The 60948-nt window shown below is 42.5% G+C and overlaps 1 protein-coding gene across 2 annotated transcripts; it reads left to right on the top strand.

Annotated features, from left to right (window-relative positions):
• The first annotated feature begins 526 nt into the window (after positions 1-526).
• LOC140467380 (acidic mammalian chitinase-like) lies at positions 527-16005 on the top strand. Of its 2 annotated transcripts, none has more exons than XM_072563701.1 (12): positions 527-638; positions 771-824; positions 2784-2813; positions 3197-3398; positions 3612-3668; positions 6268-6433; positions 7387-7511; positions 8942-9065; positions 11772-11954; positions 12655-12771; positions 14142-14283; positions 15373-16005. In XM_072563701.1, the coding sequence occupies exons 2-12, from the start codon at positions 800-802 to the stop codon at positions 15624-15626; spliced, it is 1425 nt and encodes a 474-aa protein (XP_072419802.1). In that variant the 5' UTR covers positions 527-638; positions 771-799; the 3' UTR covers positions 15627-16005. The 2 variants fall into 2 exon arrangements, with proteins under 2 accessions (XP_072419802.1, XP_072419803.1); XM_072563702.1 differs by having other exon boundaries at positions 621-638; positions 3321-3398.
• Positions 16006-60948: the final 44943 nt, after the last annotated feature.

The following is a 60948-nucleotide window of genomic DNA, read 5'->3' as shown; positions in this document are numbered from 1 at the left end:
CCCCACTCACCCATTGTACTCTATGCTACTTTCTCCCCACCCCCACCCTCCTCTAGCTTATCTCTCCACGCTTCAGGCTCACTGCCTTTATTCCTGATGAAGGGCTTTTGCCCGAAATGTCGATTTCGCTGCTCGTTGGATGCTGCCTGAACTGCTGTGCTCTTCCAGCACCACTAATCCACTTTGGGTGACTGGCTGACATTGCTCCAATCACTACAGTTTGATACATCACCTCTTCTGTTACTAATGAGACAAAGTTATGAGGCCAGTCTGAAAATTAATGTAAAATGCTAACACTTGTATCTGTCATCTATCAACAATAATTTAAATCCAATGCCATATTCCACAGCATAAAAGTATTGTCCAAGTAAAAAATATTACCAAACTCAACATGTCTCAATAGTTTTAAACTGAGCTAAGTATTGGAGAAGTTAACAAAATATTACAGAAAATTATGCAGTTCCTCAAAATTCACATGATACACATATTGCAACACAGAAGGAAGTTGAATCCTTCCAATCCTACTCTTGCTTGATACAAATTTGCCAGAAATGCAAAAATACATAAAATGGGTGGTTCAGTTTTTTAAAGGTGACCAGTGGACTACTCAGTACGGATTTAAGCTTTTGCCTACTTAGGTGAGTTTAAGATATTTGTCATTGAGTTTTATGCATAAAATAGGAAAAGTATTCTCCTGAATTTACAGATATTTCTGCTTTAAGATGTTATTTCTATGTAAGTTGCTTGGTTAGTTATGATTTCTTTTACAGATCCATAAAGACAAATTCAAAGCACAAGAATGGGGAAGACATTTCTCTTGATTGGTCAGTATTTTGTGTCTTGTTTAAAAAATTCTGATTAACTGAGCTGGCAAGTGACACCACAAAACTGGGCGATAGCTTTCATCAGCAGGTTACCCAATGCCCCCTTCAGTCTGTTCATATGGGTGTACCTTACATAATGCCATGGGATTGTTTTCAGCCACAGTATTAATATTTAACATCTCATTGAAGATCTCGCATCACTGTCTGGCCAGACATCATCCCCTTGATTGGCCAGTAAGTGCTGAAGTGGTTGGACTTTCTCAATCTCAACAGTTCAGTTCGGTTATTTTATTTAAGGGAAAGGCATTCAGCTTAGAGAAGCTGTGAGGAAAACCTTTTTCACCCAGAGAGTGTTGGGTGAAATAACTCTATAGACGCTGGTATTCCATCACTAAGTCACCTTTCATTTACCTTTTATGACACTGATCCAGCTTCCCCAGAGCCAGCTCTCAGAGTGTCAGGATGTCTACTTTTTTTCTTTTTATATCTTTTTGTTTTAAATATTATCCCTGAAGTTCCAATTATGTGACATTTCAGCCACTTAGAATTAAAGAATCTTTCCAGTGTAGAAACAGGACCTTCGGACCCACAGGTCCACACCGACCCTCTGAAGAGTAACCCATTCAGACCCATTCCCCTACCCTATATTTACTCCTAACTGTGCAAACTCCAAAGTCAGTTGCCTGAGGCAGGAATCAAACCCAGGTCCCTGGTGCTGTGAGGCACCAGTGCTAATCACTGAGTCACCGTGCCACCCCAGGATGTCAGCTTTGTTTTTGTTTACATCTGAGTGACCAGTGACAAGCACTGCCCTTCACATCAAAGGGCAATATTGTGTGATCAAAACTCTCCTTTTTATTTTTTTTTTTTTTTTTTTAAACCCCCACACTACCACCTAACTGCACTAGTGCTTATTTTTTTCCCCAGCACCCATGTTATGTGTGTGCAGGTGTGAGACACAGTGAGAGACACAAAGTGCACGAATCTTTATTCAATTTCCACCACCAGGAAGATGGGATGTCTGCTTTTATCTGTCAGCCAGGGCTCCCTGATTGGACCAGATTAATAGCCCCCAAATACGGAACTCATTCCATGAGGTCCACCTGGCTGACCTTGTTGAAATCATTATAGTGTGCAGTTGGGAATTCACTTCCTGTGAGTAGGGTAGAGGTAGAAACCTTTGTAACATTTAAGAAGCATTTAGGTGTGCATTTGTAATCATGATATGGATGTGCAGCTGTTAGACTGAGGTGGGCAAAATCAGAAGTCACACAACACCATGTTATGGTCCAACAAGTTTATTTGAAATCACAAGCTTTTGGAATGGTGCCCCTTTGTCAAGTGAAGAACAAGATTTCGCCTGATGAAAGAGCAGTGCTTCAAAAGCTTGTAATTTCAAATAAACATGGCCAACTATAACCAGGTGTTTTGTGACTTCTGATGTTTCAATGATGGAGGCATTCAAGGAAATGGCCCAAATGCTGAGAAATGGATTTGGAGTAATAAGATGATTGCTTTTGACCAGCACAGACATGATGGGCTGAAGCATCTTTTTCGGTGTTGTAAATCTCTATGACTGTATGACTCTCTGGATGTAGGTTTGCTCACTGAGCTGGGAGGTTCCCAACTCAGCGAGCAAGCCTATGCCCAGAACCTCAACCTGAGCTACAAATCTTCTCAAAACTCACTGTATGACTCCATACTCATGGAACTTTTTTCAATCTCCAGATTAATTAGATTTTCACAAAATCTCAACATATATTTCCTGAAAAAAATTAAAATCAAAGACATAAACAGAAGAACAACTGACTTAAGACTTCAGTTTTAGAATATATATTTGTCCTACACAAAAATACAATTAAAATTTCAGTTAAATTCATTTTCAATGTATCTTTTAACAGGAAGGTTCTTTGGTATTTAGTGACAAAAAATTACATTGCATGTTTATTTTTATTTCAGTGAGTTTAGTCCTACTACAAAGATCACTGGGTAAGTGTTGCATACTTATAGATATTATAAAGCTTTTTTTAATTATTCCAGGAAAAGGTAACATAGTGTAAATATTACTGGGGTACTGACCCAATCAAGTATGATTTAAAATCTCACTGTGACAATTTGAGAGCTTGAATTTGTGATAATATTAATGTTACTGAAAATTGGAGCCAATGTACAAAGTATGACTGAATTGATTTCATTGGTTTCATATTATCAATCATAGTCACAGTTAACACCCTTGTGTCAAATAAGCAACAGTACATGAACTCAATCCCAATTCAAAAACCATGATTTGTTGATAGCCTAGTGTTTTGCGGAAGTCTACAGATAATTGTCTATAATATTTCAAATAAATACATGTTTTCTTCACACTTCAGTCTCTTCCTACAAGCTGGTTTGTTACTACACAAACTGGTCTCAGTACAGACCATCCACTGCTAAATTTGTTCCAAGTAATGTTGACCCCTACCTGTGCACTCATCTGATTTATGCCTTCGCCAGTATGACAGATAACAAACTCACCACCTATGAATGGAATGATGAAACTATGTATGTGAAATTCAATGATCTGAAAAAAAAGTAAGTCTTCATTCACTCTGTGCTCTAATATTTACAAATTTAAGATTTAAGTTATAATTAATTTCATGTTAAACTACTTCAACATTTTGCAAGAAAATGATCGATAACATTATTTTGTGAAATCTTACTGTGATTGAGAATTGAATATTCATATACTCTGCTTCAGGTTACTGCAAAACTGAAATTCACAGTTTGTGTACTTTTACTCAACAGAAATTCCAAGCTGAAAACACTTTTAGCTATTGGAGGTTGGAATTTTGGTACCAGCAGGTAACATTACTCATTAATTTATTTTTGCAAATTGGTGAACATCCCAATGTTAAGTGAGTTGAGAGTCCAGAATGTCAACAATTCTGTGTTTAATGAGTAAACTGAAATATGCGAATTTTCCTGCATGAAATGATGGCAACATATGCCTAGTTTAAGAGGTTTTAAGTAAGTATCTTATTAGGTTGTTCACGTTGCCAAACATCATAACAATGCAAAATAAATCCCCGATATAAGTTTATAATTGAAAATTTGTACTTATGAAAACTGTTATATGTTTAAATCAGAATTTATGTTTGAAGAATTATTGGGCCAGTGCTGGAGTTTGTCAAGTTAAAGAGACAGCATTCCTGCTTGTAGCTTTCACATCTTGTTCTAAATATCTCTGTCTTTTGTTTCATGTTATTCTGTTAACAAGTGGAGGTTCCTATGGGCACCTCTTCCTACTGCTCCCTCGACCATGACCCCACCCCCCATCACCAAACCATCATCTCCCAGACCATACAGAACCTCATCTCCCACCCACAGCTTCCAACCTCATAGTCCGGGAACCCGGCACTGCCCGGTTCTACCTCCTTCCCAAGATCCACAAGCCTGACCAACCTGGCCGACCCATTGTCTCAGCATGCTCCTGCCCCACTGAACTCATCTCTACCTACCTTGACACTGTCCTATTCCCCCTAGTCCAGGAACTCCCCACATACATTCGAGACACCACCCACGCCCTCCACCTCCTCCAAGACTTCCGTTTCCCCAGCCCCCAACGCCTCATCTTCACCATGGATATCCAATCCCTCTACACCTCTATCCGCCATGACCAGGGCCTCCAAGCCCTCCGTTTTTTTCTCTCCAGACGTCCACAACAGTACCCTTCCACTGACACTCTCATTCGTTTGGCCGAACTAGTCCTCACCCTTAACAATTTCTCCTTTGAATCCTCCCACTTCCTCCAGACCAAAGGCGTAGCCATGGGCACACGTATGGGCCCCAGCTATGCCTGCCTCTTTGTTGGCTATGTAGAACAGTTGATCTTCCGTAATTACACCAGCATCACTCCCCATCTCTTCCTCCGCTACATTGATGACTGCATTGGCGGCACCTCGTGCTCCCGCGAGGAAGTTGAGCAATTCATCAACTTCACCAACACATTCCACCCTGACCTTAAATTTACCTGGACCATCTCTGACACCTTGCTCCCCTTCCTGGACCACTCCATCTCCATTAGTGACGACCGACTTGACACTGACATTTTTTACAAACCCACCGACTCCCATAGCTACCTGGATTACACCTCTTCCTACCCTATCTCTTGCAAAAATGCCATCCCATATTCCCAATTTCTCCGCCTCTGCCGTATCTGCTCCCAGGAGGACCAGTTCCACCATAGAACACACCAGATGGCCTCCTTCTTTCCCACGTGGTTAAAGATGCCCTCCAACGCATCTCGTCCACATCCCGCACCTCCACCCTCAGACCCCACCCCTCCAACCGTAACAAGGACAGAATGCCCCTGGTGCTCACCTTCCACCCTACAAACCTTCGCATAAACCAAATCATCTGCCGACATTTCCGCCGCCTCCAAAAAGACCCCACCACCAGGGATATATTTCCCTCCCCACCCCTTTCCGCCTTCCACAAAGACCGTTCCCTCCGTGACTACCTGGTCAGGTCCACACCCCCCTACGACCAACCCTCCCATTCTGGCATTTTCCCCTGCCACCGCAGGAACTGTAAAACCTGCACCCACACCTCCTCCCTCACCTCTATCCAGGGCCCTAAAGGAGCCTTCCACATCCATCAAAGTTTTACCTGCACATCCACTAATATCATTTATTGTATCCGTTGCTCCCAATGTGGTCTCCTCTACATTGGGGAGACTGGGCGCCTCCTAGCAGAGCGCTTTAGGGAACATCTCCGAGACACCCGCACCATCAACCAAACCGCCTCGTGGCCCAACATTTCAACTCCCCCTCCCACTCTGCCGAGGACATGGAGGTCCTGGGCCTCCTTCACTGCCGCTCCCTCACCACCAGACGCCTGGAGGAAGAACGCCTCATCTTCCGCCTCGGAACACTTCAACCCCAGGGCATCAATGTGGACTTCAACAGCTTCCTCATTTCCCCTTCCCCCACCTCATCCTAGTTTCAAACTTCCAGCTCAGCACTGTCTCCTTGACTTGTCCGGACTTGTCCGACCTGCCTATCTTCTTTTCCACCTATCCACTCCACCCTTTCCTCCTTGACCTATCACCTTCATCTCCTCCCCCACTCACCCATTGTACTCTATGCTACTCTCTCCCCACCCCCACCCTCCTCTAGCTTATCTCTCCACGCTTCAGGCTGACTGCCTTTATTCCTGATGAAGGGCTTTTGCCCGAAACGTCAATTTTGCTGCTCGTTGGATGCTGCCTGAATTGCTGTGCTCTTCCAGCACCACTAATCCATATTTGGTTTTCAGCATCTGCAGTCATTGTTTTAACTTGTTACTATGGGCATGTCAAGTATTCAAAAATTAAATGCTGGACAGAACTATTCAGTTGGTTTTCAAGTGGAGATTGATCAATTTAATGCATTCTCTATTTTCAATCTGTTCCCGTGATTAGATTTACCAGCATGGTGGCTACATCGCAGACTCGCAAAATATTTATCGATTCTTCAATCGACTTTCTGAGGAAGCATAGATTTGATGGTTTAGATCTGGACTGGGAGTATCCTGGATCACGAAGCAGTCCACCGGAAGATAAACAGCGTTTCACAGTCTTGGTTAAGGTGAAAGGTCTAAGGTTACCATGGTTACTCTAACACTATGTGAGAGTATCACAAGAAAACACCTTTGTAATTAATTCAGAAAACAATTATCTTCCATCTCATTTTTTTGTACTTATATTTTACTACTTTTCAAATTTGTGAATGGTGGTGATCAACATAACATGTGGAGATTAAATATAGAAACCCCAAAACCAGTAATGCTTCCCAAATGTCACTGAGGGCCAACTAGTATGCATAGAAACCTGAAACATGGGAAATAGGGACAGATGTAAACAATGTGAACCTGCTCCTGCGTTCAATGTAATCATGGCTAACCGAGCAACTCAATAGCCCATTTCTGCACACCCTTTGATTCCTTTAATCCTAAGAACTATATCTACATCTTCCTTGACAACATTCAATAGTTTGGCCTCAGCTGCTTTCTGTGGTAGAAATTTCACAGGGACACCATGCTGAGTAGAAAAAACAATCTCTTCCTCTCACTCCTAAATGGCCTACATCGTCTCTTTCGACTGCGACTTTCATGGAAATGGATGCACTGGAAATGGCCTTCGTATAAATAGTTAAGGCAGTAGATCAGGAAAATATACTCAACATCACAGAAGAAAATAATCCCTTAAATAAAGGCAAAATATAAAAAGCTGAGTCTGACATGAACCATAGTCCCAGAAGGATGCTCTCTATTGTGGTGAGTTTGACCTGACAGACATCACACCTCAGGCAAGTAACAAGACTGAGAATTCAGGACCTTCGTTGTAACCTCACACAGTACAGGAACCTGCACAGTTTGCGTCTCTCTCCATTGCAAACCAACCATCCAACCAACTGCCCCATTCTGATGAAGTGACAACTGATGTTGAGTAACAAAATTCCCATGAACAGTGCGCTACGGCAACTATTTTCTGAGAAATGTTTATCGTAATTTAAAATCAAAGTGTGCTCACCCTCTGTAGGAATTGCTAGCGGCCTTTAAAAAAGAGGCACAATCTTCCGGCAAGGACAGACTCCTGCTGACAGCTGCTGTTGCTGCTGGAAAAGGAACCATTGATGCCGCATATGAGATATCTGAAGTTTCAAAGTGAGTACAACTTATTGAATGGTTCAAGCTTACAATCTTTGGGAAAAAGCTTTTACAAAGCATGTTGTAACTGAATTAGTTGAAGTTTAATGAGACATGGAAAGAACAATCAAAGCTTTTTAAGAATGTGAGCTTTGAAACTGTTGAGACAGAAGTTGTCCTCATGTACAAACATGACATAGACAGCCTTTTTAAATCACTTTTTTCTTCTTCCCCAACGTTCCTGACCATTTATTCAATGTTGAGTTCAAGCAACAAGTCTGTTTTAATGATATTTCCTACACTAACGGCTAAAAGCAACGTAAGTGAAAAATCCTTAAATAGATCAAATTTTCACTGTAAAAGGGGATATGGGCTCAGTTGCAGAGTGCTGACGTTAAAACATTGAGAAGTACCAGCAGCCTGGGAACACGACACGACAATCTGCCCAATTCCAGATTTTACCTTGGAACAAAACTTCCCTTCAGTCCTTCATAATCTCCAATTTGACCTTCCAGAGAACTGGAAGGATTATCCTTCCAAAGTCTTTCTGCCAACCTTTTTCTCCTTTCTGCCTTCAGCAGCAGTGCTGACTGATTTCAATCTGACTCCTGGACGAGGGCTATTTAAATCAATTCCCTTCCTTTAGCAGAGTACATGTCATCATCATCACTGCACTCTGTTATTGAGTGGAAACATGTCAGTGGTATGCTCATAGTGTGGCAGTGTGAAAATGAGACACTAATAGATTCTCAAAAGTTTTCCCTGTTGGAAGAGGGTCGTTTTAATAACATTTTCCCCAAAGCAATGACAAAAGTGATACAATATCCTGTCCGCTACAGGAAATAAAATTTATTTTTAATTTTGTTCTTCTTTATTCTTTCTGCTCAGTTCCACAGTTTACAATCATACAATCCCTACAATGGAGAAAGTGGCCATTTGAGCCAGCAAGTCTGCACTGACCCTCCAAAGAACATCCTGTTCACCACTCCTCATTTCCAATGAATAACCCAATGATCCGGAACATACCTGGACACTACGGCCCAATTTAGCATTGCCAATCCACCCAGTCTGCACATGTTTGAACTCTTACAGACATCTGATTTCACTGTAACTGTAGGTGTGATTCCAAGAGCTTCAAATGAATGAAGCAGTATGAGATCCTCCTTTGGAGATTGAGGCTGCTTGATGTTTCCTATTGTCTGAGACACAGTTCTCCTACAAAATGAAGACCACCACCTGGTGCTGAGCTGAGAAATAAAGAAACACCCTCATTAAGAATTGCCTTAGCTCCAATAATCAAAGAATAGAATGTAAACCTGGAGTATTACCCAGGCATCAATGCTTTACAATAGAGCCATTGACTGAGTAATACTCGTAAATATTATTGTGATTAACTATACAAAATAATTTTGAGTTATCATGCTTCAAGTCGTATTATTTTTAAACAGATACTTGGACTTCATCTCTGTTATGGCATATGATTATCATGGTTCTTGGGAGAGTGTGACTGGACACAACAGCCCTCTGTATCGTGGCTCTACTGACCGAGGCCAATATATTTACTATAATGTCGTAAGTATGTCTGTAAACAGGATAGCCAAATTCGGTTATAATCATTATCAGTGTAAAATATTACAAAAATTAACACATTTGTTATAGAACATAGAATATAGAACATAGAACATAGAACATAGAACATAGAACATAGAACATTACAGCGCAGTACAGGCCCTTCGGCCCTCGATGTTGCGCCGATCAAAGCACCCCTAACCTACACTAAGCCACTATCCTGCATATACCTATCCAATGCCCGCTTAAATACCCATAAAGAGGGAGAGTCCACTACTGCTACTGGCAGGGCATTCCATGAATTTACGACTCGCTGAGTGAAGAACCTACCCCTAACATCTGTCCTATATCTACCCCCCCTTAATTTAAAGCTATGCCCCCTTGTAATAGCTGACTCCATACGTGGAAAAAGGTTTTCATGGTCAACCCTATCTAACCCCCTAATCATCTTTTACACCTCTATCAAGTCACCCCTAAACCTTCTTTTCTCCAATGAAAACAACCCCAAGTGCCTCAGCCTTTCCTCATAGGATCTTCCTACCATACCAGGCAACATCCTGGTAAACTTCCTCTGCACCCGTTCCAGTGCCTCCACATCCTTCCTATAGTATGGCGACCAAAACTGCACACAATATTCCAGATGCGGCCGCACCAGAGTCTTATACAACTGCAGCATGACCTCAGGACTCCGGAACTCAATTCCTCTACCAATAAAAGCCAGTACGCCATATGCCTTCTTCACTGCACTATTTACCTGGGTGGCAACTTTCAGAGATCTGTGTACATGGACACCAAGATCCCTCTGCTCTTCCACACTACCAAGTATCCGACCATTAGCCCAGTACCCCATCTTTTTATTACTCCTACCAAAGTGAATCACCTCACACTTACCTACATTGAACTCCATTTGCCACCTTTCTGCCCAGCTCTGCAGCTTCTCTATATCCCGCTGTAACCTGCCACATCCTTCCTCACTGTCTACAACTCCTCCGACTTTCGTATCACCTGCAAACTTGCTCACCCAACCTTCTAACCCTTCCTCCAGGTCATTTATAAAAATGACAAACAGCAATGGTCCCAAAACAGATCCTTGCGGAACACCGCTAGTGACGGCACTCCAAGATGAACCTTTGCCATCAACTACTACCCTCTGTCTTCTTCCAGCCAGCCAATTCCTAATCCAAACCTCCAACTCACCCTCAATGCCATATCTCTGTATTTTCTGCAGTAGCCTACCATGGGGGACCTTATCAAACGCCTTACTAAAATCCATATATACCACATCTACCGCTTTCCCCTCATCTACCTCCTTAGTCACCTTCTCAAAGAATTCAATAAGGTTTGTGAGGCACGACCTGCCCTTCACAAAACCATGCTGACTATCCTTGATCACATTATTCTTATCCAGATGTGCATAAATCCTATCCCTTACAATTCTCTCTAAGACTTTGCCCACAACAGAAGTGAGACTCACTGGCCTATAATTACTAGGATTATCCCTACTCCCCTTCTTGAACAAGGGAACCACGTTTGCTAGCCTCCAGTCCTCTGGCACTACTCCTGTAGACAAAGAGGACACAAAAATCAAGGCCAATGGCTCTGCAATCTCCTCCCTTGCTTCCCAGAGAATCCTAGGATAAATGCCATCAGGCCCAGGGGACTTATCTATTTTCACCCTTGCCAGAATTTCCAACACCTCTTCTCTACATAGCTCAAAGCCATCCATTCTACTTATTCGTGCCTCAGTATTCATATCGACAACAATGTCCTGTTCCTGAGTGAATACTGACGAAAAGTATTCATTCAGTGCCTCCCCAATCTCTTCAGCCTCCACACGCAGCTTCCCATTACTATCCTTGATTGGACCTATTCCTACCCTAGTCATTCTTTTATTCCTAACATACCTATAGAAAGCCTTAGGGTTTTCCCTAATCCTACCAACTAAGGACCTGTCATGTCCCCTCCTTGCTGCTCTTAGCTCTCTCTTCAGGTCCTTCCGGGCTACCTTATAACTCTCAATCGCCCCTATTGAACCTTCACACCTCATCTTTACAAAGGCCGCCCTCTTCCATTTAACAAGGGATTCCAATTCCTTATTAAACCACGGCTCCCTCACACGACCCTTTCCTCCCTGTCTGATAGGTACGTACTTATCAAGGACACTCAATAGTTGCTCCTTGAACAAGTTCCACATATCAATTACGCTCTTGCCTTGGAATCTACTTTTCCAATCCACACATCCTAAGTCATGCCTTAACGCATCATACTTTCCCTGCCCCCAGCTATAACTCTTGCCCTGTAGTACACACTTATCCCTCTCCATCACGAGTGTAAAAATCACCAAATTGTGGTCACTGTCCCCAAAGTGCTCACCTACCTCTAGTTCTAATACCTGGCCTGGTTCGTTACCCAGAACCAAATCCAGTATGGCCTCACCTCTTGTTGGCTTATCTACATATTGTGTCAGGAAACTCTCCTGCACACATTGCACAAACACTGACCCATCTAACGAACTGGAGCTATAGCTTTCCCAATCAATATCAGGAAAGTTAAAGTCTCCCATAACAATCACCCTATTACTGTCACTCTTCTCCTGAATCATCTTCACAATCCTTTCTTCAACGATTCTAGGACTATTAGGAGGCCTGTAAAAGACCTAATTGTGTTTATTAAATCTCAGTAAAGCTAACAAGCCAAACTATGTTGCAGAACTTCACTATGAATTACTGGAGAGAAAACGGTGCCCCATCAGAGAAGCTGATTGTTGGATTCCCAACATATGGACGTACCTTCACCCTAAGCACCTCACAAACAGGTGTTGGCGCTTCAGCGTCAGGTCCTGGTCAAGCTGGAACATTCACCAGGGAAGCTGGATTCTGGTCTTTCTATGAGGTAATTAGAGTGAAAATGATATCAATTTATCACAGAGCAAACTCTTCAAAATTATCTCATCATGCAATCCAGTAACAATAATTGTCACATTTCTGGAATCCCCATTTCATTTCAATTGTGTTTTCATGTTGCATGGAAGACATGTTTCTTGAGGATGAGTCATTAACTACCATACCTGTGTATGTACCCCTCTCTCTACATAGGTACATATACAGGTATAATACTTACTTAATGATCCTTATTCAAGAAACATGAGTCTTATCCAACTTGAAAACGCAACTGAAATGAAACAGGGAGTCCTGAAATGTGGTATCTATTGTTTATTAGGTAAGCCCTTGAGAAAGATCCATTGTGATGATAATCACCCCTTCCTTTGTGATTAGTCCTGACTGTTAGCATTTAAAGGATTTTACCACACCCATTAAATAGTCAATATTATGTTAAAATGTTAGTTTTTTGAAGGTATATTTCTTTCCTATTAACATTTCACTATTTTTCTCTCACATTTAAACATACTTTGTGAAGTCTATACTGAACTGTTTGTACCTGTATTTTTTTATGGATAATTTCCGAATGAAGTCTATTGTAGAAGTTAAGAAAAGAGTTAAATAAATCCTGAAAATAACTTGAAAGGAGACTATGAAGAAACAGGATAAATTTGCCTGATATTTCAACAATATTTATTTATTTTGATTGACAGATCTGCGTATTTTTGAGTGGTGCTACTATTAATTTTATTGAAGACCAAAAAGTTCCTTACGCAGTCAAGGGTAACCAATGGGTTGGATATGATGATCACCAAAGCTTTACAACCAAAGTAGGGGCTTTGAAATTTCTTCATAAGTTTATTCAGAACCATGGGTATTCTATTTACAATCTATTCAATCTACACTTGTTAAAATAAGATAAGTTTATTTAAAAAAACGTAAATCAATGGAGCTCTTTTCAACCATCAACTCAAACTGTGTAAGTTACAATATTCAATTTTTATCAAAATTGGTTTACATCATTGACAAAATAGAGAACAAAGATAAATGGTCCTGAGTATTGTTTGGGAAAATAAATTATCCGGTGATTACTGGTTCAACACTTAAAGCTCTGCAATTTTACAGATTTTATTGTGTATGAAATAAATTCCAATAGGTTGTTGTGATTTTATTACTTAAACTTGGTCGAATTATGAAAATGTAACAATTTGTTTTAACCTGATATGACAAGAAAGATATATTTAATTTAAGGTTATAATAGCAAATGTCATGTTGATAAAAAACAGGGAATCTCAGAGCATCAACACTACAAGTTAGGATATGAGGAGTTGGCAACGTTTGAAGTTATACATATTCATGTCATTTCATATGATGCATCCCACACTTCGTGTGATGTGATGGGCTTGTTCTGTGTGCTATAATTTGTCATGAATTTACTCTATATTTTGGAATGGACACATAAATAGATTTTGTATTATAATAAATTATGTGCATCAGAATATCATATCACATGACTGACAAAATCACTAAGTACCCTGTATATATAAGTAGATTTTGTCATTGAGATCAAGCACAATGAATCAAATTGTCCAACTGGATGAAGCATAGACAGGAGTTGTGCATTGAGAAGAAACGCAAGTCATATCGCAACTAAGCCTGCAGGAGTTACCCAGAAAGTTCAATCTTCAGCTTGGCAATTATTCAAAGTCTGGAAATATCTTATTATGTCCCAAACTCTGAATTAGAATGGGAGATATTAGAGCATTTTGACTTATTAATATTTAAAGTTGACCAGGGAAAATTAGAGGGATGCAAATCTGCGGTAATTCATGAGTAAGCTTCAAACAGAAACCATCACCCTTCTCTGAAATCTATCACTGACATTCCTTGTCGCTAACTACCTATCTAGTCCCCACTAACACCCAACCAACGGCCCTCACCCCTTGTCCAACTCCTGCATCACCACAACCCAGCTCCCAGGAGAAACTGAAGTAGATGTTGATCAATGCCTCCCACCTCATTTCCGCTGCAATTCATTTGTTCTTTTGCATATTCCTTGGAGATATTAAACAAGAATATAACAGTCATTGAATGCACAATATTTCAGAGAAGTAAAGAACTAATGTATTCAATGGAATGCTAATTTGAATCAAGCAAATATACCTTTGAATTGTATCTTTCATTCTGTGTTTCCCTGTAGATTCAGTGGCTGAAGGCTCACAATTTTGGAGGTGCCATGGCATGGGCTTTGGATCTGGATGATTTTTCTGGAAATACATGCAGCCAAGGAGTTTACCCTTTAATCAATACTTTGAAGTCCCTTCTTAACATTCAAATTGCTGGTAAATTATTGCACATGACACGCAAATTAAACTGCATTTTGTTACTGTCTTGAATAGTATGTTAACTTGTCCAAAATTTCACGTCCTCTTGCCTTGCTCATTCATCTTCTATTTGCATAGTGATGTTCAGGTCTACAGGTATGTAGGAAGCTATCTCTGTAAACTTCTCACATTGTAATCAAGCATAAATAAAAATAGTGACTGATTATCTCTGACCCAATAACCTAGCTCCTGAATAAGTGATCTTCACTATTTATGTGCAATGCCATGACAGAATGAGAAGTACGATGGTAAACAATATTGTGTTATGTACATAATGGCAATGTATGTGTATGGAATGAGCTGCGGAGGAAGTGGTGGAGTCTAGTACAATTGCAACATTTAAAAGGTCTGGATGGGTATATGAATAGGAAGGGTTTGGAGGGATATGGGCCGGGTGCTGGCAGGTGGGACTAGATTGGGTTGGGATATCTGGTCAGCATGGACGGGTTGGACCAAAGGGTCTGTTTTCGTGCTGTGCATCTCCATGACTCTATATAAAACATACAATTCTTGGTTTAAATTACATTGGAAGAAGGTGTTTCTTGTTCAAATGCAAAACTTTTAAAACTTATTTTCCTGTCACTTCCCATGGCTTCATCCCACTTTTGCTCTGAAGCCTCCTTCAGGCCTGTCTTCAACCAAATATTCCCCACTTTTCCAGTGTATGTCTCTGCTTTACATGCTATTACCTTAAAAACTTTAGCCATACACTGTGAAGCTCTATTTCTAACACTTTCATCATACCATTGTCCCTACAAATCTTCATCAAATTATCCCTCACTGTCCACAGCTTCAGTCACCTCCCCAGTTTTGTTGCTACTTTGCTCCATATGGCTTTATAGCTCAGTGCAACACTCAAGGTGCTAGGCAAAGTCAGGTGTTGTGAAGAATCTCTTTTCAACATTAGGCATTAATTTCATAAATACACAAAGCTCATTTAACCTGTTGTTGCAAAATGAAACTACCTGAAAATATCAAGGGATGAACAAAATCTTAATGGTTTGGATTCAAGTAATTTGATTAAAATGCTATTTCTTTGGTTCACAGATGGTGGTTCAATAACACATAACTCAACTTCATCTGAATCCACTCCTCTCAAGCCATCTGTTCCAAAAGTACCTACAACAACTGACCCTCATACAAGTACAAACAACTGGTGCCACGGCAAACTTCCAGGATTGTATGCTGATCCAAATGATCGTCAAAAATTTTACAACTGTGGCGGCGGACAAACCTTCCATCAGTCTTGTCCTGAAGCGTTGATCTTTAGTCAAACTTGTAAATGTTGCAAATGGCCTTAATTAATATAACATTGGTGAATATATTTGTTGGTGACAAATGCCATCAAAGTATGAATGAAATCTCAAAGTACATAACAACAACATGAATATGATGGTGTGCAGTTTTGTCGTTATATTTACCAGAATTGTATTTCTCTATTTTCATTTTACTAACCAGATTGTTGAGATATGCTTGCTTATTTTTGAGGAAAGATGCTTTATAACTAAAAATGGTTTAGAGGATCACACAAAGGTCATTTATTGACCATTTGTCAAGATGACCATGTACAACGTAGTGATGGGAGACCCTGAGAATGATTGTGTTAATTTTGTAATTGACTCTGGATGCAGTAAATAATGACCAACCTCAATTCATTAAAGTTGGCTTCTTTTTCCTGTATTCCTCTGCTTTACCTGCTTTTTTCCCCCCTTTTCATGCAGAAGAATAAAACAATTTAGGTTAAAAAAAAGCATACACTGAATATTTTCTGCTAATTTATTTTACTTTTGTAATTTTTTTTGTCTCTGAGTCATTTGCACCAATATAGAAAGGTCCAAGGGTTCAAAAAGCGATTCTTACGGCATCATCCATTAAACTAGGGATGCAGAAATGAAAGCCCTATTGTATTCAGTGATACAAACACTAACATTAAAAGTACAAACATTAGTGCCATCTCAGTATATCAACATGATCTTCCTCTCTCTGGGTGATGCTGCTGAGGTGGGAGTTGGGCTGCTGATTACTCAGTCCCTTGGCCATAGGTGAACTAATGCCTGTCCTCTATTGCCTGAGCCCAAGAATGTTTCTGTGTGTTTGGTGGATCCTGTACAAGTGCAGATGCCACCACATTTGCAGTAATTACTGGATCTGGTCAGTATCCCCTCAATCTGGATGTGTAATGGAGCCTACCTGTCTGCTGGAGATGAACAGGCAGCTGGAGGAGACTCAAGGCACTCAAATTGCCCTCTCACTTAACAACAGCTTCCTGGAGCTCATGGTCAGACACAGGTCTGAAGACAAACGTGGTCACTACTGATTGCCCTTCCTGATCTACCTCCCTGTGTCAGTCACCAACCTCTCCATGAAGGAAGCTCTGTACTCACAGTATGAACAATGCCAGAAGTCATGGCATTAAAGCATTCCTTTGTCAGCCATACATGTCCACTCAGTACTTTTTATTTCTCTCCCAGATATTTCCCTGAACTTCGCTGAGCATCTAACAGATTCAGTGCAGACTGGCATCTCAGATTCTTTCCTTGTATTCAAAATTATTTGCTCCTTAGTATAAGAAGTCCTTTCAGATGTGGACAATGTTGGGATAATTATAGTGAACCTAGGATCAAACAGGAACTTGGCACACAACTAAACGCTTTGAATACTGACAATCACCACACTCAAATATGATTAAAAAAACACATTCGGTCCTCTGAACTCACGGGGCTTTTAACTTCTGAAAAATGTTCCTCGTCGCTGGAAAGCTCCACTCTTCATTCTTACTTATTCTGTGAAGTAATGTGTTTTAAGTAGAGCCGCACATAAACCTCTTTCTTCTGCTTCCTCTGTGGTAAAGCCACGTTATGAGCAATTAATTCACTCTCCAATCTGCTTTTAGTTAAATGTGACAGATCTTGGTGCATCCCAATATATGACATATTCAGCAAAAGGGTTAAATCACTATTTTATTTATAAATTAAGGTGAAACACTAACCAAAAAACAGCGTACAATATCCCACTGCACACACGCATGTATGAATTACAAACTGTACATACAAACAAGTTCAAGGCGGATTGGTCGCAGTTGAAAAAGAAAACTCATCAGACCAACTACAATTGACTCTTTTAAGACCTCTAAAGCTATTCATATAGTAAAAACCCTGATGTCAAGACACAAGCTTACACACAATCTCTTAAGATGCTTACAAGTATAGAAGAAAAAGATCAGAATTAATTCATTAAGTGCTTTAACTAATTCGTGAGTTTTGAGCATTGCAGGCAGATTGGTACAAATTGCTCAGTTCTAATTGCCTCTCTGAAAATTGTGGAATCATTAAGGATTTTGACCAACTGCAGTGAAAAAGTAAGCTACAATCTCAAGTCAGGACATTTTCCCATTCATTTGCTTGTCTTGTACTGGGAGAGATTGCAGGCTGAGGTGATGCTATCAAAAAAGATTTGGCAAGTTGCTGTAAAGCACCTTGTATTTGGGATTCACTGCTGCCTTGGAACACTGCTGATAGAAGTGAATGTTTTAATGGGAGTGATAGGATGCTGATCAAACAGAATGCTTTGTCCTGAAATGTGTAAAAAGAAGTCTCAAGTGTTGTTAGACTAACACTCATCTGAGCAGATAGGGAGTCTTCTATCACATTTGATTTGTTCTTTGGAGACAGGGAGTCAGATGTTGCTTGTCACAAACTTACTAATCAGGCCACCAACATGTTCATCCAAATCATTTATATATATTACAAACATAGATCCCAGCAATGATCCTGTAGAACACCACTGGTCACAGACTTCCAGTCAAAAAAACACCCCTCCATAAGTACCCTCTGGCTTCAATGGCCAAGCCAATGTTATAAACAGCTTGCCAATTCACGATGATTCAATGAAATTTGGTCTTCTGGACTAGTCTACCACAAAGACCTTGTGAAATGCTTTACCAGAAGTCCATGTAGACAACATTTAATGCCTTACCCAATCTATTATCTTAGTTATTTCCTCAAAAGAGTGTATTCAAATTTGTGAGACAAGACCTCCCCTGCATAAAGCCATGCTGGCAATCCCAAACAAGTCCCAAATGCAAGTAAATACTGACCCAAAGGATAGTCTTCAATAATTCCACTATTACTGAAAGCTGACCATCCTGTAATTTCCTGGATTATCCCTGTTGCCCTTCTTGAACAAAGGAACAACATTGGCTATTCACTATACTTCTGGGACATTGCTAGTGACTTGTCATCCCAAAGTTCCCAACTCTTGCTATCCTTATCTTTCATCCTCATTTGAACATGCTGGTCCTGAACTCTGGACAACTGGCTTTAAAAGATACCTACATATAATGTAAGACCTAAACATTTACCCTTAACCCAATTTTTCTGGAGCATAGCTTTTTTGTTTGTTTTTGCAAGAGCTGAAATTAAGTCAGTAATTGAGTGGCCCACGTAAAACTTAAACTGAGTGTTAGTGAGCAGGTCATTGCAAACAAAGTGCTGCTTAATAAGATTGTTGATAACTACTTTCATTAGGAGTGTTGATCATGAATAGACTGATATGTTGGTACAGATACTTCTGCTACAATGCTGGAGTTGCATTCTAGCAAATCCTCACTTAGTAGAAAATTGCTTCATAGAAATAATGGAACCCTATGGAAGAAGTGGAATTGGGGCAAGCCAAAAAGACATGATCGCTCAAAAATCACCCAAAAGCCTAACACAAAATATAACACAGCCTGAATGAAGATTTAAATCATATTTATTCATGGAACAAATGTAAATTTAACACATTACATTGAAAAAATATTGTTAATGCAGGGACAGAGGATCATCATCATCACCACCTTCAGGTGCAGTTGTGGTTGCAGAAGTGAATGACCATGGTTACTTGTCTTCTGACTTATTTCTTGGGGATTGGTTTAGATTGTGAGATATGCAGGTAAAAGAACAAATTAGAAAGGCAAATGGTATGTATAAGAGTAATGTAGTCTTGCAGGAATTATACATGGCTTATACAGGAATTAGGAGAAAGTGAGGACTGCAGATGCTGGAGATCAGAGCTAAAAGAATGTGTTGCTGGAAAAGTGCAGCAGGTCAGGCAGCATCCAAGGAGCAGGAGAATTGACGTTTTGGGCATAAGCCCTTCTTCAGGAATGAGGAAAGTGTGCCAAGCAGGCTAAGATAAAAGGTAGGGAGGAGACACTTGGGGGAGGGGCGTTGGGAATGCGATAGGTGGAAGGAGGTTAAGGTGAGGGTGATAGGCCGGAGTGGGGCTGGGGGCGGAGAGGTCAGGAAGAAGATTGCAGGTCAAGAAGGCGGTGCTGAGTCCAAGGGTTGGGACTGAGATAAGGTGGGGGGAGGGGAAATGAGGAAGCTGGAGAAATTTGCATTCATCCCTTGTGGTTGGAGGGTTCCTAGGCGGAAGATGAGGCGCTCTTCCTCCAGTCGTCATGTTGCCATGGTCTGGCGATGGAGGAGGCAAAAGACCTGCATGTCCTTGGCGGAGTGGGAGGAGAAGTTAAAGTGTTCAGCCCCAGGGCAATTGGGTTGGTTGGTGCGGGTCTCCCAGAGGTTTAGTTGTAGGTACTGGTTGTCATCTTTAAAAATAAGATTGTTGTATGATGTTATTAGAGTTCATTTTAAAATTAAAAGATGATCGATTCTACTGTCTTAATATTCAGTAATGTTTTAGAATCATGCTTTGGGAATGAGGATTCAACTGAGGCAAAAGACCTTTTGAAAAGCAGATTCTGCAACTTAATAATAAAAACTGCTGCAAATCAAAACAATCACCATCTCTCAACAGATGTTTATTGTCCTTCTCAGCTCAATTCCAACAAAACAAACCTCTGCAAATAAAGACCATTGAGATATTGGAAGCAAAATTGGGCCATTTAGCTCATCGAGTCTGCTTCACCATTTGATCATGGCTGATATGTTTTTCAACACCAGTCTCCTGCTTTCGTTTTACTCCCTTACTAATCAAGAACCTCTGTCTTAAATACAGTCAATGACTTGGCCTCCAAAGCCTTTTTTTGGAATGAGTTCCAAAGATTCATATCCCTCGAGCTGAAGAAACCACATCTCATCTCAGTTCTAAAAGGTCATCTCTTCACTCACTCATCCTAGTCTCTCCTACTAGTAAATATCATGGCCAGTTAAGGCATTTCTTCTTCTTGATTTCAAACATTGACTGTGATTCTTTGGAAAGCTTATTAAGTAAATAAGGTGGCTAAGATGACTGCTAAGAGCTTAGGTGAACTTTGCAACTTCACAGACAATCTCCAACTTCCAGAATCCTAATTGTGTCTTTATTGTAGGGACACCTCCTTGAATTGACATACCTTGGTGAAATTCATATCTGTTACTGGAGTAAATTTACTCCAAAGATTGTAAGTCCATTGTTTCAGACTCCACATCTCCAATTTTCAATTTAGCAAAAAACTGATGAGATTAGTTATCCACAAGTGTGAAAGGCCACAATTTGCTTTCTATTGTGTAATTATTTCTTGAACCTCCAGACCAATATGGCTAGAAAATATCAATATTGATCATCGTGAGGCCGAAACCGCTAAGATCAGAAATTCGGACTTAAAGACCCAGTAATGAGTTGGGTATCTTGTAGAAAATCATTGCAGCCACAACAACTGCAGAAAAGGCAGTGTCCTCGATGTCTTTTAAGAAAATGGAGGCTGTATTTAATTACATCTCAATCTAATTCCCAAATCCACTTATAAAGAAACTGCATCTCCTAATTAAAAAAAAAGCAGGTAACTTCATGATATACTGAGCATTTATCGCTGAGAAAATCCTGCAATAATTCTGATATTTAAATGACAATAGAAGAGTGAAAGACTTCCTCTGACACCAGAATTTCAAAGATTGTTTTCCTACAAACAAATGATGTGTGTGAACTTATTTATAACTTAACGAAGTCCTTTATTTTCATGTGGGAGTCAGTTAGCTCAGTTGGCTGGACAGCTGTTTTGGGCAGAGTTTTTAGATTAGATTAGATTACTTACAGTGTGGAAACAGGCCCTTCGGCCCAACAAGTCCACACCGCCCCGCCGAAGCGTAACCCACCCATACCCCTACATCTGCATTACCCCTTACCTAACACTATGGGCAATTTAGCATGGCCAATTCACCTGACCTGCACATCTTTGGACTGTGGGAGGAAACCGGAGCACCCGGAGGAAACCCACGCAGACACAGGGAGAACGTGCAAACTCCACACAGTCAGTCGCCTGAGGCGGGAATTGAACCCGGGTCTCAGGCGCTGTGAGGCAGCAGTGCTAACCACTGTGCCACCGTGTTATACCATTAGTTTCAATTCATGCACCAACTGAGGTTGCTGTGAAGGACTCACCTTCTCAACCTCTCCCCTTGCCTGAGATATGGTGACCCTCAGGTTAAATCACCCCAAGTTGGCTCTGTCTAATGAGAGAGCAGCCATATGGTTTGGTCAGACTGTGGTGACTTTACCTTTTATCTTAATTTTTGAGCTGGCAATTATGTTCTCATCCATATGCTACTCTTGGATATGCTGGAGGTTTGGAATGCATTGTCAAATAAATTTTAGTGAATTGTTGCAGTAGATCATCAATGGTAATGAATGTTCTGAAGAAGCGTCCAAAACTGCTTTCTCTCCACAGCTTTTACCAGACCTGCTGAGCTTTCCAAAGATTTGGTGACTGGTTTGAATGTAATCATAAGATAAGTGAGAGATGTGCTGGGTTGTTACAGATTGGTAGAATAAAATTTTCCTGCAATTAAGGCTTACAGGCAACAAAAGGATGCCAACTTGAGTTGCTTGATTGATTCTGCATATATCTAATTTATCATGTCAGTCATATCAAACACAATTGAATATATCCTCATGCTGATGATGACAGCCTGCCTCCACAAGAGTTTTGCAGTGGTCGCTCCAACCAATAATACCATTATTGATACTTCTGCAACAGATGATGAGGAAGTCAAGTAGATTCTTCCCTCAACATGGATTTCAGCAACACTATCCTTTAAGACTTGGCTAGCTCAATCAGTGGTGATGACTGGAGTGATAAACGTTGAAGCCTACCACCTAGAATACATTCTGAGCTTAAACATTAAACAACAAAAGACTATTAATTGGAGATAAACAATCATAGCAGACTATTACTTCAAAGTGCTCTCTATACACGGATAAATACTACATTCCTAAATCTCTACACATTTGATTTACTTATAAATGAACTGCCAATACAGCTTGCTGCAATTGAATCTTGATATCATATATAAATTAATAAACATGGTCTATGTAAATTCTAGTGCAGTGCTTCAGTTGAAAATAGAGTAGGTGATAGGTAATGGCAGACAGTGGAATTTGAATTCAGTAATAATCTGGAAATAAGAGTCAAATGATGGCCATAGAACCATTGTCAACTGTCAAGAAAATCCCAGCTGCTTCACTAATGTCTTTGCGGGAGGAAATCTACCATGGTCACCTGGTCTGTTGTACATGTGACTCCAGGCCCACAGCGATGTACTACCTACTTATCACCTTCCCAGCTAACTTCCTCCAGCCCCAACTCCAACCTCCAATTTATCTCTTAATCCTGCTCCCCCTTCCCCCGACAACCATGAAGAAAGGATTATGCATGAAACACGATTCTCCTACTCTTTGGATGCTGCCTGACTTGCTGTGCTTTTCCAGTGCCGTATTTTTCTACTCTGCTCTCCAGCATCTGCAGTCCTCACTTTCTCCTTGACTCTGGGCCATTAGATATGGGCATTAAATGCTGGCCCAACCAGTGACACCCACATCCTTTGGATTTGAATCTCTGCATTGTGAGCTTTGGATTAGGGACAAAAGTGTGTGGTGCTAAATGAGAAGAATCACATGGATAATGGATATTTTGCTTAAATCACAAAAGGAAAATTAAAGCCAAGAAGCCCTAAAACAACCCTACTTCAGCAGGAAAACAACCAACAATCTATAACTCAGATATCTCAGAAAGATGTAATCCTCTGTATTTTCCTCCAACATGTTAAATTTGTGACTATGTAAGCAACAGAAGAGGAGAAACGTTCGCGGAATGGATTTGAACACAGTTCTAGAGGTGAAAGACCAGTGGTTATCTCACTGCTTCAACCAATACACTTTTTTTGATACAAGGACAGCAGAGGTTTACCAGACAAAATAGGATATGCTGATTGACTGTGGCCATATGCAATATTAAACTCCTGTATACACAATTTAAACAGGTGAGATACGGTCCATAGGCTTCTGGGTTAGATGGTTGTCGATTAAAGACCTATTCCAGAGACTGGCATACAAAAATATAAGCTGGCACTTCAGTACAGTACTGAAGCAATGCAGGATTAAAGAAAGCACCATCTTGCAGCCAAGACTTTATGTGGCATGGCATGTCCACAAACAAATGCTATTAGTTTCATCTCTAATCTTCCAGATCTTCTGCACTGTCTAATCACTTCAGTGCATATTTTTAATCTAAATCGGGCTTTACAACCTTCCAAAGCTCACTGCTATTTCCCTCATTACTACCACTAGGACAAAAATACATTATATCACTTTAAAACAAAGTAATGATTGTATGTTTATATTAGTACCTTAACTATTTATATCCAGGTGAAAATTTACATGAAACCTCACTTTGATACAGACCATCAGTGCACTAATTCTCTTTTCTTTTTAAAGGACTTTGCTGATTCTCCAGGAGACATTTTAGGCTTGTTGTAGAGAAAATATAGAGAGCCACCAGGAGACGCAAAGAGTTCTTCAAGAAGTAGGTCTTTTATTTGCAAACAAAAAATCATGACACTGAGAAAGCAGATTCTTGAATGCCCACGAACCACAGGTCCATGGATTTTTACTTCTGTTTTATCATGTTTCTGTTAGCTTATCAGCATGTCCAACTATATTAATCAAAGTACCTCACTCTAGCTACACAATAAACCAGTGATGTGTGAGTGGCATGGTGGCTTAGTGGTTAGTGCAGCTGGTTCATAGTGCCTGGGACACAGGATCGTTTCCCACCTCGGGTCACTGCCAGTTTTACGCGCTCACCCCAGCCTGGACGGAATTTCACATTGGCCCCAAGGTCCCGTACTTCCCGCGGGAGCCTGTGACCCACAACCTGAGCCGCCTCTGGAATTTTAATTTTGTTCCCTTCCTGGGGGTAAGAAGGAGAGCCCTCCATTGGGGATCCCCACCGCCCGGTGGCAAATGGGCACGCCAAGGCGTGTCCGGGCGGTGGGGATCCCCAGTGGAGGGCTCTCTACGTGGAAGTCCACCCCCTTTCTCTCGGGGATCTGGGGTGGAGGGTGCTGTGCGCAGCAGTCCCCTGCAACCGCAGGTTGCGGTGGTTCACGGACTCCCAGCCCAACTGCTTGTTCTGTGGCGCTGTGGAGTCCGTGGACCATGTATATATTGGGTGTGGGCATTTGCAATCCCTTTTTAATTTTCTTAAAAACCTCCTCCTCTGCTTTTGGTTGCACTTCAGTCCCACGCTCCTGATCTTCGGGCACCCGGTACGGAGGAGGGAGGGCAGGTCTGAAGACCTCCTCGTGGGTCTGCTCCTGGGCCTGGCCAAACTGGCCATCAACAGGTCCAGGCAGCGGGCCGTGGAGGGGGTCGTTAGGGCCGACTGCCTGCCCCTCTTCCTTGGAGAAGGAGCACGTGGTGTCCACCAACACCCTGGAGTCGTTCAGGGAGAGGTGGGCGCCGCAGGGAGTGGAGTGCATTATTTCCCCCTCCAACTCTATTTTGATTTAGTCCCTACCCTCCCCTTCACTGTTTTGATTACACAGCATTGCCCTTTGATGTGAAGGGCAGTGCTTGTCACTGGCCACCCGGGTGTTTTCCTATCCTCCTGGTGGTGGAAATTGAATAAAGATTCGTGCACTTTGTGTCTCTCACTGTGTCTCACACCTGCACACACACACACACCATGGGTGCTGGGGAAAAAATAAGCACAACCGCGGTTAGGCGGTAGTGTGGGGGGTTTAAAAAAAAATAACCAGGAGATTGTCCTTTGATAAGAAGGGCACTGCTTGTCAAAGAAAAAAAGAAAAAAAAAGAAAAAAAACAGTGATGTTATTTCCCATTATCTCTTTAGGTGTATATTCTACTTCATGTTATTCTAATGTCACTGTTAGATATTTATTGCTAACTCTGCTACAATGGTCTTTCATTTCAGACCCTACTTAATATTTTCCGAATGTCATGATAAGATATTTATTATCATTTCTGCTACAGTGATGTTCCATTGCAGACTAACCTATCATGATAGATATTTAGCTATTCCATCTATTACAATAGTCTCCTGTCTCAAGCTGACTCTACTAACTATTAAATATTTTGATGGCATGTTCCAAATATTTATGGTCCCAATCCTGTCATAATAACATGTAATAAAGAAACTTGCTTTATTACTTGTATTATCTCATCACGCCATAGTGACCTTTCAGCCTTAACCTTACTTGATAACTGGTGTAAGAATGTTCCACTATGGTTATCCCATCCTGCCTTCCACAGAACACAGATTGCCAATGGTCTTCAAGCTTTAACCCTTCCGATGCTTTCGTGCTCTTTAATTTTCCATAGGCTACAGAACAATCCTAAGTTCCTAGGATTGAGAAACAACAGCTTCTAAAAAAGATAACATGCAGAGTTTAAAATTCATGTTTTTTCCTCAAAGTGGCAGCGGAGTAGGGGGTGCTGTGCCTGGGGCTTGTTCGCTTTCGGCGGCTTTCTTTCCCCCCTCAACCTCTTTTTACTTTTTTTTCTTCTTTGTTACTTTTCTTCTCTTCAAGCTTGCAAAGTTGGGGATGAAGTAGACAGCCTCCAGCGGCAGTGACATCTTCATCTTCCTTGGTGATATCTACTGCCAAATTGGCAGGGCATGCAGAAGAGGTGAAGGGTATGTCCTGCCATCATCAATCATTGCTTCACCACAATGTTCTGCAGATCCCTCTGATCAGTCCTCTGTAGCATTTCCTCATTGGGTATCATATGTAGAGGTTGCAATACCAAGGTATTACACTGATTGTGATGAAAGATGCCAGCTTGACAGATTTGCAGTTCTCTTCCATATTTCACTTCCATAGATTGCTGTTGGTATTAGCAATAGCATGCAGAGTAGTTGTTTCAAGGCCTTTTTGATGTTGTTGGATGCCCACATTGCATGGAGCCATTGGGAGATTGATGCTCCTTTGTCAAATCTTATTTTGATATCAATCTTTATCATCCTCCCCAGGAGTTATTCCTTCCTAGGTAGAGGTAGTGGTTAACAGCTTCAAAGTTTTGTACCAATTGGAAGTGGCTTGATTGCTATCGAATTATCAATAATATGGACTTTGAAGTACAGCGTAACTCCAAAGGCTGGTGGCCAGGTCTTGGAGCTGGCATGATTCTTCAGCCAGCAAGGCAATTGTGGTCTGCAAAACTAGAGTCCATGTGTTGGTCACAGTGGTGTTGCTACAGAATACCAAAGTCTGCATCTACAATCCCCTTCTTCATAATGAAATCAATAACAAAGAAGAAAAAGAATGGAAAAGAATGTAGTCTTGTGGTATTGTTATGATATTGAAGAAGGCACGGTGCCAGTATTGGTCTCGATATAACTGCTGAAATTGTGATAGAAGGCTGTGAAGATGTTAATATACCATTCAGGGATGCCACACTGGTTGTAATAGATAAATATAAAGATTTGCTGATAGATTTTCAAGGCAGTTTTTGATAGCTTCCATGTAGTTATTTAAAAGTGGCCTCTATGCTCTGCCTTCTGATATATAAAGAATGAAATATGAACATATATTCACTGAACCATCAGACTGAAAATCTGCCTGCGTTTCACAAAGGGTTCCAACTATTTCCTAAGTAAGTCTGTTAAGGAGCGCTTTGGTGATGAACTTGCTAATTACAGATAGCAGTGTTACAACTATCCAGTAGTTATAATCATCGATGTTCCCCTTCTTTAGCAGCTTGACAATTGCTCCTCACCTCTGGTTTTCCGGGGTGTTCTCAGCAGTCCAGACCCTGGAGAAAAGATATCAGAGGTACATCTTGACTATGTTCTTGCCATGTTTCAACAAATCTGCAAGTAACTCATCAATCCCAGATCACCTCCAGCTCTTTACGCTCTTGCTGGTTCTTTTGACCTCTGACGTTCCCATTTCTTGCAGACTGGAATTCAGCTGCTGAACATCAATTCTGTCATAATTAAACATGGAGCTGAGGTTGGACGGGTCAAAGATCTCCCAAAAGCCTTTTATCGACCTCATCTCCAGCTCCTTGTCAGTCAAGTAGTGTCCTGCTGTCCTTCCATAAGTCAGCTCCTATACAGCACCTTAGAGTCAAAGCCACTCCAAGCCAAGTTGGGAAAGGAGGAGCATTGGGCTTGTGGCAAACTCCCTCACCTTTTAAAAAACCATCACCACTACAGAAAGAGCAAGAAGTGGCAGAATTCAATTCCTGATATCTGCCACTTTAATATGTTCAAATAATTCCAAAACACTTGACTAAAGAATGACAAATACATTTCCACCTCTCGTCCAATACAGCAACGAACGATACTGATGAAAGTAATGAGAAAAATCAATTTTAAAACAATCCAGATTCTCTCCTTCCTGAATAAACAAATGTTATGTATTTAATGCCATTCAATGATGTTATGCCAGACTGTCAATGTAGGATAAATATAAAAGAATGAGATTTTAGAGCATGAACAGTAATAAGCAACAAATATGCAACCTTACTTGACGGATGAGACATCAAATAAGCTATGCTTTTAAAGACACATTGAGTGTCATTTACATGAGGAGGGTCTGTGTAACATGCTTTGAAGATAGAAACTTAATTGTATTCTCTCCTAAACACACTTTTACCACACCCAAAATGGACTTTCACTTCCAAATCTGCCACCAAGCTCTCAAATGCTACAGTATGAAGAGAAATTTATGATTAATATTTAGAAATCATGTAATTTCATTAAAATGCTATAAATGCTAACCTGATAAAGAACAAAATACGTTTATTTGCTCCTAAACGTTGGTGAGTTTTAAATCCTTTTGCCTGCTTCTCCATCCACCATTTAAAACTGTCATTCATGGACAACTGGCAATGCCATTCTGCACGGAGGAGAGATTCAATAAACACACGCACTTAGAAATGCGACTCTACAGCAGAAGTTTTTGTTTACTTTTTTTTAAATTGATCGTCTACTGAATGTAAATTGAGAGTCTTAAATGATTCTTTTGAACAGCCTTTTCAAAACAGTTCAACCTTTGTGAGGTATTATAACATCAACTCTCCTCCATGATACAAGTTGCAACTGCCCAGTTTCGGCGCCTTTTTCATTAACGGTTTTTCGCTTTGAATGCTTTTGGAGGAATGGTGTTTTATTGACCTGTATTTTGGGGGGGGAGGGGGGGGGGCAGAAAACAGTCTGAATGATAAAACAGTCAAAAATCAGAAAAGTCAGAAATGCCTGAAAACTCTGGGCAGTATACAAGAGATGAGGGCAACAGTGACAATCAGTCCAGCGATTGCGACCTCGCAATGCATGCAATGAACAAGCAATGTATGAGCACATGACAATGACTGGCATGGATATGAGGACTGGCCACCCCTTGTATTCCATGACCCCAATTCTCACTAAATACTCCATGAATCTCTGATGGAAAATGACAAATTTAAGGATAGAACCCCGGGGAGGGACAAGCCCAGGAGAAACTTGGCCAATATAGAATTCTGGAAACAAAGTGGAAGAGCTCTCCAAGGGGCACAGACTGACCTTTGATTACTTCACAAAAGCTAAAATTGTCATGGCAGTGCGGAAAAGTGCAGCAGCACTTGGATCACATAATTGGCAGGACAAACAACAGCCCAGGAATGGAAACAGTTCAAGCGAACTTGTGCCTGCGCCCCAGGCAAACCCGCTCCAAATTGGCCCAAAGTGACTCAGAAGAAAGAGAAATCAGTAGAAGATGATGCCAAATGCAAGTTCGAGGTATATGTAAAAAAAACAGAGATCCAGAACCCCAAAGGAATGATGAGGTCTTTCTTCGACAATTTAAAGATGGATTGGAGCTCCATGTGAAAACAGTGATTAACCGAGGGTTGCCAGTTGGGGATAACATTAAGGAAATACTCAACTGGGTTGGAAGGCAGAAAATAACCAAGGGAATATTAAGAAACTAGCAGCAGTTGTTACAGGAACACACACAGACAGGGAGCCTGTCTGAAACATCTCAAGGAAGGGGTGTGTTTTATACGCAATAATGATGGGCACTTCACCAAGAATTCCCCACTAAGAGATGTGAGAACTGTGGAAAACTGGGACACCAAAACCGAGACTGCTGGTGCTAACGTGGAGACTAGCAGGAACAGGGCTTTAAGCAGGTACAGAGTATTCTCCAGGTGGTTGCCATCAGACAATAATACAATTAACTGCCGATGATTTTCAGAAGCTAATCTCAGACGAGTAGTAGCATCCCTCAGAATTAGGGAAAACGATAACTGGATACGTATTGATGCACTGTTACACGGCTGGCAGCGCAGCATGTTAATAGGTGCCACATCCTCCACCTCTATTACAGACCTGGACTTACCATTAACAAATAAAGCTGTGAAAGTACAGGGTGTGAGTGGTGGAATTCAACTGGCCACTCTCAGTCAACTATTTGAAAAAAGAATTGCTGCTTGTGTAATTAATGTTCGTATTTATGTGCGTAAAACTATTGGAACAGTTTGGAGCTGTAATTAATGTGCAAGAAACCAAAATTAAATGGATTTGCCAGTTTATATTTAGAAAGTCGAAGGATTGCATACTTCCTTAAGAGTATCTGTGCTGCCACAATAGAGTGGGAATGGGGTCCCAAGAACCCCTACTACAAATTGGCAATGAGGTGGCCAAATTGTAGACAACCAGCAAAACTGAATGTGGACGATTGGATAGATAATCGACTGAGATACCTGGGGATGTACACCCACCTGATAAACAATACCCCATTAGACCTGAAGAGGTGGAGGCAGTTAGAGAGACTGCTCAATGTGTCTCTCTCACAGAAAGCTGCTGTGTCAGCAGCTGACATCAGTACATGTGAAGAACAAAGCGCATGAAACAATCACCACTGGAATTGCACTGTTATGAACAGAAGTAAGCATTCTCAAAACTCACGTTCCTTAGTTCCTCAGCGATGTTATAAGCACATTGCGCTGCCGGAATGTGCATTATCCGACAACTACCTGTCGTGCAGGAACTTTATAAAAAAATTGCAATGAAGAGCCAGACCCTTACAAAACCTTTCCAAAGGGGGGAGCAGGCTAGCTCAGAGAACATTGAATAGGGATTCCAGCAGGAGGGGAGGGGAGGGAAATACATTCCTGGTGGTGGGGTCTGTTTGGAGGTGGCGGAAATGACGGCGGATGATAAGCTGTATATGGAGGTTGGTGGGGTGGTAGGTGAGGACCAGTGGGGTTCTGTCCTGGTGGCGGTTGGAGGGGCGGGGCTCAAGGGCGGAGGAGCGGGAAGTGAAGGAGATGCGGTGGAGGGCATTGTTGACCACGTCTGGGGGGAAATTGCAGTCTTTGAAGAAGGAGGCCATCTGGGTTTACGGTATTGGAACTGGTCCTCCTGGGAGCAGATGCAAAGGAGACGAAGGGATATATTTCCCTCCCTCCCCTATCAGCGTTCTGAAAAGACCACTCCCTCCGTGACTCCCTCGTCAGGGCCACACCCCCCACCAACCCAACCTCCACTCCCAGCACCTTCCCCTGCAACTGCAAGAAATGTAAAAGTTGCACCCACACCTCCCCCCTTACTTCCCTCCAAGGCCCCAAGGGATACTTCCATATCCACCACAAATTCACCTGCACCTCCACACACATCATTTACTACATCCGCTGCACCCGATGTGGCCTCCTCTATATTGGGGAGACAGGCCGCCTACTTGTGGAACCTTTCAGAGAACACCTCTGGGACACGCAGACCAACCAACCCAACCACCCTGTGACTCAACACTTCAACTCCCCTCCCACTCCACCAAGGACATGCAGGTCCTTGGACTCCTCCATTGCCAGACCATAGCAACACGATGGTTGGAGGAAGAGCGCCTCATCTTCCACCTAGGAACCCTCCAACCACAAGGGATGAACTCAGATTTCTCCAGTTTCCTCATTTCCCCTCCCCCCACCTTGTCTCAATCAAATCCCTCAAACTCAGCACCGCCTTCCTAACCTGCAATCTTCTTCCTGACGTCTCCGCCCCCACCCCACTCCGGCCTATCACCCTCACCTTGACCTCCTTCCACCTATCGCATTTCCAACGCCCCTCCCCCAAGTCCCTCCTCCCTCCCTTTTATCTTAGCCTGATGGACACACTTTCCTCATTCCTGAAGAAGAGCTTATGCCCGAAATGTCGATTCTCCTGCTCCTTGGATGCTGCCTGACCTGCTGCGCTTTTCCAGCAACACATTTTCAGCTCTGATCTCCAGCATCTGCAGTCCTCACTTTCTCCTCATGTCTCCCGGTGCTGAGTTTGTTCATACATTCAAAACGCGGTATCTGTCTGAGACCTATTCTTTTCCTTGCATCTGAAGTGGCAGAATGGATCACTCACCAGAATGAATTGTTAATGGCTGGGGTTCCCGTGGTAGAAAAGTATTCTGTGAAACCAGACTATAGTGGGTGGACATTAATGATACCTGAGACGAGTGGGAATCAGTAGGGACCATCTTTTCTCTTTTGAAGGTTGATACCAACCCTAGTTTATTACTTCCCATGTACCACCATTTGTTACCATTAACAAGACATCAAAGGTAGGAAGACCAATCGTTCTATTTGCCTTATTAGATCAGAGCCAGGGAATTGGTCTTGCATTTAATATTTTAATGTCACTTTGCCCAGATCTAAACTTAATTTTACCAACCTCACATCAGCAGGAACTTTTAATCATGCCCAGTTTTATGAATAAATAACATGTTTTATCCTGTACAATGGCACTTATTTTGTGTGTGATGTGGCCAGACGGGCCACTCAAAATGATGGATTTGTGTTGGATTTACTAAAAATGGACAATAAATGAGGCATGCTGGGAAATTGAAACAAGCCTTGACCAAAGTGCCTGTGCTAATAAACATGCTTCAGAATCCAGACAGGCTGCAGCTACAGACTGACAGTAAGTAATTAACCCAGCAGCTGCAGACAATACAACATGCACTTGAATTTGTAATGAATAGAATCAACTGGAATGCCATCCCCAGGACAATCAGAACCTTGAGTTGTTTGCCAGACACAGGGCACCTCATACCGTTATCTGGAGAGGGCTACCTGACATTTGTGCACTCAGGATGCCGAAGGACCACCCTGCCATCAAGGTGTCAACTCGTGGTTGGGTCCGATCGATCTATTGAAAGATATTAAAGAACCTCCCAAAAGGGCAGGAATAGCTACTTGGTATAACAATCACTGCAACATCACCCTCAAGGGCAGTAAATCAAGACCAACCACCCTGAAGAGAAGACAGCTCTGGGACCACCGGGACAAGACGACCAGATGATCATCATCATGTGGATCACGGCCAAAATCTAGTGTGGTGGTTTATGATCATCCAGAGTTAAGTTAAACCACAAGATAGTTGATTAGATTTATAATGTAAACTATTAGTTTATAGTGTATGTTATTGTTGTAATATTAATTGTGTTATGTAAATAAATATTACCTTTTATTATTATTGAGAGTTGACTTACAGTTTCTTTACTACAGGGGAACCTGGATTATCCAGCATTTGCTTATCCGAACATTCGATTATCTAAGCAAAATACTCCCCGCCCGTGTCGTTCAGATAATTGAGGTTCCTCTGTAATATAAGAGTTAAAACACTGTATAGCAGGCGCAATAAACTGGGACCCCAGACGAGACCTCAATAAGAAGTGACTTTTTTTTGTCGCTACAAGAGCAAATCCCATGGAATCTAACATTCCTTGAGATTTTGCCTGAGCCGGTTGGCCAGGAATTCAACTAAATCGAAGGGAATAGAAAGGACTAAACTAAACTATTCTTTAAAAGATAAAGTTTACTCCTGATCAAGCAAATGACTGTTTCCTTTGTGTGTGTGTGTGTGTGTGTGTGTGTGTCTGTCGGTCTGTCTGTCTGTCTGTGTCTGTGTGTGTGGAATCTGTAGTGGGATAGGGTAAAACACCGAAAGTCAGTAGAGACCCGATGGAATTAGGACCTGAACACAGTGATAGCCGTACCAGTGATCCACCCCCATACCCCTTAGTTAGTCAAGAATGGCAGAGAAAGACGTGGAGTGGAAGATTGTCCCATATGGGACAAGAAGCTAAGGCAATACATTAGTTAAAAAAGAGACCCATATGGGCAGAATTTTGTTGTAATGATGAAACAGGGGCAGGATCCCTAGCACAAAAATATGGGGATGACTCTAGGAAAATTCAAAGGAAGCGGGCTTTCAGACTTGAAAAGGTCACAGCAATGATGTACTGTCTGGGACAATTGCTAGGGATGGAGCAGGAATTGAAAACAGTCCATAAAGAATTTGAGGATGCAAAAAAGGGAAATCATGGAGTTAAAACTGAAAACCTCAGCTCAGTACCAAAGAAATCAGGCAAACCTACTGCACATGGGCAGTTCCAAATACAGTGTGAGAAAGCACACGAAGATACCCTGCGCACAGCAGCAGCTAAAGAGGCCACTGAGAAGGAAGTGAGTCTATTGAGAAATACATGTGCAGATTTGCAAGCAGCAGTAAAGATAATGCACCAAACAAATAAGGAAAAGAAACACACAGCTACAGACCACACTCAGCGCCTGCATGAGATTGTGAAATTAAAAGCCCAACTCTCAATCTGCAATGGAATAATGTGCTCATATAGGAAAGTTAAAGAGGGAGGAGAAGGACAGGAGACAGACTGGGATGAGCTCAGGGAAGGCACACAGCAATACGTAGCCAACTCCTTCAGCACCCCTAGGGCCACCCTTCCCATTGTATTGAACCCGATTACCACTGAAAGACGGATTGGGGATGTCAATGCCCCAGAGATAACGTGCACCACCCCATTTACGGTGGCACAATCAGCAGAAATCGCTAAAAAGATTCCTGGTTTTGAGCCATCGGCCGATCCATGTGGATTCTTTGAAAGGGTCGAGCACAAAAGGTTTTAGACAGGTTAGATGAGAGAGAGGAAGTAAAACTCATTACAATGTGTCTGAGCCAGTCAGTGCAGTCCGCAATCCTAGCCCCGTTAAATGTGGGGGACTGAACCCTCACCGATATGAAAAAGATGTCGCGAGCCACAATTGGGTACAATTAGAGATACCCCAATGGATGGGTTAAAAAAAAGTGAAGACAAAAGAAGGGGAAACATCGGACTGCCCTTGCCGGTCTTTTATGGGTGCACACTTTAGGAGAGTGTACGGAGACTTAAACAGGAGTCAGTTCTCCGAGGCTGACTCAGCTAAATGAGATTGAACTTTAGTTCCCCGTCACCAAAGAGAGCAGGAAGACCTGGGTGAACTTCAATCCTACAGAGCTAAACCACAATGAGGTATGGGTTCTGAGAAAAATGTCCCAGGTGTGGGAGAAAGGAGCCTATGAACTAAACAACAGTAAAACAGAGAAAGAACGGAAAATGTTTTCTTTGTGAACTTCCAACCAGGGACCGATGTGGAGGAATGAAGGAAGAGGGGGGGATCTCTTCCTAAAGGAACCCAGTTCTACCTTACACAGCCATTGGGAGAGATAGAGGGACAGAGCAGAAGAACACTTGGCAGCCAGCACGGTGCTCCCACAGCGGGTGCACAGGACACAATGTGTAAGAATGTTGAGCCCTTGAATGGCTGCACTTGCAGCCACAGAGGCCACCGGCTACAGTATGACCAAGGGGCGATAGAGAGAGTCACCATTTCCCGTAAGAAGGCCCAACTCAGCTGGCTCCGGTCTATGCTGTAGACACTAGCCAATCCATGTAGCTCCCACTCCCAACCTATGAGGTATCTGCATGACGGTGTCAGGCTTCTGCCTCCCCAGTGTGAATCTGCGACAAGAAGTGGGATAGTGCAGGTAGACCACTGGTCAATGGCGAGGTAGGTGACCGCCCTGTAGAATTTCTTTGGGGTATTGGAGGTTCCCATACAACCCTGCAGACCTCGAGATTTAATGATTAACCCTGGCAAAATGCAGACAGGTACTCTCGAAAGGGAGAACTGAGGCACGCCCGTTCAGTGGAAGGGCTCTGGACAAATCTACAAATTGATTATATAGGTCCCCTTCCACGATATAGGAACAGATTTACCTATATTCTAGTCATCATCCACACTTTCACAAAGCTTTTCCCATTAGGACAAATGCAGCTCAGTTGCACAATGATGAGGTTAAAACATTGAAAAGTGCCAGCAGCCTGGCAATACAACATAATCCTGCACAATGCCAGATTTTACCTTGGAACAAAACTTCCCAACTGTCACTCACATTCTGCAATATGACCTCTGAGGAATGTTCAAAGAACTGGAAGGATTTCCCAAGTCTTTCCATCAGGTTTCTTCTCCATTCTCCTCCAGCAGCAAGGCTGACTGACTTCAACCCAAATGCTGGACTGGGGCTGTTTAAATCAAAACCCTTCCTTTAGCAGAATACACATCATCATCATGCCTGAGCTTTGTTATTGAGTGGAAACAGGTCAGCGGCGTGCTAATACTGTGGCTGAGTGACAATGAGATGGCAATGTTTCAAGTGGAACTAACAAGGTCTCAAAAAATGCTCCTGTAGCAAGAGGGTCTTCTTCAATAAAACTTTTCCCAAAGTATCTGTAGAAATGATGCAACATTCTGTCCACTACCGGGAATAAAATTTGTTATTTTTAATTTTGTTCTTCTTTATTCTTTCTGTAAGTTCCACAGTTTGTGATCATACAATCCCTACAGTGGAGCAAGTGGCCGTTTGAGCCGGCAAGTCTGCACTGACCCTCCGAAGAACGTCTTACCCACCACCCCACATTTCCAATGGGTAATCCAATAAGCCTGCATATCCCTGGACACTACGGCACAATTTAGCATTGCCAATCCATCCAATCTGCACATGTTTGCACTTTTACCAACGTCCGCTTTGGCTGTAACTCTCGGCCTGATTCCAAAGGCTTCACTGAATGAAGCAGCATGAGATCCTCCTTTGGAGGTTGAGGCTGCTTGACGTTTCCCATTGTCTGAGACAGTTCTCTTACAAAATGAAGAACACGACCTGGTGTTGAGCTGAGAAATAGCCCCCAGTATCCTGGCTGTTTTCAATATAATGTTATAAGTAGGTGTATGGAAGGTGATATCTATATTTAATATTTTCAGTATTATGACCATTTTATTAATATATTCTCAGAAAACAGTTTTTTGCCTGGTCAAAACTCTATAAAGACATCACACTAAATAATCTTACTGAATATTGCTTTGCAATAATGGTTAAAGTATGGTGCACCAGCAATGAAACTGTTTGTTGAATTTTCAGCTTTTGGAAATACCTACACTCTCACCACCTCCAATAATGGTCATGGTGCTCCAGTACCTGAAGGTGGTAATGCTGGTCCATGAAGTAGTATAAAAGAATTCATGATGTACTATGAGGTAAAGGGCATGAAATGTTATTACACTATAGCATGCAAAGTTCTCCAAAGTTGATGCCAATTGAAAGCGTTTGATTGAATAATTGATTTTAACTCAGCCCCACTTAACTGAGGTCTCCCCATATTAGATTAGATTAGATTACTTACAGTGTGGAAACAGGCCCTTCGGCCCAACAAGTCCACACCGCCCCACCGAAGCGTAACCCACCCATACCCCTACATCTATATCTACCCCTTACCTAACACTACGGGCAATTTAGCATGGCCAATTCACCTGACCTGCACATCTTTGGAGTGTGGGAGGAAACCGGAGCACCCAGAGGAAACCCACGCAGACACGGGGAGAACGTGCAAACTCCACACAGTCAGTCGCCTGAGGCGGGAATTGAACCCGGGTCTCTGGCGCTGTGAGGCAGCAGTGCTAACCACTGTGCCACCGTGCCACCCATTCTTTGAGACATTAGACTTCAGAAATCTATTAACCTCTGTCTTGAAATTATTCAGTGGTTGAACTTCCACAGCCTTCATGGTAAAGAGTTCCAAATATTCAGGATTGGCCAGGAACTGAAGTAACTAGCTATACGAATGCTATGGCTATGACAGCAAGGCAGAGGTTAGTAATATTGCAGTAAATTATTCATTTCTTTATTCCCCACAGTCTGCCCACCATCGATAAAATTGAATGTACCTGAACTACCTGGATGAGTGCTGCTCAATTATAAAATCATAGAATCCCTACAGTGTGGACACAGGCTATTTGGCCCCAACAAGTCCACACTGACCCTCTGAAGAGTTTCCCACCCAGACCCATTCCCCTACTCTGTTACTCTACAATTCCCTTGACTAATCCACCTAGCCTACACATCCCAAACCACTATGGGCAATTTAGCTTGGCGAATTCACCTAGCCTGCATATCTTTGGACTGTGGGAGGAAACCGGAGCATGCGGAGGAAACCCACTGGGATAGGGGAAGATTTCCAAACACTATACAGATAGTTGCCTGAAGCTGGAATCAAACCCTGGTCCCTGGCGCTGTGAGGCAGCAGTGCTAACCACTGAGCCACTGTGCTGCCCAATAATGCAGAAGAAGCTTCACACTGTCCAGTACAAAGTACCCACTCTACTTCCATTGCATATCCCCGCCCTCTACCAACATCACACTGTCACAGCAGCATGTACCATCAACAAGATGCACTGTGATGGCATAGTGGCTTTGTGGTTAGCACTGCAGCCTCACAGTGCCAAGAAACTGGGTTCAATCCCAACCTTGGGTGATTATGTGGAGTTTGCATGTTCTCCCCATGTCTGAATGTTTTTCCTCTCATACCCCAAAAAATGTGGATTGGCTATATTAAATTGTTTGTAGTGTCTCAGGATGTGCAGGCTAGATGGGTTAACAATGCTAAGTGCAGGTTCTAGGAATAGGTAGGGGGCTGGGATGCTCTTTGAAGGGTCACCAGATTCGATGGGCAGAATGGCCTCTTTCTGCACTATTGGGATTGTATAACTCCAAAAAGGTCTATAGACAGCACCTTCCAAACTCATGAATACCAGAATCGAGAAGAATATGGGCAGTAGATACATATTAACACAACCATCCACAAGTCACTTATCACCCTGTTTTCAGGAAACATTGAATTCCTACAGCCATTCAATCCATCAAGGCCACACCAATTCCCTGAAGAGCATCTCACCCCCTATCCTTATAAGCCTGCATTTCCCATAGCTAATCCACCTAACCTAGACACTAAGATGACCCCACCCCCATCACCAAACCATCATCTCCCAGACCATACAGAACCTCATCACCTCAGGAAATCTCCCACTCACAGCTTCCAACCTCATAGTCCGGGAACCCCGCACTGCCCAGTTCTACCTCCTTCCCAAGATCCACAAGCCTGACCAACCTGGCCGACCCATTGTCTCAGCATGCTCCTGCCCCACTGAACTCATCTCTATCTACCTCGACACTGTCCTATCCCCCCTAGTCCAGAAACTCCCCACATACGTTCGAGACACCACCCACGCCCTCCACCTCCTCCAAGACTTCCGTTTCCCTGGCCCCCAACGCCTCATCTTCACCATGGATATCCAATCCCTCTACACCTCCATTCGCCATGACCAGGGCCTCCAAGCCCTCCGTTTTTTTCCTCTCCAGACGTCCCCAACAGAACCCTTCTACCGAAACTCTCATTCGTGTGGCCAAACTGGTCCTCACCCTTAACAATTTCTCCTTTGAATCCTCCCACTTCCTCCAGACCAAAGAGGCAGCCATGGGCCCCAGCTATGCCTGTCTCTTTGTTGGCTACGTAGAGCAGTTGTCTTCCGTAATTACACCGGCACCACTCCCTACCTCTTCCTCCGCTACATTGATGACTGCATTGGCGCCACCTCGTGCTCCCGCGAGGAGGTTGAGCAATTCATCAACTTCACCAACACATTCCACCCTGACCTTAAATTTACCTAGACCATCTCTGACATCTCCCTCCCCTTCCTGGACCTCTCCATCTCCATTAATGATGACCGACTTGACACTCACATTTTTTACAAACCCAACGACTCCCACAGCTACCTGGATTACACCTCTTCCCAATCTACCACTTGCAAAAATGCCATCCCGTATTCCCAATTCCTCCACCTCCGCCGTATCTGCTCCCAGGAGGACCAGTTCCACCACAGAACACACCAGATGGCCTCCTTCTTTAGAGACCACAATTTCCCTTCCCACGTGGTTAAAGATGCCCTCCAACGCATCTCGTCCACATCCCGTACCTCCGCCCTCAGACCCCACCCCTCCAGCCGTAACAAGGACAGAATGCCCCTGGTGCTCAACTTCCACCTTACCAACCTTTGCATAAACCAAATCATCCGCCGACATTTCCGCCACCTCCAAACAGACCCCACCACCAGGGATATATTTCCCTCCCCACCCCTTTCCGCCTTCCGCAAAGACCGTTCCCTCCGTGACTACCTGGTCAGGTCCACGCCCCCCTATAACCCACTTTCCTGACACTTTCCCCTGCCACCGCAGGAACTGTAAAACCTGTGCCCACACCTCCTCACTCAACTCTATCCAAAGCCCTAAAGGAGCCTTTCACATCCATCAAAGTTTTACTTGCACATTCAATAATATCATTTATTGTATCCGTTGCTCCCGATGCGGTCTCCTCTACATTGGGGAGACTGGGCGCCTCCTAGCAGAGCGCTTTAGGAAACATCTCCGGGCCACCCGCACCAATCAACCATACCGTCCCGTGGCCCAACATTTCAACTCCCCCTCCCACTCTGCCGAGGACATGGAGATCCTGCGCCTCCTTCACCACCGCTCCCTCACCACCAGACACCTGGAGGAAGAACGCCTCATCTTCCGCCTCAGAACACTTCAACCCCAGGGCATCAATGTAGACTTCAACAGTTTCTTCATTTCCCCTTCCCCCACCTCACCCGAGTTCCAAACTTCCAGCTCAGTAACTGTCCCCATGACTTGTCCGGACTTGTCCTACCTACCTGCCTATCTCCTTTTCCACCTATCCACTCCACCCTCTCCTCCCTGACCTATCACCTTTATCCCCTCCCCCACTCACTCATTGTACTCTATGCAACTTTCTCCCCACTGGATTAGTGGTGCTGGAAGAGCACAGCAGTTCAGGCAGCATCCAACGAGCAGCGAAATCAACATTTCGGGCAAAAGCCCTTCATCAGGAATAAAGGCAGTGAGCCTGAAGCATGGAGAGATAAGCTAGAGGAGGGTGGGGGTGGGGAGAGAGTAGCATAGAGTACAATGGGTGAGTGGGGGAGGAGATGAAGGTGATAGGTCAAGGAGGAGAGGGTGGAGTGGATAGGTGGAAAAGAAGATAGGCAGGTCGGACAAGTCAAGGAGACAGTAACTGGGCTGCAAGTTTGAAACTAGGATGAGGTGGGGGAAGGGGAAATGAGGAAGTTGTTGAAGTCCACATTGATGCCCTGGGGTTGAAGTGTTCCGAGGCGGAAGATGAGGCGTTCTTCCTCCAGGCGTCGGGTGGTGAGGGAGCGGCGGTGAAGGAGGCCCAGGACCTCCATGTCCTCGGCAGAGTGGGAGGGGGAGTTGAAATGTTGGGCCACGGGGCGGTTTGGTTGATTGGTGCGGGTGTCTCGGAGATGTTCCCTAAAGCGCTCTGCTAAGAGGCGCCCAGTCTCCCCAATGTAGAGGAGACCACATCGGGAGCAACGGATACAATAAATGATATTGGTGGATGTGCAGGTGAAACTTTGATGGATGTGGAAGGCTCCTTTAGGGCCTTGGAAAGAGGTGAGGGAGGAGGTGTGGGCACAGGTTTTACAGTTCCTGCGGTGGCAGGGGAAAGTGCCAGAATGGGAGGGTGGGTCGTAGGGGGGTGTGGACCTGACCAGGTAGTCACGGAGAGAACGGTCTTTGCGGAAGGCGGAAAGGGGTGGGGAGGGAAATATATCCCTGGTGGTGGGGTCTTTTTGGAGGTGGCGGAAATGTCGGTGGATGATTTGGTTGATGCGAAGGTTTGTAGGGTGGAAGGTGAGCACCAGGGGCGTTCTGTCCTTGTTACGGTTGGAGGGATGGGGTCTGAGGGCGGAGGTGCGGGATGTGGACGAGATGCGTTGGAGGGCATCTTTAACCACGTGGGAAGGGAAATTGCGGTCTCTAAAGAAGGAGGCCATCTGGTGTGTCCTATGGTGGAACTTGTCCTCCTGGGAGCAGATACGGCGGAGGTGGAGAAATTGGGAATACGGGATGGCATTTTTGCAAGAGATAGGGTGGGAAGAGGTGTAATCCAGGTAGCTATGGGAGTCAGTGGGTTTGTAAAAACTTTCTCCCCACCCCCACCCTCCTCTAGCTTATCCCTCCACGCTTCAGGCTGACTACCTTTATTCCTGATGAAGGGCTTTTGCCCGAAACGTCGATTTCGAAGCTCCTTGGATGCTGCCTGAACTGCTACCTTTCCACGCCATTTTCTGTTTTGCCCCTTGAACCAGACCTTAATGGCTCAGAGCTTTGTCTTGGCCTGCTGCTTGGCGCAGGCAAAATGCAAGGCAGCCACCAGTCAAAGGAGTGAGCAGTTTGCTACACAACAACATCCTGTCCCAATATTACACCTACAGCACGTGCCAGCAGTCTACACACCAAAACCAATGTCTGCGATATTGCTTCATGCCCTGTACTGACCCACAGCAATCTCAGTCCAGGCTGACAAGGTCTGATATGAGATCCCCCTCTGTCAATCCTGGGAGAGGGCACAACCTTCCTTTGCACCACTCATCCACTCGGTGCTCCAGGTCCCTGCCCAAAAAGCGAGATACCAGTTTCTTACTGTCTACCGTGCTCTGTGCTTCCAACACTTGACCTCACATGCAATTTCCTTTTAATGATAGTCAAGGTGACAGGAATCCCAGGAAATCTATACAGTGTCAAGTACTTCTGGCTATAGTGAGTGGGAAAATCGGATTGCATTGGACATTGGTGTTCCATGTGGACGTGGTAGGCAGTTAATGAGGAGAGTTTGGGAAGATCATGCAGGAAAACTGACTGGGCCTCAAGAGGAAACCCCTCCATCGAACTTGACAGAAATGACTTTTAAGCAGATTCCGCTCCATTGGTCTCATTTCCTTTACCTCTCCTACATGTTCAGGAATTAAATATTCATCAGAGTTATTATAGATCAATATCTGAGTCAATGCAACTAGAAATTCAATTTTTGACGCAAAAGTAACCATTATTTAATAAAAGACCAATTTTATTTTCCAGTTTTTAAATGTAGCATTATATCATTTGACCTGTTGGCAAAGTGGCTAAAGGATCTTAACTTAGGTAGTGCCATGCTGTTGGCTTTGGACCAAGATGAATACAGTGGAAAACATTGCAATGACAGATTTTACCCTTTGACCAATACATTGAAATATGCCCTTGCTGTTAATGATTCTGGTAAAATATTTATGAGACTATTGCTCTTGTAGAGCTTTTATTCCCAATTTCACTGGTCCACTAGGTTTACTCAAGATATCAGAACACAAATCAGTTCTAAAAATGGAATATACCTATTGTTCTTTCTCAAAGCAAAGTACATTTTACACAAATGATGCTTGTAACTATAAGAGAACCCCTTTCTGTGGATTTGTCTCGAAGATAAGCCTGGAACAGGTGATCAGCCGCTTTCTCCAATTTTCCAGCTATTGCTCAGACCACCCCTCCCTGACCGAGCTAATTGTTCTGTGAGGAAAGGGATTCTATACTCTTTCCATACAAGGAAGTCGAGCTTTCAATCTTTCGCACAATTTTTCCAGCCTCTAGCAAATGATCAGTTTGACCACAAGCAAACATAATAAACGTGCCTTGTTTCTCACATCAGTTCAATCAATTAAGTCATTAAGATGTCTTTGTGTCTCCTTCGAAAGTGGCTTATTTCCTTCTTTTAATGAACTTTGATCACAGCTTTAGCTAGTTTGTACTTTATGCCAGCAAAACAGCTGTATGGTAGTTACACAGCACAATTCTATTATGATCATAATTTTAGCCAACGGTCACTTTATCACTTCTTATTCACTGACTGTTGTTATACAAGTCTTCAGCTTTTCAGTGTTACTGTGACAGTTCAGTCCATTACTGCTGAGTTACAACACATTCGTCTAAACATAATCATGAAAAATCCTTCAGCAAAACACAGAAGCTTTTTAAAAATAGTGGCCTATCTCGTCATGAAGTCATCATCAAATTTCATATGTTTTCTCCTCATTTCATTTAATTTCACTGAACCTACCTTTGGCAAACACAGCAAATTTTAGATTGATATCTGCACAATCTTACTGGAAGGCTCATGATTAACATGCAAACTTTTAAAACATTAAATGAAGTATGTGCTAGAAGTAATGCTATACAATTTGACTTTCACTGAGGACTCTTGAAAGTACATTTTTAAACAGTCAATTGCAACACACCTCCAGAAGAGGTAGAACTTGAACTTGCTACCATCTACCAAGACCCTCTTCCTCATTGAGGACATTTTAAAGCCACCAGTCCCTGATCCAATTATATGCCAACTAACTACCACTGCTCACGTCTAAAGGCTTCACACTCTCTTGACTTCTCATGCAATGTATGGAGGGTGAGTCATATTTTTGTAAACAGTTCAATGTTACACAAGTATTGGCAATTTCAAGCTCTCTAAATGTTCAGATTCAAATTACAAATAATGTTTCATACTGTCTTGAGTAGAGTTGTTGAGTTTATTCTACAGGATGTGTGACATCATCTTCATCAGGATTGGCATTTTGTAAAATCAACAGAAGAAGTTGAAATGAAATGTTTGTGTTTCCACAAACCTACTGGGTTTTATCCTCACCCAAAGAATACTCAAACATTTTACAGTTGTGCCAATGGAGAGATTAATATCATGTCTTGTCCTCAAACACTGATATTTAATGATAAATGTTGTTCTTGTACATGAAAATTGATGCACGAGCAAATGGGCTAAATTAGAAAACAGCATGAAAAGTGCTTGAAAAATTCAAGCATAAGAAAGAAAATGAATTTGACAATGTGCTTGTTATCAATTGTATTACCAGAATTCAGTGTATTAATTTTGGATTGTGTCATAATTAATGACAGTTAACTTTCAACTTAATAAATGGATTGGTATAGGAAGTGGGTTATTTCCAATTAAAGATGATTAGCAATTCAAAAAATACAGAGAATTATTCAAAAGAGTGTAGTTGGATTATTTGTTAATGGAAATAATTGTAATAGTTTCAGCAAAAACCTGAATATGATAAGTGTGTGATTTTAGAAACAAAGCATGAAGGGAGCTATAGAGTCATAGAGATGTAAAACATGGAAACAGACCCTTCGGTCCAACCCGTCCATGCCGACCAGATATCACAACCCAATCTAGTCCCACCTGCCAGCACCCAGCCCATATCCCTCCAAACCCTTCCTATTCATATACCCATCCAAATGCCTCTTAAATGTTGCAATTGTACCAGCCTCCACCACATCCTCTGGCAGCTCATTCCATTCACATACCACCCTCTGCGTGAAAAAGTTGCCCCTTAGGTCTCTTTTATATCTTTCCCCTCTCACCCTAAACCTATGCCCTCTAGTTCTGGACTCCCCGATCCCAGGGAAAATTCTTTGCCTATTTACCCTATCCATTACCCTCATCATTTTGTAAACCTCTATAAGGTCACCCCTCAGCCTCCAAAGCTCCAGGGAAAACAGCCACAGCCTGTTAAGCCTCTCCCTAGAGCTCAAATCCTCCAACACTGGCAACATCTTTATAAATCTTTTCTGAACCCTTTCAAGTTTCACAACATCTTTCTGATAGGAAGGAGACCAGAATTGCATGCAAGATTCCAACAGTGGCCTAACCAATGTCCTATACAGCCACAACATGACCTCCCAACTCCTGTACTCAATACTCTGACCAATAGACAAAAGCATACCAAATGCCTACTTCACTATCCTATCCCCTTGTGACTCCACTTTCAAGGAGCTATGAACCTGCACTCTTTGTTCAGCATCACTCCCTAGGACCTTACCATTAAGTGTATAAGTCCTGCTAAGATTTGCTTTCCCAAAACGCAGCACCTCGCATACATCTGAATTAAACTCCATCTGCCACTTCTCAACCCATTGACCCATTTGGTCCAGATCCCGTTGTAATCTGAGGTAACCTTCTTCGCTGTCCAATACACCTCCAATTTTGGTGTCATCTGCAAACTTACTAAATGTACCACTTATGCTTGCATCCAAATCATTTATGTAAATGACAAAAAGTAGAGGACCCAACACCGATCCTCATGGCACTCCACTGGTCACAGGCCTCCAGTCTGAAAAACAACCCTCCACCACCACCCTCTGTCTTCTACCTTTGAGTCAGTTCTGTATCGAAATGGCTAGTTCTCCCTATATTCCGTGAGATCTAACCTTGCTAATCAGTTTTCCTCTCTGGAGCAGCTGAGGCTGAGAGATGACGTTATAGATGTTTATAAAATCATGAGGGGCATGGATAGGGTAAATAGACAAGGTCTTTTCCCTGCAGTGGGGGAGTCCAGAATGAGAAGTCATAGGTTTAGGGTGACAGGGGAAAAATTTAAAAGAGACCTAAGATGCAACTTTTCACGCAGAACGTGGTGCACATATGGAATGAGCTGCCAGAGGAAGTGGTGGAAGCTGGTACAATTACAACATTTAAAAGGCATCTGGATGGGTATATGAATAGGAAGGGTTAGAGGGATATGGGCCAAGCACTGGCAAATGGGACTGGGTTAGGTTAGAATATCTGGTCGCATGGACGAGTTGGACCGAAGGATCTGTTTCCATGCTGTACATCTCAATGATTCTATGACTCTATGATTCTCATTCTGCAGTGGTAGTGCCACTATCTCTGAGCCAAAAGGGTTGGGATCAAATCTTAATCTGCCCCTGAGATGTGTGCAAATATCTTTGAACATATTGATTAGAAGCAAAGCTTGGACACAGTGAATAATAATCTTGTTGATTTGTTAAAACGTGAAAGTAAGCTTTTTTTTTATTCCTTTGGGTGACACTATCTGGGCTAGCATTTTTTGCTTCCTCTCCTGAAGAATGTGGTGCCTGCATGAACTGATGCAGTCCTTGGGATGTAGGGACAGCCAGAGTGCTGCAAGGGAAGGAGTTGCAAGAGTGTGGCCTAGCAACACTGAAGGAACAGAGATATATTTACAAGTCTGGATGGTGAGTGACTTGAAGGAGAGCTTGCATATGTTGGTTTTCCCATTTATCCACTGCCCTTGTCTTTCTAGTTGGTAGCAGTTGTGGATTTGGAACATGCTGTTAAAAGGAGCCTTAGTGAATTTCTCCAGTGCATCTTGCAGATGGTTCACTATATTGCTACTGAACTTCTGTGGTGGAGAATTCAAACGTTTGTGGATGTGGTGCCAATCAAGCAGGCTGCTTTGACCTGGATTGTGTTAAGCTTCTTGAGTATTGTTGGAACTGCACTCATTCAGTCAAGGAGGAGTATTCCATCAAACTCCTGAATGCACCGTGTGGATGGTGGACAGACGTTTAGGGAGTCAGGAAGTGAGTTACTGCAAGGTTCATTGCATCTGTCTTGCTTTTATAGTGACAGTATGGCTGTGCTCGTTAAGTTTCAGGTCAGTGGTATCACCCAGGATGTTGATAGTAGAGAATTCATGAATGGCAATGCTGTTGAATGTCAAGGGGTGGTGATTAGTTTCTCTCTTGCTAGAGGTGATCTGCCTGGCACTTGTGTTGAATTCATAAAATTTTCCGCTTTTCAGCTCAAACCTGGATATTGTCAAGGACTTTGCAGCAGTTGGACATGGACTGCTTCAATACCTGAGGAGTCACAAATGGTTCTGAACATTGTGCAACCATAAACAAAACACCCATTTCTGACTTTGTGATAGAGCAGCTGAAAATGGTTGGGCCAAGAACACAATGTCAAGGAATACCTGCAGAGAGGGTTTGGGCTGAAATAACTGACTCACAACAACCATGAACTACCTTCCCGTGTGCCATGTATGACACCAACTAGCAGAGAGTTTAACCCATGATTCCCATTGGCTGTAGCTTTGCCAAGACTCCTTGATGCCAAACTTAGTCACATGTTGCTTTGAAGTCTAGGGCAGCCACTGTCACCACACTTTTGGAATTCAGACTAGATATGGGAGGACTGCAGAGCTTTGATCTAATTGGTTGGCTGTGTGATTCCATAGCCCTATATATTGTGTGCTGCTTCTGCTCTTTAGCCAGATAATAATCCAATGTTATAGCTTCACCAGGTTGACACTTCATTTTTAGGTATGCCTGGAGCTGCTTCTCATGAGTTCCTGCATTCTTTACTGAACCGGGGTTGATCTCTCGGCTTGATAAGAGTAAAGCTGGTCACTTTATGGATCAGGTGATGACAGATTGTGGTTTCTGTTAGTAGACCACAGTGACTCGTGGCTCCCCAGAGGTAGGTTGCTGGGTTTGTTTGAAGACTTACCTATTTAACATAGTTGTCATCATTCTGGTCATCTTCCAGGTCTCTTCAATATTTGGCCTCTTGTAGAAACTGGTGTGCTCATGTTTCTTCTAACTATTCCATTTTCCAAGATAGAATTGTGAATGTAATGTTTTATCAAGAAAGTGGCCTTGAAGATGTTGGTCATGATTCCACACTGAATCACAAGCCTGGAGTTCTGGTATAGAATAAAGAACAAGAACATAGGAAATTACAGCACAGGAACAGGCCCTTCAGCCCTCCAAGACTAAAGCCAATCCAGGTCCTCTAAGCTTGTTGCCTATTTTTTAAGGACCTGTATCCCTCTGCTCCATGCCCATTCACATATCTGTCTACATACATATTAAGTAACGCTATCATGCCAGCTTCCACCACTTCAACTGGCAATGCACTCCAGCATCCATCACCCTCTGTGTAAAAAGCTTTCCATGCATATCTCCCTTAAACTTTTCCCTTCTCACCTATGTTTTATACTCTGTAGGGATCATTATAATCTTTTGCTTTATTTGCTCAGGTACAACACTACATGGTACCCCAGTGAAACATGTATAACGACAGTGATCGATAGGGTCTGACATCTCTTGATATGAACAATTATAAATCAACAAGTGATCCACAACATTTACATATCTTCCTCATTTAGAATCCAGGGCTGGATGGTGTATGTCCTGGCCATCCTTTGATGTGATTTAACCAATTTCAACACATCCCCCTTCTGATCCCCGTGCATGTCTAATCATAGTTAAATGCTTCTTCAAGATGATTCTTGCCTGTCGGTATTTGGTTGCTCATGAAGTAAAGATTGTCTTCTTCAGGTCTTTTTAGAGTTTATCTCATTCACGACATCTTACAAACTGCAAACTTCTCACATGCCCAGTAGAATGCCTCTTTCACAGTGTTTCAGTTAAAGACGAAGATAAGAAGTACACCAGTCGACATTCACTTTCGCTCTGAACCTGGAAAATGAAAGCTCTGAATTCAGTTGATGATGAATTGACATCAAAAAGAATAGGCATTTATTCAGTATAATAAGCTACCATAACCAGTGAATTTAACATTTCCCTGAAATTTTCAAATGACTTTTGTTGGGTTTCTTCCAAGGCGACGCAAGCCTTACTTGGCAATTGACATTCACATTTGCGAAGATGGGTAAGAATTTCTCGAATTGATTCACTATCCCCATAAATCTTGAAAGCTCTGTGACATTTCAAGGAAGTGGAAATTATTTAACCACTCTTGTTATGATCTTAGCTGATGCTAATACGTGACAAGTTAATTCCCAGTGTCAAAACCACCTTGACAAAATCTATGTTTTATGTTTCTTTTTGTTTCCTGTGGAGGTAGTGTCACTGAACAAGACACTATCAAAATGTTTTTAACAAAAGAATATAAACATTTAATACATGAAAAACAAAAAAAGTACAAATTTGATTGCTTATTCAAGATCTGTTGGAGTGATCTTACAAATGTCAATAAGGTTCATCCCTTTTATCCCAAGCAAGAACTCTTTTATTATATGATTTGATACCTTGTTATGAGTTTGGATTTGTGACTGAATGGCTGAGGAGAAGACAAATTTAAAACCATCTTCAGGTTTAGAGTTCAAAATATTGCTAGTGGTTACATATTATTACTAAATATGACAGACATAATCACAGATATAGCAGGGTCTTATAGTTACCCTCAATCAGGGCAAATCTTTATTCACGAGGCATTAATGTCAATGCATTGTCAAGACTCTCTAACGTTCCAGTGCATTCTAATGTACTCAAACTGTAGTATTTATACTCAGTAATGAGCATGCAGAAACATCATTATAAAGTTACTCCTGTGACCTAAGACACTCTCCAATACCACACAGGTGACTTATTTAAGAGCTTTCTGAAGTGTTCTGTCGGGACAGGACTTTTGTGCTAACAGTCAAATATTGTCAGCGGTGACTGTAAGGGTGTCAAGAAAGCTTAAAACCAGATCAAACTCTTCCAAGGGAGGCACGATCAGTGAAGTATCTGCTGATGGGAGGCAGCCCAAGACCACTTGGTGTCCTAGACTGTGTTGTAACTTGTACTTGTATGCGCTGAGAGTAAGGGCCCACCACTGAGTTCGACCAGAGCTTATGGGCAGCACCATCTTATCTGCTTTAAGTAGCCCTAGCAGGGGCTTGTGGTCTGTTACTATGACAAACTCATACCTATAAAGGTATTGGTGGAACTTTCTCACACCAAAGATGTCCATCAAACCTCCTTTCTACATCTACACGTGAATACATTCAGCATCAGCCAAAGTCCGGAAAGCATATGCTATTAGGCATTCCTTCTAGTGAGTAAACTCTACCCCAAAACCATCTCGTGAGGCATCACATGTCAACACCATCTCTCATTGGGATCGAAGTGGGCCAGCAATGGGCTATGTGATATCATTGGACTGTAGTTGTGGGTGGGATGTATACCCATCAAGTTCAGTAATCTTAGGGCCTGAGCACCTTCTTCCATTTCCTTCACCCACCCCCATGCCCCAAACTCTGTCATCATGTGAGTTGGTTGCAGCACAGCCAACCCCCTCACGGCCCCCATTAGCAGTTCTTCATTCTCTCCGGCTTGACATTCAATCACTTTGTCTGTCCAACTGTATTTCTCTCCATTTGGGCTATGTCTCTACCTATCATTTACACATTTAGCATCCCCACCCCAGTCTTCAGTATATAGCAAACCTTTTCCTAGTTACTTTTAGTTCTCACAAAGAGTCACCAGACCTGAAACACTAACTCTGCTTTCTGTGCACAAATGCTGAAAAGCCTGCTGAATTTTCTGTTTTTGATCCTTAGAGCATTATTGTGTGTACATGTCCCCAAATCAGCCAAACCCAGTGGCTCCAAGCTGTCTAAATACAATCAGTCACTATGTTGGTCAGATCACAGCCTAGAATACAGCATCATCTCCCACCAACCAACTGTGAAAGCATCTTGTGACATAGTTTAACAATTAACAAAACAAAAGCCCACCATGACCATATGAACCATTGAAAAGGCGGACACACACATCCTGCTTGTGTCTCCATTCTGTCTAGCTTCAACCTGCCATTATCTTCTCTCAGGTTCATGGTTTGTTGTTTATTTATTTTTCTCATTCAATCCCATCTCATTCAGAGCTGAGTTCTGTAGAAAAGTCATTTGGTGCCAAAATGTTAACTCTGCTTCTCTCTCATTAGATGCTTCCAGACATGTGATGTTCCTCCAGCATTTTCTGTACCTGTTTCAGACCTTCAGCATCTGCAAAAGCTCTGTTTTATCACACTCCTTCTCCAATCTGTTGATATCACATAGCCCCTTTGTGGAGAATCAGTTGGTTCTGGCATGAATGCATTGGTAGCTTTCTGCATCTTGTGAGCAAGAGTTAATGTGCCTAAGACTTAGTGTAATCTGTATCTAAGATAGGGCGGAGGATTGGAGGCAACATTTTATCTCAATCACAAGCCACCAATGGCTGGTACCAAGGCACCTCATCAGAATACCTCATGGTATCAGCGATATGCATTATTGTAGAATACCACACCTGCCTTCTGTTCATTAGCCACTATTCATCTCATGCTAATATTTTACCGAGCGTGTGCTAACAGGAACATTAGAAATAAGAGTAAGAATAGGTCATCTGGCCCCTCAAGACTACCTCGCCATTCAATAAGAATATGGCTGATCCGCTCCAGGTCGCAACTCCTCTACCATGTCAGCGCCACATAACCATCGACTCCTTCATATTTCTAAAATGTCTCTACTTCCTCTTTAAACACTTGCCATGATTTAACCTCATGATTCTCTGAGATGGAAAGTTTCAGGTATTCACTACCCTCTGGACAAGAAATTCCTTTGCATCTTCATTTGAAGTGAATGTCACCTTATTCTGAAACTATGTTCACACATTTCAAGATACCCCCACTAATAGAAACATTTTCTCATCATCTAGCATAGTGTCAATACAGACTATTTAGAATGATGAGGTGAATGATCATGGCACAGACCACAACCTGTGGGGAATTTGTACTGCATGGGGCCCCCTGTATGACCAGGGAAACTCTAGGCTGAAATCCACCACAAAATGGCAATGTGGCATTTTTGTTGTGTTCATGGTGGGTTACTTTCTGCAAGACCTAGCGAGGTTTCTGATGTGGACATCCCCATTTCTGACCTTATATCCCAGGAAAATGTATCGATGAAGTAGCAAAAGATGGTTGGGCCAAAGGCATGGTTCTGGCCTTGAAATGATTAACTTCCAACAATCAAAATCTTCTTCCTTTGTGTGCATTGTAAGTCCAATAAATGGAGAATTTTTCCAAATCTTGATGGTATAAATTATGCTTGGTATCTTTAGTACCGTATTGTCAAATTTGGCATTGCTGTCAGGACAGTCACTTTCATCCTAGCTGGTAAATTCAATCCTTTTGTCCATGTTTGGAGTGCTGTAATAAAGCCAAGAGCCACGTCAGCCTGACAGGAAAGGTAATTGCTATGTAAGTACCATTCTAAAGCACTGTCATTGACAATTTCTATTGCATTGCTTTGCTTTGCTTTGCACAGTCTAGGCAGTGGCTGGGTGAAGTTAGTACCTGATCTCTACAAAGAATTCACCTCTGTGGGTAAAGTTTACTCAGAAAGAACAGGGGGAGAACGACAAGAAGTTATAATTGAGAGATACAGGATCTAACCAGTCGCTGATAGCAAGAGGTGAGCAAATATGCATTCATTTTGATCTGTTACCCGAGAGTGTGGTAATTTGTGGGATAGATGGACAGAAATTTAACATTCCCCTACGTGAGATCAGGTTGGAGTGCCAACTCAAGACTGGGGAAGTTACAGTGGGAGTGATTGACAGAGTGTCAGTTCTCGGAATTCAGTTTGATCCTGGGAATGATATGGCAGGATTCAAGGTGAGAGTGACACCCCTTGTTGCAGAGAAGCCCAAGAAAGACCAAGAGACTGAGGAGTTAAAATAGAACTATCCCTGGTATTTTCCCAGATCCTATTATCATAAGTCACCGCGTGAAGCAAAAAGTAAAGAGAAAGATGAGAGAGTTGTGGTTCAGTTAGCAGGTACCCTGCTTGACGTAATGGTGCAGGAAAAACCGGAACAGGTAGAGGATCAGACAGAAGTCTTGAAAGGCTAAGTGACTTGCAACAGCAAGACAAAACAATAAAGGATATATATGTAGATGCGTAATCTGAAAAGGAGGCAGAGAATATTCCAAAGGGTTATTATCTGAAAGATAGAATCCTAAAATAGCAGGTCAGTGCAGAGGAGAACTGCCAAGCTAGCATGTAGAGACTGCCGAAAAATAGATCTCTTAAAGGTACCTTTATCGATCAGCAACCTGTGAAGCAGAATCCCCAAGAAGAAGAAAAGATAGGAATACAGAGAAGAACCAAAAGCTGCCTGGTTTTGAGATGAGAAGTTTTGTTTTGTAAACCTTAATCAGGGGTTTTATCGGACTAGTATTATGGAAGGTAAAAGATAAGTTAGAGGAAGGAGTTGTAAATAGTTGTTACTTAATTATTCTCTGTTATACTTTAAGAAATAAAGTTGTTACTTTCACTTTAAGTAGTTCTTGGCCTATTGAATTTTCACAGATTACTGCATAGGATAAATCTTTTCTGTGTTGCTGGATTAAATCAAGCAGGAGTGTTTACCCCGTGTTGTAGCACATAATATTTCAGAACTTCACTGAAAAGCACATGCAGACACAAGAGCCTCAGACAGGTTTGTCAGAGGCACTGGACAAATTGACACCAAGTTTACAGGACTCCATGGATGCTTTTGGCACCATGCCACCTCAGGCATGTGAGAACATGGTCACATCAGTGACTGCTATGGAGATATATATCTAACACATCCAGTATCAGCTTGATTCATGCATGGATATATACGCCACTGCCCCAGCCATTGGTGCTCAGCAACAACAGCCAGACAACAGGAGGATAAATGAGCTTGACCTCACTCCAGCTGCCCCTTCGTGAGAAGGAGCTTGGGCAGTGCCAAGCCAGACACACTCTCCACATGTCTCCTGTCTGCACACACCAGAGGTGGTCACCCTCAGCCCTATAGGAAGTCAAGCCAAGGAGTGTGCAACTGCCTCTGGGCAGGACAAGCTCAGTAAGTCTGACTCCAATACTAATAGGCTCTTTCCAGTCCAGCTGGGGTCCCTGGAATTGTACCAAGCTGTAATTGGAGGGAAAGAAAAAAGAGAACCTTCAGAGGGCATGTAAGGGACACCTCATTGTCAATACATTCAAACATTTGGAAATATATGATCGCTTTTTGTGAGTGAATGTCTGTCTAGGCACAACTACAAAAGTGAAGGTGCAGAGCTTAGCCATCCTTTGCACAAACAATTTTCAATAGCTTCAAGGTATGTAGCCTGAAGGCTTTGGGAACTGAGAAGGTGATTGTTATGAAAGGAAGTGAGGACTGCAGATGCTGGAGATCAGAGTCAAAAGGTGTAGCACTGGAAAAGCACAGCAGGTCAGGCAGCTTCTGAGGAGCTGGAAAGATGACACTTCAGACATAAACCTTTCATCAGGATCAGTGGTTGTTATGGTCAATTTACAACAGCTTGAAATTGGCTTTCACCTGTACTGTCTGGATGTCTATGTAATACTGTTGCTCTTTGAAGGGACTCAAATTGGTTAAAACTGAAGCCCCCCTCCCTCACAGAATGAAACACTTACATCCCTCCCTTACACCTTGGGTGTGGTGGCAGCCATTTTCAGCTCCATTGTACACTTGTTATTGGCAGCACAGTGGAAGGAAACAGCAGTCCAGCAGAGCAAGCAGCAAGTTAGAGTTAGCAAAGAAAAGAATTGTTGCCATCAAGTTTCTATCCAATATTTCGGGGAATAGAAAACTGCATATTAATGAGGTAAGATAATGAGATGTTAAAGCATGCTAATGTATTAAACAGGCCTCATACTGCTCACTATTGAAAATCTTGTCTCTCCATTCAACATTTGATTGTAATTAAGACTTTTTGCTCTCAACGCTAGAAGCTCCTCACTGGCCATCTCATGCAATTCTCCCAACAATCCTGGCCAATGCCCACGTTGTTCAGGGACTGGGAAGATTCTACCCTGATTCTCTTTGCGGTGCTGGGCCCATGTGCAGTTTTGAACTGACCTGGACATATATTGCGAATTTATTCAATGACCAAGCAATAAAGACAAAAATAATAGTTTTGAGCCAAAATCACAATGCTCTAAAAACAAAATATGTGCAGCTTTGTCCTGTGCCTCTCATAAGTCATACAGTCTGGTTATGATGAAACGAATCATAAGGCAAGTCTGAGTACTTTGCAATCTCTGGATGATACATCAAAAGTTAATTGTTTAAAATCTGAAGGAATTGAAACTTCTGTAATATTGCTTCCACTAATTTTATTAAAATCAACAATGGTATATGCAGTAAAATAAAAACGTAGCAGATTTGCTAGAAATCTGAAATAAAAACAATAAGTGCAGCAAATACCTGGCAAGTCAAGCAGCATATTTGAAGAAAAAAAAAGAGAGAATGTTCCATATTTTATCACAAGCTCAAAGATAAAGCTCAAGATAAGGCAAGTTTGAAGCAAGTTTAGCTTGCAGCGATTTTAACAAGATATGCGCAAAAAGAAATGTATGAATATGGCTTGATAGCTATTATTTTCTGGAAGCAAAGGTAAAATGGAAAAGGAACTGGAACAACTTTGCTGATAAAGGTATGTGTCAGTGTGGTGGTGAATAGTGATACAGGTGCAACGGATCATTAACAAAAACTCACAATACACTTGGAGCACTTGCTCATTTTTAAAAAATAAATCACTACTGAAAAGCCTACAAATTAATCATAAAACCCATTCAGACAAACACTACAACTCACAAGCCACCAGATCAAATGTAAACTCTGAAATCAATGATTTTCAATCGTCGATATAGCATGCACCTTCCATCACAATATAAATACTGTGGCTACAAGAGTAGCCCAGGGGCTAGGACGTCTCTGATGCACAACACTTGTCCTATCAACAAGTCACCCTTTATTTACAAATGCATAGTACATGACAAATGCATAGTACATGACACCAACCTAGCTAGCACAGAGCCAACTCCTGGAGTGAGCTGAAACCCTGAGACTCCTGCTTGTATCACTCAGCCAGGGTTCCCTGACTGCACCAGTTTAACAGCCCCAATCAGGGAATACATATTCTATGAGATTCATTTGACTGACACTGTTACAATCACTACAGAATGATTTAAAACATCTTTACAGCATTTACATTTCAAGCCACGCATTTGCACATCTTCATGAAAAGATATTCGATGTTTAGGGAAATTAGAAATTAGAAACCTTGAAACATTCAAATCGACTGTGCCTTAGAGGTTCAGAGTGTTCTGTAGTTTAGAGAGATTCATGCATTTAAAAATTAGAAATGTTTGATGAGATGTATGTAGTCCAACCTGAAGAAATGAAGAAATTAAAGGCTAACAGTTTGATGAATACTCAAATAACAATAATGTATCATGGGATGCAAACTGCAGTATGTTGAAATTTTGTATTAGCCAAACATAAAGTTGAGTAACATAGTATCTGATTTCATCAGACCAACTGACCTGCTGCAATGGTCAAAATGTTGAAATATGTATGTCATAATCTGTTTTAGTTATGAGAATAGATTGAAGACGTTGGGGCTGTTCTCCTTGGCGAGAAGAAGGCTGAGAGCAGATTTGGTGGAGGTTTGCATAATCATGAGTGGGCTGGTCAGATTAAGCAGGGTGAAGCTATTCTCAATCATAACAGGAAAAGCCGAGTGAGCGGGCACAGATTTAAAGTGACATGCAATTGAAGCATCCGAGAAATTATGTTTCTTTTTGAAGGGTCTTGTGCACAGTTTACAGAAAATAACAACATTTGTTTTGCATTGTGAGGTAAACTGAAGCCTCTACTGGTTTGTTTATGTTCTGTTTCAGTGGCTGCAAATACAAGCTCATGACTGCAGTTGTCCAATTGCTTGCCTGGATGTGATGTTCCCCTGTTGAATAATGCAACTTGAGTGTGTCTACTGGGCTTTGGGACGGAGTACCGCTGACTTAAAGAGGTTGTTTAGGTGGAATGTAGCTACAACAGGTAAACTCCATGTTGTACTGGTTAAACAGGAAGTAGGGTAAGAGGATGTGGTTGCACACGAGAGGGAATATCAACCATAGAACATAGAAAAATACAGCGCAGTACAGGCCCTTTGGCCCTTGATGTTGCGCCGATCCAAGCCCACCTAAACTACACTAGCCCATTATCCTCCATATGCCTATCCAATGCCCGCTTAAATACCCATAAAGAGGGAGAGTCCATCACTGCTACTGGCAGGGCATTCCATGAACTCACGACTCGCTGAGTAAAGAATCTACCCCTAACATCTGTCCTATACCTACCACCCCTTAATTTAAAGCTATGCCCCCTCATAATAGCTGACTCCATACGTAGAAAAAGGTTCTCATGGTCAACCCTATCTAAACCCCTAATCAACTTGTACACCTCTATCAAGTCACCCCTAAACCTTCTTTTCTCCTATGAAAACAGCCCCAAGTGCCTCAGCCTTTCCTCATACGATTTTCCTACCATACCAGGCAACATCCTGGTAAACCTCCTCTGCACCCGTTCCAGTGCCTCCACATCCTTCCTATAGTATGGCGACCAAAACTGTGCACAATACTCCAGATGCCGCTGCACCAGAGTCTTATACAACTGCAACATGACCTCAGGACTCCGGAACTCAATTCCTCTACCAATAAAAGCCAGTATGCCATATGCCTTCTTCACCACACTATTTACCTGGGTGGCAACTTTCAGAGATCTGTGTACATGGACACCAAGATCCCTCTGTTTATCCACACTACCAAGTATCTGACCATTAGCCCAGTACCCCATCATCTTGTTACTCTTACCAAAGTGAATCACCTCACACTTACCTACATTGAACTCCATTTGCCACCTTTCTGCCCAGCTCTGCAGCTTATCTAAATCCCGCTGTAACCTGCCACATCCTTCCTCACTGTCAACAACTCCACCAACTTTCGTATCATCCACAAACTTGCTCACCCAACCTTCTAGCCCCTCCTCCAGGTCATTTATAAAAATGACAAACAGCAATGGTCCCAAAACAGATCCTTGCAGAACACCGCTAGTAACAGCACTCCAAGATGAAACTTTATCATCAACTACTACCCTCTGTCTTCTTCCAGCCAGCCAATTTCTAATCCAAACCTCCAACTCACCCTCAATGCCATACATCCGTATTCTTTGCAGTAGCCTACCATGGGGAACCTTATCAAACGCCTTACTAAAATCCGTATACACCACATCTACCGCTTTACCCTCGTCCACCTCCTTAGTCACCTTCTCAAAGAATTTCATAAGGTTTGTGAGGCACGACATTCCCTTCACAAAACCATGCTGACTATCCTTGATCACATTATTCCTATCCAGATGTTCATAAATCCTATCCCTTACAATTCTCTCTAAGACTTTGCCCACAACAGAAGTGAGACTCACCGGCCTATAGTTACTAGGGTTATCCCTACTCCCCTTCTTGAACAAGGGAACCACATTTGCTATCCTCCAGTCTTCTAGCACTATTTCTGTAGACAACGAGGACATAAAAATCAAGGCCAATGGCTCTGCAATCTCCTCCCTTGCTTCCCAGAGAATCCTAGGATAAATGCTATCAGGCCCAGGGGTCTTATCTATTTTCACCCTTTCCAGAATTTCCAACACCTCTTCCCTACATACCTTAAAGCCGTCCTTTCTAATTAATTGTGACTCAATATTCACATCGGCAACAATGTCCTGTTCCTGAGTGAATACTGACGAAAAGTGTTCATTCAGTGTCTCCCCAATCTCTTCAGCCTCCACACGCAACTTCCCACAACTATCCTTGACTGGACCTATTCCTACCCTAGTTATTCTTTTATTCCTGACATACCTATAGAAAGCCTTTGGGTTTTCCCTAATCCTACTAACTAAGGACTTTTCATGTCCCGTCCTTGCTGCTCCTTAGCTCTCTCTTCAGATCCTTCCTGGCTACCTTATAACTCTCAATTGCCCCAATTGAACCTTCATGCCTCATCTTTACATAGGCCGCCCTCTTCCCTTTAACAAGGGATTCCAATTCCTTATTAAACCACGGCTCCCTCACACAACCCTTTCCTCCCTGCCTGACAGGTACATACTTATCAAGGACACTCAATAGTTGCTCCTTGAACAAGCTCCACATATCGATTACGTCCTTCCCTTGAAGCCTACTTTTCCAAGCCATGCATCCTAAGTCTTACATCACCATCTGTCATGAGTGGGAGTGGTCTGCCTTTGTGACTGTTGTGTCAAAACCTTGCCAGTCAGGGCAATGCCAGACTGCCAATGAAGGTCCAGGCACGTGGTGACCTTTAATAGGTGGAGGAGGTGCAAGGATGTCTGTCTTTCAGTGGATATCTGCTGCGTGGCAAGTTGTGCCAAGAATAGCATGTGGTAAGCTGAAGCGAGAATCGGATGTGAGGAACATTACGGGGGTAAGGTAGGCAGTTAGTAAGATGTTTAAAATGGGAGGTCAGGTCAGCTCCTGTGGGCTCAGCTGAGATGCTCAGCGAAATGTGCCCTGAGTTTACGTTTGGTCTCCCCAATGTAGAGAAGACCACATCGGGAGCACCAGATACAGTAAACTAGGTTGGAGGAAAAGCAGGTGAACCTCCATCTCAACTGGAAGAACTGTTTAAGGTTAAAAAGGGAAGAGATGGAATACTGTTGTGGATTTAAATGACAATATTTTCATTTTGTTCATGTAAAACGACCAGATTTTGACAGCAGAGGAAGTCTGCAAAACAGAAGCAGAGCCTGAAGAAGGTGCTAGTTAATGAAGAACCATGTTACTTGTGCACTTTTAACTCTGCTGGTTTATAATTCCAAGATCATCATACATGAATTAATAACTGAAAGCCTGTCTGATTCACATGCCACTGGAAAGTACCAAGGTCACTTGTAATCTTGTCTCCTATTGATCAGGCCTCAAAAGCACTGTCAGCTGATGGTTCACATCAATGGAACTGCAGGAGGCCTTAGGCCCAGAGGCATCTACAGCTAAAAAAAGATTGACATTGACTTTAATAGCTGTGGTTATTGTATGTGCGGTAATGCTAACCAACACCAGGTTGCGCTTAGGTTAGTTTGTTGTCACCATTCCAACCAACACCCCCTCCCCCCCCCCCACCTCCCCACCACCACCACCCCGCGCCCCCCCCCTCCCCCCACCGCACCCCCCGGATGACATCTAAATGCTTACTTGGCACACCGTGGTAGAGAAAATCAAAAGTAAGTCCTAATGAGAAGAGGTTTTTGCCTTATGCAAGATGTACTTTGTTGCATGATAACAATCAGGTACAAGTTACATTAGTAAGTTAGACATTGTTATAATACTAAACTTTTAGAAGACCTGTGAATACAAGCCTTCATCCTATAAGACTCTAATACATTCTATTTTCTTTAGCTTAATTCTGTCTTTCTCAAGCTAAGTCCATATAACATACTCAGACTGGATGCAGCTAAATGCAGTGTCCAATATTAACGTTTTCAAACACTGTTAACTTATGTAATAACGGTCAGCTCTGCACTTTAGCTTTACTGCTCTTCTTCTTTGCAAGCTAATGTTGTGACATCTACAACATCAGCAAATATGGTCTCTATGCACATATCAAATGGGTGATTACTGCACTGGTCACTTTTGTACCTTTTAACATGAGCATGACACTCATCCAGTTCAATACACTGTCATTTATACAATTCTAGACTGTCATCTCGGACTCTTCCCTTGTATTCAAAATCTTTTGCTCCTTACTGTTAGGAATCATTTCAGATGTGGAAAATGTTTGGATAATTGTAGTGTATCCAGGATCAAACAGGTACACTTAGTATTCGTTTTC

The sequence above is a fragment of the Chiloscyllium punctatum genome, chromosome 45 (assembly GCF_047496795.1).
Source record: "Chiloscyllium punctatum isolate Juve2018m chromosome 45, sChiPun1.3, whole genome shotgun sequence".
Classification (NCBI taxonomy): domain Eukaryota; kingdom Metazoa; phylum Chordata; class Chondrichthyes; order Orectolobiformes; family Hemiscylliidae; genus Chiloscyllium; species Chiloscyllium punctatum.
The sequence above is the reverse complement of the archived record's forward strand: the minus strand, read 5'-3'. Positions and strand labels throughout refer to the sequence as shown.

Bases quoted from the DNA above. Each gene is read 5' to 3' on its own strand.
- LOC140467380 (XM_072563701.1), top strand. From the start codon at position 800: ATGGGGAAGACATTTCTCTTGATTG. The intron at 12,772-14,141 runs GTAGGGGCTTTG...GTTTCCCTGTAG, and splicing joins ACCAAAGCTTTACAACCAAA to ATTCAGTGGCTGAAGGCTCA. The intron at 14,284-15,372 runs GTAAATTATTGC...TTTGGTTCACAG, and splicing joins TCTTAACATTCAAATTGCTG to ATGGTGGTTCAATAACACAT.